At 41.1% G+C, this 60,948-nt stretch overlaps 5 protein-coding genes across 7 annotated transcripts; 4 read left to right on the forward strand and 1 right to left on the reverse strand.

Moving 5' to 3' along the window:
- Nucleotides 1–2,249: 2,249 nt before the first annotated feature.
- LOC143882609 (uncharacterized) lies at nucleotides 2,250–2,775 on the forward strand. The gene has a single exon (XM_077386074.1). It carries the CDS (start codon nucleotides 2,282–2,284, stop codon nucleotides 2,627–2,629), a length of 348 nt encoding a protein of 115 aa, XP_077242189.1. The 5' UTR covers nucleotides 2,250–2,281; the 3' UTR covers nucleotides 2,630–2,775.
- A 3,953-nt stretch (nucleotides 2,776–6,728) lies between these two features.
- On the forward strand, nucleotides 6,729–7,330 carry LOC143882610 (uncharacterized). The gene has a single exon (XM_077386075.1). The coding sequence runs from the start codon at nucleotides 6,782–6,784 to the stop codon at nucleotides 7,106–7,108; it is 327 nt and encodes a 108-aa protein (XP_077242190.1). The 5' UTR covers nucleotides 6,729–6,781; the 3' UTR covers nucleotides 7,109–7,330.
- Nucleotides 7,331–14,606: 7,276 nt separating this feature from the next.
- On the forward strand, nucleotides 14,607–15,862 carry LOC143882611 (uncharacterized). The gene is made up of 2 exons (XM_077386077.1): nucleotides 14,607–15,242; nucleotides 15,331–15,862. The coding sequence occupies exons 1-2, from the start codon at nucleotides 14,802–14,804 to the stop codon at nucleotides 15,793–15,795; spliced, it is 906 nt and encodes a 301-aa protein (XP_077242192.1). The 5' UTR covers nucleotides 14,607–14,801; the 3' UTR covers nucleotides 15,796–15,862.
- Nucleotides 15,863–25,954: 10,092 nt separating this feature from the next.
- On the forward strand, nucleotides 25,955–40,962 carry LOC143884103 (heat shock 70 kDa protein 16-like). 3 transcript variants are annotated; one of them, XR_013252739.1, is made up of 10 exons: nucleotides 25,955–27,797; nucleotides 30,403–30,615; nucleotides 35,857–35,952; nucleotides 36,074–36,226; nucleotides 38,193–38,390; nucleotides 38,469–38,615; nucleotides 38,769–38,897; nucleotides 39,013–39,143; nucleotides 39,279–39,405; nucleotides 40,663–40,962. XR_013252739.1 is itself a non-coding variant. In XM_077387496.1 (10 exons), the coding sequence occupies exons 1-10, from the start codon at nucleotides 26,628–26,630 to the stop codon at nucleotides 40,673–40,675; spliced, it is 2,346 nt and encodes a 781-aa protein (XP_077243611.1). In that variant the 5' UTR covers nucleotides 25,980–26,627; the 3' UTR covers nucleotides 40,676–40,962. The 3 variants fall into 3 exon arrangements, 2 of the variants coding, with proteins under 2 accessions (XP_077243612.1, XP_077243611.1); XM_077387496.1 differs by having other exon boundaries at nucleotides 25,980–27,797; nucleotides 39,310–39,405; XM_077387497.1 differs by lacking the exon at nucleotides 40,663–40,962 and having other exon boundaries at nucleotides 39,279–39,961.
- A 3,362-nt stretch (nucleotides 40,963–44,324) lies between these two features.
- On the reverse strand, nucleotides 44,325–53,317 carry LOC143884105 (protein DETOXIFICATION 40-like). The gene is made up of 7 exons (XM_077387498.1): nucleotides 52,907–53,317; nucleotides 51,630–52,261; nucleotides 48,696–48,752; nucleotides 47,965–48,203; nucleotides 47,238–47,356; nucleotides 45,347–45,433; nucleotides 44,325–44,652 (listed from the first exon to the last, which is right to left on the reverse strand). The coding sequence occupies exons 1-7, from the start codon at nucleotides 53,255–53,257 to the stop codon at nucleotides 44,575–44,577; spliced, it is 1,563 nt and encodes a 520-aa protein (XP_077243613.1). The 5' UTR covers nucleotides 53,258–53,317; the 3' UTR covers nucleotides 44,325–44,574.
- Nucleotides 53,318–60,948: the final 7,631 nt, after the last annotated feature.

The raw sequence follows: 60,948 nt of genomic DNA on the forward strand, positions 1-60,948 counted from the left end.
TGGATGCAATGCAACTGTTCAAGTATAAATGGCTAAATAACGCCTAACTCTATCAGCTTAATTAAGCTTTTAGGGCATGTTTGGCTGCCGTGAAATTTTTTTCTTGGAATATTACCTTACCCAATGGTGAGGGACGGTGGGAGAGGGATAGATACTAGAGGGATAGCTTAACCAATAGTGAGGACAGGGCAAGAAAAGCTTGAAAAATCAGGAAACAAAAACTCTACTCAAATTTTCCTAATTTTTAGCCACTTCTAACCCTATTTTCAATCGTACCCTCTCAAATCTCTCTCGTTCTCCCACCCACTCTACCCTTCTCTCACCACTTGGAGACACTGATTTATCATGAAGAAAAAATCCTAGCTGCAAGACATGGCCTTAGAGTAACTGGTCGTTTCACATCTTATCAGAGACATTGCCTCGTGCCATGTCCCCGGTTCATGCACGGCCAACCCAAAGAAGAGGGGCCACACATGATGGAGCTTAAGCTTTCGGAGTAATTGTTTGGTTTACAGCAAGAACATACCATGTGAAATACTTCTTTCATCACTCGTTCTAATCCAATCCGTGATTAAATCTCGAACTCATACGAGAACTCAGCCAAAGGTGAAAAGAAGTCGACTCAGGTAAGTCAATAACTGGCGCGGTCAATTTTTCATTAACACGGACAAGTTACAGGAGTTTTTGAATGGGGATTAGAAGGCATGCCTTCTGAGATGGACGCTAGCAAATCCCTTTTGAATGACTTGATAGAATAAAACTCGAACTTGGACACAAATTCAGCCAAGGTGAAAGGAAGACGACTCAGGCCTGCCGAAGAATGACTCAGAAAGTTAGTATACACACCACGCATGCGCATCTAAAGTGTTCATTCGATGGACCTTGGGTGAATGACCATGTATAGATTATCAGATTGACACTATGATCTGATCCTAACCATCGAATTGTAAAACTTGTACATGTTGAATTGATACTACCTATAAATTTCTTTATTCAACTATCAATTTGCAGATCAGACAATTTGAATCGTTAGGAGGGTTTGATCGACTTTTGGCATATGACTCATCTATCTCCCTACCAAATGAACAGTTCGAATCACATAAAATTATTTACCTTCCCTAGAAGGCCAATATTTTATAGGGAGGCATCATATGATAGATAAGATTAACAACTTATGTAGCTGGCTTGGATTAATAGACTCTTAAAATTAGGCGTGAGACCCATGTCAGTTTCTCCTACGTACTACATGTCTAAAAAACTAAAATCAAATCAAATAAAGCAAACAAACAAGATTTTAAAATGCCTAAATTTTATAGGGGTCACTACTATGTAATTCAAATGCCGCCACACTTATCCTGGTTTTTCAATAGAGAAAAAAACCAGTGAGATGAACCTAACAAACAGGCAATCTCACCTTCTTCCCTTTATATATAATGTAGTGGATAGACCTCATGTCAACTTCCTCCTACTCTAAAACGTGCAGTTACTGCCTTTTTCAATATCCCAAGGGAAGTGTAATTATATTCACCCCCTTTTTTCCATGTGCCAACCCCCACTAGTGTACCTATGACTACTCTTTTACACTAAAGAGGTGGCCGAGGGAAGAAAAGGGGTGAATATATCATTTCGGGGTGAATATATCATTTCCCTTTCTTAATCCGTAAGCTCACCTCTACTTTCCTCGATGAGATCACTACATGACCCACCACCTTAACCACTCTTCTTTTGTGAAAACATGCGTGTGAGAGCGACCCAAGGGAAGTAAAACTCAACCCATATAAATTCTCATAATATAATACATTATACACACATAAAGGAGAATAAAAGGGATTGATATCTGCACCCATTTCTTTATTTACACGCTTCTAGTTAGTTGTTAAATGATGTTGCAGTTCTCAAATAGTCAGCCACAACCGTTAAATAAACTAGTTTAATACAGTAAAGTCTGCATAATTATGTATGTATATATGATTTTTTATTTGCTGTCCACAAATACCTGTACATAATCAGGATGCTGCCCCTGATATTTCATCCAACAATAGCCTACTTTATAAGAGGCTGACGTTGGATCAAAGATCATGGGCGGCACAGTTTGTTAAGGCTAATTAAAGTATGGACATGGGTGCACTTATTGAAGAAAGGAAGTGTAGTTATCGATTCCCCATTTTTTAGATGTTATATTATATTATTAATTTATGTATCTATATATATGTGAGATGCCCTTCTCCTATATGGCACCATAATCCAAATATAAGTCTCTCTCTCTCTTCTTCGTGCATCTATGTCTAATTTGCTTCTTATTGACAAGAAAATGAGTTGTCTGAGGAGACCTAACTCTTACACAAAGATAGAGGATGAAGACCCAGATGAGCTAAACCACCGGCGAGCGCAGTTCCTGATCAACAAAATATTGGAGAAAGCCGATTCTCGGAGAAAACAGCCACGTCTAAGAGTGAGAATATGCAAATTGAAGATTAAAATTGGGAAGCGAATTAAGAAGTTGAGGAGGAGCATTCAGTTCGCTGTTTCTGCAGCTAGGGCCGGCATGTACCAGCCGGTTATGGAGCAACTGAAGCTATGGAGGAGCGCGTTGCAGGGAGACCACAATTTTCATCTTTTGATTGGTTAAGCATGGTGGGAAACAAGTATACAACATATTATGTTTTACAATCCAAATTTCTATATAAGTTTGAAGTTATTACAATGTTATCGCTAGATTATGATATTTTTGTGCATTATATTGTGGTTATCGGTCAAGATGAGGTAATATTTCAACTGTGAGACTTCTAATAGTTTTAATTTCATCACAACAGGAATCAGAGAAGCTTGAGAGGTAAGGCCTTGTGACTCTCTACTTAAAAATTGCTTGAAGAGAAAATTTTATGGTTGAAGGTTGCTATATTAAAATAAGGGTGCCGCCAGTAATGCTTTCGATGTCAAAATACTATATTGGCACAACGGGCCTAAGTTAACTTCACTGCATGCTTGGCTATCTCTGAAGTTAAATAATGTCATTTGAAAATAATAATAATTTTAGAAGTGACATGGTCGCGTTAGGTTGGGTTCTTCAAAGCTTCTCATCCACCAAACTTTAGAGTGGGTGAAGGGGGCGGAACAGAATCCCTTGGGGCTCTCTTCTCTCTGCAGCATAAATCCAAGCCAAATGTCGCCTGAGAGTCGGAAATTAGAGAACTGATGGAACGGTTCCTCTAGATCATGGATTGAGTGGCTGGTTAATTCCTCTATCTCTTCCTATCATGTTAGACATTCAGCTAATAGTGAGGCCAATAGTCTAGCCAGGGACCGATTGGGGCAACTTTTCCAATCTTCTTTGTATTCTATTACTTTGCATGGTTAGGTTAATATAATTCCAACAGAAGTAAACTTACTATGGAAATATTTAGAGGTTCTATTTTTTCCCTCTACTTTGCATTTGTAGGGTTCATTCTTATTTTAGGCCCGTGGAGTTTTATTTATTTTCTTGGTGGACAACTTCAGGTGTCGTCATTTTTTGCATAGCACATGAAATTGAGGCCATACCATCTCTACCTAGAACTATCGTATTACTTGTTTAAACTCTACAAGAAAATGACATGGGGTGGCATGCTCGATGCACCAGCTCATGCAAAAGTATATGCTTTTATGATTAAATTTTTATGAGGTAGAAATAGAGACAGAGCTTTAAAATGTATATTTAATTAGTAGTTGTAGAAGAACTTACGTTTATAAGATATTTAATAGCTACAAAAGAAATTCACATTCATAGAGTATTCAATAGGTAAAAAGAAACATCACGTTTATAAGGTTTTATATAGCCTTTGGTGCACCCAAGTTTTCCCATCATACATAAGTAGAGTTTTTATAGCTACGGAGGACGGACATAAGGCTTGTTTAGGAAAAAAAACAAAAAAACAAAAAAAAGTAAAAAAGGGACCGCCCAACAGTATTGGATGACCTAAACCATTCATTAGTTGGGCATGGAATGGAAAGGTTGTGCCCTAAAACTCTTGTACATTGGATGATCCTAACCCTCCGATCTGTGAGGTTTCTATACATGTCGTCCATTTTAAACCTCCTCAAATTGGAGGGTGAAGATCATCCTATGGAGAAAATTTTCAGCACATGGCCAATCTATGTCGGGGCTTAATAAATGACTGGTTTAGATCACCCGATAATGTGGGTCCAAGTGCATTTTTTGTGCGTACGTCCTCTCTTCTTTGCTGGGCCAGCCCCCTCTAGTGTGTCTATGACTACTCTTTTACACTGAAAGGGGTGCCCCGGGGAAGAAAAAGGGGTGAATATATCATTTCCAGTTGTACGCTACATACGCATGCACTTCGGTCCACCGTCCACCGAGTATTGAAGTATATATGGATGGGATTTGATAGGCAATTTTGCAGAAAGGCATTGCGCTACTGACTTTTGCATTCGAGAACTGCCACCTCAGATGAATGATTTAATAAGACAAAATCCAATAAAAAGTGAGCTTGGGTGGCTGTTCTCTCATGCAAAAGTCAGCCGCTAAATGGCTTTCGGCCAAAGAGAAAAGTGTCTCTGAGCAGGGAGCACTGCACAGAAACACTTTTCTCTTCCGCCAAATTGCCTAGAAAATCCTAATAGATACTTTAAGGAAGATACCAAGCAAAGTATCCGCTCGAGCAATATGGCAGAAGCTAAATCCAAAAGATACCAAACAGAGTAACTAAATCCCACCATCATAATTCATACCCTGTTCAAAGCATATATAGCTAGATGAATAATGAAGCAGAGAGAGAGAGAGAGACTAAATCCCACCGTCTACTCCTGTTTGAAGTATGTTGCCGACAATTGCTAGCCAACAACCAGATGAGTCTGTTTAGAAGCGGGCAGTGTTGAGTATTGACCAGTAAAGCCAGTTCCCCAACTACCCCTCTAAGTTTGTGGGCAGACCTCTCTCTCAGAATAAGCACGCATCCTGTCGTTGACGATTTCACACACAAATCTCTTTCTATACTACTTTAATAGGCGGCAGTCTTAAATGACAAAATGACCCTTAACGTTGGGTACTTTAGTTACTAAAAAGGGGATTTGCTAGCCACCATTGCAAAAGCTACTTCGTGGTCCTGAGCTTTGCAAGTGACGACAGCCGCATATGTTGACTTTTACTTTATTCATTTAATTCATCTGACATGTCTGTCATCACTTGAAAGGATGCGAAAGTTCGGAACCCGAACAGGTGTGGCTCTTTGGCTTAAAGTCTTGGGTATGCTCCTCAGAGACGAGAGTTCGAATCCCCCTGGGCTTACCCGATGCGCGTGGTTTATGGGTGATTGTGCGCATCCGGAGGGAATTAGTCCCACTCTACAAAGTGGGGTGAGGACACCCTATGTCATAAAAAAAAAAAAAAAAAAAAAGATGTGAAAGTGGCTTAGCAAATCCCATAAGAAAAGATACTTATATAAAATTAACTACTTTGAAGTTTGAAGTTATAAAAGGAAGAAAATGACAAAAAAATAAAAATAAAGAAGCTGGTTCTAATAATTTTGTTAACGTAGAAAAAAGTAAATGAAAAATCACCCACAATATCATGGTAGGCTTACAAATGGTGGGCTTGAAAGGATATTTATGTCTACTGACTCTACTCTATGGTTCTTGGTAGCAAATTATTAAGGAAAGTGATGGGAAATTCTTAGAGTCCGTTAGGCAAATTCTTCACGGGCCTTTAATTGCTAACAAGTGTGTGAATTTATGTTAAAAATTCATTTTTCACTGGAAAAAAAAACTAAATAAAAAGTTTCCCTACATTCAAGCTGTTTGGATGAAGGGAAAAAATTCAATGAAAATAAATATATCATGAAAAAAGAAATTGCCGGGTCCATCGGGAAAGAGATTTTCTTATAAATGGGAAAAAATTTGGATTCTTGAAAAAATATTCCATCGAAAATGAGTCAGCCAAACACTGGAACTCACTTATCCAGGAAAAAAAAATTCTAAAAGTTTTTTTTTCTTTTTCAAATAGATACAAACAGCCAAATATTTCTAGGAGGCGTGGCCCTCTCAAGTACTTTTTTTTTTTTTTTTTTGTTTTTGGGGGTGACGTAGGGTGTCCCCACCCCTTTTGGAAGTAGGACTATTCCCTACGGATGCATGTAATAGCCTGTAAACCACGTGCATCGGGTAAGCCCGGGTGGGATTCGATCACATGTCTCCAGGAAGCAAACCCGAGACTTATGCCGAAGAGCCACACCCGTCCGGTGCTATCCCCCGCCCAGACTAGCCGGCGTGGCCCGCTCAAGTACTGCCACAGTGCAACTGGTATAGATTAAAGTATGTTGACACTTCATTTTCTCAACGTAGAGCATGTGTCAACGTCATAATTTAGGTGTTTTCGTCTCATTTTCCTGACAAGATGACGTTAATCCAGCTAAAGGTTCCGTTTCCACCATTATTTCATACCAAACCTCACCTCGCATGCAACCTACGATCACCATATGTCCTACCATTACAAGCCTTTCAAGCCTGCAACAACCCTTTTTTTTATAAAAATAAAGGGATCTGATACATGCACGACTAGGTTTTGATAATGGCACGAATGACCTTGTTCTGGACATATCTAATTGGCTGATGAGAATTTTTTCGGAATTCTAATAGCTTTAATTTGACAGCTGGTTAAAGTAGTATGAAACAAGGTAATTCGTCCCGTTATAAAAATAGTGGTGCCGATATCCGTAGCCAGAATAAAATGTATATGTACACATGGATCTAGAATGCAAGAACAGCTCTCTCTGTGTGTGTGTAACAAATGAGCTACCTAAGGAGACCTTACTCTTACTCAAATATTGAGGATGAAGACCCAGAAGAGCGACTCCATCGACGAGCACAATTCCTGATTGCTAGAGTATTAGAGCAAGCCGATTCTAGGAGAAGACAACCATCTATAAGAGTGAGAATATTCAGATTGACGGTCAAGATCGGAAGGAGATTGAGGAGGCTGAGGAAGAGTATCAAGTTCACCGTCTCAGTTGCCAAGGTAGGCGTGTGGCGACCAGTTATGGGCCAAATGAAGCTCTGGAAGTGGGCTCTTCGCGGCAGGGAGGCTATGGTTAGCCTTCCTCCTTTGTTTTGCTGAGTTTCAGTGGAAAAAAAATTAATCAACAAAATCAGTTGTTAGACTTGTCTAAATTTTCGTAATTTTGGAATTTTCAGCATGTTTTGATTTTGTTTGGATTGAAGCTCGCTATTAGTTGCCGTTGTTGTTTTTTTTTATATTATTATGTTTGAAGAGACTATATGAGTTCGTAGTACAATGAGGATGGCCCGGTATTACATAGTGGGTCTCACCTTTAATTGATCTAACTGTCCAATTGATAGCCTTTGGTCTGGATCTCCTTTGGCCCACGCTAATCATGCAATCCTAAAAATCTAAGTATATACACAGGGTCAAAAATACATATTGGCAATGGTTGGATGTTAGGCTCAGATGAGTGATGGGCTTCAAACGTACTCTAGCCGGATTTGCAAAACCGTGGGGGTCTAATAAGTGGCATATTTGTCCTTAATTTTATTTTCAGTTTTCATTTTCAAGTAATTTTCAATTGCCCATATATATGAGGATGATGTATTGGAATTTTTTTTAGCTATTGAGTCCGTGCATATTTCTTCTTCCCCGACTCTCTTCTTCCTTCCTACGCCTCTCCCTCTTTCTCTCTCTTCCCCTTCTTTCCCTTCCTCTCTTTCTCTCTCTCTTTCTTCCCTTTCTCTTCCTCATCCTACACCAATGAGTCTTTGAAGTTGAACTGGCCCACATTATTTGTGGGCATTTTAAATCAAATAAATCACTGGTGGGCATTAACGGAAAAAAGAGGTGGCGTTTTCAGCTCCAAAAGAAGAAAAAAATTATCTCATCGTTCCAGATTTTCCATAGTCACGGTGCAAAGTTGAAGAGAACCCTCCCTCCCTCTCTCATGGAAGAGGAGACCCAAACCAAAACAGAGGGTATTTCCAACAGAAAAAGACAAGGGACTCCTTCAAACTGTTGAAAAAGTATCCAGCATTTTATGTATTTATTCTATTAAGGAAAAATTGCTGGGGGAGACCAAAATACGAGAATTGCCAACGGGGGACACTCTTTTGAAATATTATAAAGGGGGGTGAAAACGAGGTTATCAAGTCTCAGAAGGGGTTATCAAGTACGTAAATAGTGAAAACCTAACCAAAATAGCCCTGGGTTATCAAGTCTAGAAAGGGGTAATGAGGTCTAAAAAGGGATTATCAAGTACGTAAATAGGGATTATCAAGTTCATAAAGACTTGATAACCCCTGCTTAGACTTGATCACCCTTGTGAGACTCAATAACCCTGATGAGAACTTGATATCGAGTTGTTAAATCATATTTAGACCTGTTAACCACTTGATAACACCTATTTAGACTTGATAACCCCTAGGGGCATGTTGGTCAAGTTTTCCCGCAAATTCCGTTTTCGACCCCCATTTATAATTTTTCAAAAGAGTGTCCCGGCCCCATTGGCAATTCTCATATTTTGGTGTCCCCCATTTGCAATTTTTCCTCCTATTAAACCATAAATCTTGGAATTTTTTTTTTTGGGGATATTAAATAGCTACAAAAGAAATTCACATTCATAAGATATTTATAAGATATTTAATAGCTACAAAAGAAATTCACATTCATAAAGTATTCAATAGTTAAAAAGAAACATCACGTTTATAAGGTTTTATATAGCCTTTGGTGCACCCAAGTTTTCCCATCATACATAAGTAGAGTTTTTATAGCTACGGAGGACGGATATAATGCTTGTTTAGGAAAAAAAACAAAAAAACAAAAAAAAGTAAAAAAGGGACCGCCCAACAGTATTGGATGACCTAAACCATTCATTAGTTGGGCATGGAATGAAAAGGTTGTGCCCTAAAACTCTTGTACATTGGATGATCCTAACCCTCCGATCTGTGAGGTTTCTATACATGTCGTCCATTTTAAACCTCCTCAAATTGGAGGGTGAGGATCGTCCTATAGAGAACATTTTTAGCACATGGCCAATCTATGTCGGGGCTTAATAAATGACTGGTTTAGATCACCCGATAATGTGGGTCCAAGTGCATTTTTTGTGCGTACGTCCTTTCTTCTTCGCTGGGCCAGCCCCCTCTAGTGTGGACTACTCTTTTACACTGAAAGGGGTGCCCCGGGGAAGAAAAAGGGGTGAATATATCATTTCCAGTTGTACGCTACATACGCATGCACTTCGGTCCACCGTCCACCGAGTATTGAAGTATATATGGATGGGATTTGATAGGCAATTTTGCAGAAAGGCATTGCGCTACTGACTTTTGCATTCGAGAACTGCCACCTCAGATGAATAATTTAATAAGACAAAATCCAATAAAAAGTGAGCCTGGGTGGCTGTTCTCTCATGCAAAAGTCAGCCGCTAAATGGCTTTCGGCCAAAGAGAAAAGTGTCTCTGAGCAGGGTGCACTGCACAGAAACACTTTTCTCTTCCGCCAAATTGCCTAGAAAATCCTAATAGATACTTTAAGGAAGATACCAAGCAAAGTATCCGCTCGAGCAATATGGCAGAAGCTAAATCCAAAAGATACCAAACAGAGTAACTAAATCCCACCATCATAATTCATACCCTGTTCAAAGCATATATAGCTAGATGAATAATGAAGCAGAGAGAGAGAGAGACTAAATCCCACCGTCTACTCCTGTTTGAAGTATGTTGCCGACAATTGCTAGCCAACAACCAGATGGGTCTGTTTAGAAGCGGGCAGTGTTGAGTATTGACCAGTAAAGCCAGTTCCCCAACTACCCCTCTAAGTTTGTGGGCAGACCTCTCTCTCAGAATAAGCACCCATCCTGTCGTTGACGATTTCACACACAAATCCCTTTCTATACTACTTTAATAGGCGGCAGTCTTCAATGACAAAATGACCCTTAACGTTGGGTACTTGAGTCAGCCAAACATTGGAACTCACTTATCCAGGAAAAAAAAATTCTAAAAGTTTTTTTTTCTTTTTCAAATAGATACAAACAGCCAAATATTTCTAGGAGGCGTGGCCCTCTCAAGTACTTTTTTTTTTTTTTTTTTGTGGTGACGTAAGGTGTCCCTACCCCCTTTGGAAGTAGGACTATTCCCTACATATGCACGCAATAGCCTGTAAACCACGTGCATCGGGTAAGCCCGGGTGGGATTCGATCACACGTCTCCAGGGAGCAAACCCGAGACCTATGCCGAAGAGCCACACCCATCGGGGCTATCCCCCCGACTAGCCGGCGTGGCCCGCTCAAGTACTGCCACAGTGCAACTGGTATAGATTAAAGTATGTTGACACTTCATTTTCTCAACGTAGAGCATGTGTCAACGTCTAAATTTAGGTGTTTTCGTCTCATTTTCCTTACAAGATGACGTTAATCCAGCTAAAGGTTCCGTTTCCACCATTATTTCATACCAAACCTCACCTCGCATGCAACGTACGATCACCATATGTCCTACCATTACAAGCCTTTCAAGCCTGCAACAACCCTTTTTTTTTTAATAAAAATAAAGGGATCCGATACATGCACTACTAGGTTTTGATAATGGCACGAATGACCTTGTTCTGGACATATCTAATTGGCTGATGAGATTTTTTTCGGAATTCTAATAGCTTTAATTTGACAGCTGGTTAAAGTAGTGTGAAACAAGGTAATTCGTCCCGTTATAAAAATAGTGGTGCCGATATCCGTATCCAAAATAAAATGTATATGAACACATGGATCTAGAATGCAAGAACAGCTCTCTCTCTCTCTCTCTCTCTCTCTCTCTCTCTCTCTCTCTCTCTCTCTCTCTGTAACAAATGAGCTACCTAAGGAGACCTTACTCTTACTCAAAGATTGAGGATGAAGACCCAGAAGAGCGAATCCATCGACGAGCACAATTCCTGATTGCTAGAGTATTAGAGCAAGCCGATTCTAGGAGAAGACAACCATCTATAAGAGTGAGAATATTCAGATTGACGGTCAAGATCGGAAGGAGATTGAGGAGGCTGAGGAAGAGTATCCAGTTCACCGTCCCAGTTGCCAAGGTAGGCGTGTGGCGACCAGTTATGGGCCAAATGAGCTCTGGAAGTGGGCTCTTCGCGGCAGGGAGGCTATGGTTAGCCTTCCTCCTTTGTTTTGCTGAGGGGGCAAAAAGTAATCAACAAAATCAGTTGTTAGACTTGTCTAAATTTTAGTAATTTTGGAATTTTCAGCATGTTTTGATTTTGTTTGGATTGAAGCTCGCTATTAGTTGCCGTTGTTGTTGTTTTTTTTTATATTATTATGTTTGAAGAGACTATATGAGTTCGTAGTACAATGAGGATGGCCCGGTATTACATAGTGGGTCTCACCTTTAATTGATCTAACTGTCCAATTGATAGCCTTTGGTCTGGATCTCCTCTGGCCCACGCTAATCATGCAATCCTAAAAATCTAAGTATATACACAGGGTCAAAAATACATATTGGCAACGGTTGGATGTTAGGCTCAGATGAGTGATGGGCTTCAAACGTACTCTAGGCGGATTTGAAAAACCGTGGGGGTCTAATAAGTGGCATATTTGTCCTTAATTTTATTTTCAGTTTTCATTTTCAAGTAATTTTCAATTGCCCATATATATGAGGATGATGTATATTGGAATTTTTTTTAGCTATTGAGTCCGTGAAATCTTCTTCCCCGACTCTCTTCTTCCTTCCTAGGCCTCGCCCTCTTTCTCTCTCTTCCCCTTCTTTCCCTTCCTCTCTTTCTCTCTCTCTCTTCCCTTTCTCTTCCTCATCCTACATCAATGAGTCTTTGAAGTTGAACTGGCCCACATTATTTGTGTTAGACCTAAAATCGGTAACAGGTACAGCAGTGGCGTAAGAACTGAGAGCGAGTGACGAGGGAGGTTGAGTATGAGTCCTGTGGTGAGTGCTTAGTCCTGCACAAGGCAAGCGAGGTCAGAAGACCAGACCGGGTTTTACTCCGGACAGGCCCTTCGACACTCAAGTCAGTATGAGCAGGAGTGAAGGGGAGATGTCTTAAGAGTTTAGGGAGAGAAGGGATTTTCGCATTACCCATTAGTCTGAGCTTTAGTCCCCTATTTATAAGGAAAATCTGTTGAGGTGTCCTGGACAGGTGTCCAGGACAGGTGGCGGCCTGTGAGAGGCTGGATCTCACCTACTCTGAACAGGTGGCAGCCTGTGAGAGGCTGAGTCTCACCTACTCTGGGACAGGTGGCAGCCTGTGAGAGGCTGGGTCTCACCTACTCTGGGACAGGTGGCAGCCTGTGAGAGGCTGGGTCTCACCTACTCTGGGACAGGTGGCAGCCTGTGAGAGGCTGGGTCTCACCTACTCTGGGACAGGTGGCAGCCTGTGAGAGGCTGGGTCTCACCTACCCTGGGACAGGTGGCAGCCTGTGAAAGGCTGGTGTTTTCACACCCCATCAGTTGCCCCCCAGTTTTCCAAGTCATTGAAGGACTTGGGAAAGTGTGATCAGTCGTTTTTCTGGATGGGGAGACGTTGTTCGGGGGTGAATCGAAGAATTTAGCACGGAGTCCGGAGTTCGCAGTCCGGATTTCGGAGTTCGCAGTCCGGAGTACGGAGTTCGCAGTCCGGCGTACGGCTTCAACCGGACTGGCTCCTGGCGCATTACAGAGTACATTATATCCAGTCCGGAGTTCGCAGTTCGGCGTCCGGAGTTGGGAGTTCGCAGTCCGGAGTACGGCTTCAACCGGACTGGCTCCTGGCGCATTACAGAATACATTATATCCAGTCCGGAGTTCGCAGTACGGCGTCCGCAGTCCGCAGTCCGGATTACGGCATCAACCGGACTGGCTCCTGGCGCTTTACGGAATACATTATATTCAGTCCGGAGTTCGCAGTTCGGAGTCCGGAGTTGGGAGTCCGGAGTACGGCTTCAACCGGACTGGGTTCTGATGCTTCATAGAACGCGTTATATCCAGTACGGTTTTTTCCGGACTGAATTTTGTCTTCTAGCGGCCAGTTCGGTGAGGACCGGACTGATTTTTGTCGTCTTGTGAGAACGCGTTATATCCAGTACGGTTTTTTCCGGACTGAATTTTGTCTTCTAGCGGCCAGTACGGTGCGGACCGGACTGATATTTGTCGTCTTGTGAGAACGCGTTATATCCAGTACGGTTTTTTCCGGACTGAATTTTGTCTTCTAGCGGCCAGTACGGTGCGGACCGGACTGATTTTTGTCGTCTTGTGAGAACGCGTTATATCCAGTACGGTTTTTTCCGGACTGAATTTTGTCTTCTAGCGGCCAGTTCGGTGTGGACCGGACTGATTTTTGTCGTCTTGTGAGAACGCGTTATATCCAGTACGGTTTTTTCCGGACTGAATGCCGAGTGCGGAGTGCGGAGATCCATCTTTGGGACGTGAATGTTTACGCGCGTGCTTGATCGTATTGATGGTGGGAGAATGTGTCCGTCATAAATAGGGGACACGTGGCGTAATCCGGATGGCCTCGAGATGCGTGCATCGCATTTATTGCCCCACCGCCTCTGAAAAACTATATAAGGAGGTTTACCCCCCTTCACTTTTTACTTTTTACTTTTCATCTCTTTTTTTTCTCTTCTTGCTCTGGGAGTTTCCACTTCTCAGTTCGCAGCTCGCAGTCCACAGATTGCAGATCGCAGTTCGCAGCTCGTAGCTCGCAGTCGCGTTCCAAGATCTTTTAGAGCTCCACTCACCGGTATTCCTCTCAGCCCTTCCTTTTACTATGTCTGGTAGTACTTCCAATTCCGAGTCCGGTACGGGGTCCTCCACTAGCAGTATTTCGGAGTTTAGGATGCCTCAGGAGCCTGTAGTGGCTAGTCCGTCTGATAGGATAGACCTTGTAGATAGTGACGACGGAGGGGATAGGGATGAAGTGTTCTTAGATCTGAATGCCACTCCACCCTTGACTGGCAGTCTCCCGCAAGCAGGAGGGAGTGTTGAGAGCGACGTTAATGAAGCGTCCACAACATTCCTTCCTGGCCGGGCGGTGGAGGTGATCGCTAGAGCGCGGATGGATGCCGATCCAAAATACAACTTGCGAGCTCTAGTCGAGGAGAACTACCTCACCAGGTCTATGCTGGGAGATATCAGGGATAAATACTGTGTGCCCCCGAGATTTGAACTGAGGGCAGCTATAGAGGGAGACAGAGCCTGCAACGAGAGCCAGGATCTCTGTATTTATGAGGAGTCACTGAGGGCAGGACTCCGATTTCCGTTGCACCCCTTTTTCTCAGCGGTGCTACGATACTACGGACTAGCCCCGGCCCAGGTAGCTCCGAACTCATGGAGATTATTAGTTGGGTTTTTATACCTCGTCCACGGTCGGTTAGAGAGGAGTGTGACTTTGTCACTGTTCCGTGCTTGTGCACACCTGAAGAAGCATAAAGAAGGGGGCTGGATCTACATTAGCCAGCGCCCTGAACGGAAGATAATCACTGGCATTCCTTCGTCGATTCACTCGTGGAAGAATAGATTCTTCTATGTTGTGGATCAGGAGGCCAGTGAGCCCTGGTCCGTCCCTCTAGTGTGGGACACTCCAGATACCTCAAAACTAAGTCGAAAGCCGCTCCTCGAAGGTGAGGACAGGATAACATTCGCCTTGATGCGGAAGGAGATCGAGCAATCGGGCCTCATCCGTTGTAAGGAGTTTTCTGAAGAGGCGATTCTGGTCGGGCTGGGCGTGAGTGCCGCGACTCCAGAACGTATGTAGCTAGACTTGTCTATGCAATCTGTTTATTTTTTATATACTTGCTTCTGACCGTTGGCTGCTCATTTGTCTTGCAGAGATGAAGAAACAATCAACCGTCGAGAAAATCAGGCAGGGGGCTCAACCGCGGGCACAAGAAGGTGCTCAACAGGCGCAGCAGGAGCGCCAGAAGAGAAAGGCGACTGTGCTGGGGAGTCCGGCCCCGTCACAGGGCACTCCTCCCCCATCCCAGAGGCCCAAGACTAAGGTGAAGCTAATAGGCCCCTTTGCTCAGGGCGGTGGCTCTTCTAAGTCCGGTGGTGCTTCTACCGGAGCCGGTTCTGGGGCTCGCCCTCCTACGGGGATTAGTGAGCACGTCTTTCGACCCAATTGGGCCGTTCTGAAGGATGACACTGCCTTAGGCGAGAGCCGGGTAGCAACAGAGCTTATGAGCAAGTGTTTGCTGCAGAAGGACAAGCAACAGGTCCTTTACGAGCCGCCAGCTACAGGAGAGGAGGCTGTGTTGTCCTCCGCTTACCAGGTAAGGAAGTAGTGCTTCGATTTGCTACTTTCTGCCCATTTCTTCCTTTCATCATACTGATGCCTGTTTCTTTCTGTTCTTTCTTCAGATCTTGCTATACTATAATGACCTCAAGGAGAAGAGTAAGAGCTTCTCCCAAGCCATTACTGCATCTGAAGAGGTGAACGGAAAGTTGGCCGCTGAGGTGCAGGAGCTTCAAACGAGCATCGGGCGAATAGAGGAGGAGAGGAGGTTGTTAAAAGAAGATCTGGCCGCAGAGAAGAGGAAACTGGCCAAGGCTGCTGAAGCCATGGAGGCTCAAAGAGGAAGAGCTACTGACAGGCAGGAGAAGGCAGTGAAAGAGGCCACAGAGGCAAAGGAGGCTGAACTTTTCAGCCTGTCGAGCGAGGCTTACAGTCTTGGATACTACGACTGCCTCCAGGAGCTCCAGGCCTGCAATCCAAATCTATTGATGCAGAACATGACTCTCCCTGCCAGGCCGAAGATTACTGATGAGGAGCCAGATACTCCTGCTGATACTCCTGCTGACATCACCTCTCTTCCAGATGCTTAGATTTTTTTTTTTTTTTGTTTTTGTTTTGACCTCTTTTTGTAATGGTCCTTGAGACCCTACAGCTTTTACCAGCATGTTTAAAGTGAATTTTGTAATGGCCCTCGAGGCCCCACATATTCTGATCAATGAAATCACATTTGTCTGTCTCTGATTCTTCTCAACTGAGTGATTTGCTTGACTTTGTCTTTTTATTTTGATAACCTGTGAATGAGGCCGTTGATGGTCGAATTGTGACGAACTGGTCTTTTAACAAGTACCCAAGTTTTGTGAACTGGATTTCCAGTGAGTACCCAAGTTTTGTGAACTGGGTTTCCAGGAAGTACCCAAGTTTTGTGAACTGGGTTTCCAGTGAGTACCCAAGTTTTGTGAACTGGGTTTCCAGTAAGTACCAAAGTTTTGTGAACTGGGTTTCCAGTGCGTACCCAAGTTTAAGAACTGGGTTTCCAATGAGTACCCAAGTTTTGTGAACTGGGTTTCCAATGAGTACCCAAGTTTTGTGAACTGGGTTTCCAGTGAGTACCCAAGTTTTGTGAACTGGGTTTCCAGTGAGTACCCAAGTTTAAGAACTGGGTTTCCAGTGAGTACCCAAGTTTAAGAACTGGGTTTCCAATGAGTACCCAAGTTTTGTGAACTGGGTTTCCAGTTATAAAAGTGACACTGAATTTGCAAGAAGGTTATTTATTCATAACAACAAATATACAAATTTACAAGATCACCTTTTCACGCCGGATAATTCGACTACTGATAATATCTCCTGAGGTTTTTGGAGTTCCATGCGTGAGGTAATAGGTGCTCCTCCAGTGTCTCTAGCTTGTAGCTTCCTGGCCGGATAACTTCCTTCACTTGATAGGGTCCCTCCCAAGTTGGGGAAAGTTTCCCTACTTTCGTCGGCTGGGAGACGGCTGCCTTTCTCAGGACCAGATCCCCTGTCCTGAATTCTCTGGGGCGGATTTTGGAGTCGTGATAATTCGACACCTTCTGCTTATAAGCGGCGACCCGGATTCGAGATTCCTCCCGGATTTCTTCTAGTAAGTCGAGATTGGCGCGGAGTCCGTCGCTGTTCAGTTGCTCATGGAAACTGATGACTCTGGGAGATGGGGTGCCTATATCAACAGGTATCACGGCTTCGGTTCCAAAAGAGAGGTTGAATGGTGATTCACCAGTCGTCGTGCGAGGAGTGGTGCGGTAAGCCCACAGAACATGGTAGAGCTCATCTGCCCATCGGCCAGCTTTTTCATCCAGCCTTTTCTTTATCCCTTGAAGCAAGATCCTATTGGTTACTTCCGTTTGCCCATTGGTCTGGGGGTGAGCAACCGAAGTGAATCTCTGTTCAATCTTTAGGTCAGAGCAGAACTTCCGAAAGTTCCGGCAGTCGAACTGTTTGCCGTTATCTGTGATTAAGGCACGGGGAATCCCAAATCTGCAGACCACTGCCTTCCAGAAGAAATTCTGTATATTCTGCTCAGTGATCTGGGCTAGAGGTTCTGCCTCCATCCACTTGGTGAAGTAGTCGATTGCCACTACTACGAATATGCGCTTTCCGGAAGCCGGTGGAAAAGGACCCAGAATGTCCATCCCCCATACTGCAAAAGGGAGTGGACTGATAATTGGGGCCATCGCCACAGCAGGCTGGTGGATGGTGGGGGAGAATTTCTGGCACCTCTCGCACTTTTTAACCAGATTCAGCGCGTCTTGTCGTATGGTGGGCCAATACAATCCTCTGAGGAGTACCTTGATCGCCAGGGCTTTGCCCCCCAGATGTTCTCCACAGATTCCTTCATGAGTCTCTTGCAATGCGTACGCGGCGTTACTTGGTCCCAGACACTTCAGGTACGGGAGAGTGTAGGACCTTTTATACAAAATGTCACCGCTGAGGGAGAATCGGGCGGCTCTCTGTATCACCTTACGGGCTTCCTTCTTATCTTCGGGAAGTTTCGCGTCCCGTAAGTAATGAATGATCTCATCCATCCAGCACGGCTCGTTCTCCACCTGCATTATATCTGCGGCTTCTCTTTCGATGCTAGATCTTTGTAGGAATTCCATATGTATGCTTCCAAGAGTGGTGTATCCAGAAGCAGCCAGCTTCGACAGTACATCTGCTTTGGCATTTTCTGTTCGTGGTATTCTGATGACCTCGAAACTGGCAAACCGGCTGGAGAGTTGATGAACCTTGGCAAGATACTTAACCATACGCTCATCTCGTGCTTCGTAGACCCCTTGGATCTGATTTGCTACCAGCTGTGAGTCGCAGTATGCTTTTAATTTCCGGGCGCCGGTCTGAATTGCTAGGTTCATTCCGGCAAGGAGGGCTTCATATTCTGCCTCATTGTTGGACGCACGGAATCCGAATCTCAGAGCATTATCCGCAGTGAACCCCTCAGGCCCAGTGAGGATGAGGCCTGCTCCACAGCCGTTTTTATTTGAAGAACCGTCGACATATACTTCCCAAATTGGTGTGCTGGTCATGGAGTCCTGCTCTGCCGGCGGTTGCAAGATTTCTGTCTGAGTTTCTGCTATGCATTCGTCAGGAACCGCTTTCTCTGCAATTGGGAGTAGTGTCGTTTCAGGGTGGCGACTTGCTGGGGGATGGTGCACTCTGCTACGAAATCTGCCAGTACTTGGGCCTTGATGGCTGGCCTTGGAGCGTACTGGATGTCGAACTCGCTCAGCTCTACGGCCCATTTCACAAGTCGTCCGGAGATATCTGGTCGATGGAGTACTTGCCGAAGCGGCTGGTCAGTCAAGACCTTTACAGTATGAGCTTGAAAGTACGGTCTTAATTTTCTTGCAGCCATTACCAGCGCGTAAGCCAATTTCTCGACCCGCTGGTACCTTGTTTCTGCGTCGTGAAGAACCTTGCTGACATAATAGATTGGTTTTTGCTGGCGGTGCTCTTCGCGGACGAGGACAGCTGCCAGTGCCGTGGAGCTAATGGAGAGATATAGAAATAACTCCTCACCTGGCTCCGGCTTTGTTAATAATGGCGGGGAGGACAGATACCTTTTCAGCTCGTCGAAGGCAATCTGGCATTCTTCCGTCCAGGGCGCAGTTTTGAGGCCCTTAACCGCACTGAAAAAAGGCAGGCATCTCTCCGCCGATTTGGAGATGAAGCGACCCAACGCCGCTATCATTCCCGTGAGCCGCTGAACTTCTCTGATGGTTCTTGGGGCGGTAAGCTCTATCACAGCTCTGATCTTCTCGGGATTTGCTTCTATCCCTCGCTGACTCACCATGAATCCCAAGAACTTCCCCGAACTGACACCAAAAGTGCACTTGGTGGGGTTGAGTTTCATGTTGTGCTTCTTGAGGACCTGAAATGTTTCTCTGAGATCAGACACATGGTCCTGTGCGCTTCGGCTTTTGACCAGCATATCATCCACATACACTTCCATATTTCGGCCGATCTGGTTCTGAAACAGTCTGTTCACCAGCCTTTGGTAAGTAGCTCCAGCGTTTTTGAGGCCGAAGGGCATGACTCGGTAGCAATAAGTCCCTTGATCTGTGACGAATGAGGTCTTTGGTATATCCGATTCGTACATCCTGATCTGGTTATATCCGGAGAAGGCGTCCATGAAGCTCAACAGTTCATGACCCGCTGTGGCGTCGATGAGCTGATCGATCTTCGGAAGCGGATAACTGTCCTTGGGACAAGCCTTATTCAGATCAGTAAAGTCGACGCAGGTTCTCCACTTTCCATTAGTCTTCTTGACTAGGACTACGTTTGCTAGCCAGTCCGGATATCGAATCTCACGAATGAAGTCAGCCTTCAGAAGCCTCTCCACTTCTTCTTTTATTGCCTGTCGCCTTTCAAAAGCAAAGTGTCTCCTTTTCTGTTTCACCGGTCTGCAGGTTGAATCGACACCAAGCCTATGAGTGCTGATCTCTGGATCGATGCCGGGCATATCGGCAGGAACCCATGCAAAGACATCTGCATTGCCCTGGAGAAACTCGGTGAGTTGATGTTGAATGCTACTACTAAGGGAGGAACCGATCAGAGCGACTTTCTCACCGTCCTCCGGGCACAGTGGGATGGAGAGTAGGTCCTCAGCGGGTTGAGTACCCCTGAGTTCGTCCCTTACATCAAGCAGTTCGATTGGCAGTGATTCCACTGCGTTTTTTCCTTTCAGTGCCATTGCATAGCACTCCCTTGATTGAGGCTGATCTCCGCGAACTTCCCCCACGCCATTAGGGGTTATGAATTTCATTTTTTGGTGGTAGGCTGAGGCGACTGCTCGGATCAGATTCTGGCCAGGCCGTCCCAAGATAGCATTATAGACCGAGGTGGCCTTCACTACCAGGAAGTTAACCATGGCGAACGCTTGACATGGTGAATCTCCGACAAGAACAGGGAGCTCGATCTGTCCTACCACTTTTACGACCTCTCCGGAGAAGCCGAACAAATCTGAGTTCGCCGGCCTTAGACGGTCGTCGCCTATCATCATTTTCTCGAAGGCATGGTAGTATAGAATATCCGCTGAGCTCCCGTTGTCCACAAGAATTTTCTTTACCTCCCAGTTAGCAACGAGCATGGTTAACACCAATGCATCGTCGTGGGGCAAAATAAGGCTGTCCAGATCTGCGTCTGAGAAGGAGATCTCATTCTCCGTTCTTGACTTTTTGCTGGTTGTGTGAACGGCGTTAACTTGCCGTGCATATGCTTTTCGAGCAGCAGAGGAGGTGCCCCCAGCGGCTGGTCCGCCCATGATTGTGTTGATAACCCCCCTTGGTTGAGATCGGGGTGCCTCAGGCTGCGCGTCGGTGACCTGAGAAGTCTTATCCTGAGGAGGGGGCTGCGGTGATCTTCGAGGGCTACGGCCCTGGGGACTCTTCTCTTTGCGCCCTTGGGTGCGGCCGTCATTCTGGATGTATTTTTTCAAATAACCCCGGCTGATCAGCTGCTCAATTTCTCCCTTGAGCTGCCAGCAATCCTCTGTGTCATGGCCGTGGTCCTTGTGAAACCGACAGTACTTTGAAGGATCTCTTCTGTTTCCCTTAGATATCATTCTAGGCGGCCACTTCACAAACTCCTCCTCACTGATCGCCGCCAGTATGTGCTTTCTAGAGGTATTGAGAGGTGTGAAGTTCTCTTCTCTTCTCTGAGGGGGTGGAGACTTCTCTTTCCTGGGAGGTTTATCCTCCCTACGCTGTTTCGGCAGATTCTTCTCTTCAGAGGTTATCCTCCGGTTTGAATTAAGAGCTGCCAGTGTTTCTTCCACTGTTATGTACTCTTCTGCCCCGGCCATGAGATCCGCCAGTGAGTGCGGATTTTGCCGAGCCACCGCTCGACGAAAATCATCAGATCTTGCACCGGTGAGGAGTGCGTTCATAGCCGCTGAGGGATCTAAATTGGGCACCTGTAGTGCCTCCCTGTTGAAGCGGCGGACGAACACCTTCAGGGGTTCATTATCATCCTGTCGCAAGGCCATCAGGGATGCAGTCGTTTTCTTCGGCCTACGGCTACTCATGAAATGGCGGACCAGATCCTCTCCAAAATCATCGAAATTGTTGATGGAGTTTGGTTTGATCCTGGAGTACCAGTCTCTTGCCGCGCCAGTGAGCGTCGTTGGGAAGGCTCTGCAGATGAAGCCGTCGGAGGCGCCGTGGAGGAGCATCATTGTTCTAAATGTCTCCAAATGATCCACGGGATCGGTAGTGCCGTCGTACTGAGGGACGGCAGGCATTTTAAATCCTCTGGGTGCTGGAGCACTCAGGACATCACTGGTGAACGGCGTTCTGCTTGAGAACGCTCTGGAGGCGGGCCGGCTCTGATCCTTCGCCAATTCCTCTATTCGGTGGTTCATCTCCTCCATTCTCTGTAGCAGCGGATCCGTTCTGCGGTCTGGGGACCTGATTCTTCCCACAAATGGGCTTGCCGCAGAACCGGACTGACTTTCCGGACTCCTACGACGAGGCCGAGATTTTGCCGGTGGCAAACGATCTTCGTGAGGCCGGCGCCTCTGCGTGGAGCGAGACCGCGATCTTTCGCGGTGATGAGGTTCTGTCTGGGCGTGCCTCACTATGGGGCGATAAACTTGTCTAGCGGAGTGATGAGTTCTGCCCTCCCCATGACGTGATGACTCTCCCCTGTGGACTCCTTGGGCAGATCGCGGGGCCTCTGGAGGAGGTGGAGGGGGTGCTTGAAGTAGTTGTTGGTACTGACCAACAAGGGCCGTCATCTGCTGGAAGAGGGCTTGGACTTGCTCCGAGGTGGGCACGGGATTGTGATGCTCCGAGCGAGAAAGGCTTTGGTCGGCAGAAGCTGCCACTACCATCGAGGCGATTCGACCGCTCCGGGTCCTGCGAGGTAGCGCGGCTTGGTCGTTCTGCGCAGAAGCTAACCGCGCACTCTTGCGCCCTGCCATTTTGTAAGTGAGATATGTAAGAACAGCTTTTAGTTCTTGGTCCCGCGGATGGCGCCAATCTGTTAGACCTAAAATCGGTAACAGGTACAGCAGTGGCGTAAGAACTGAGAGCGAGTGACGAGGGAGGTTGAGTATGAGTCCTGTGGTGAGTGCTTAGTCCTGCACAAGGCAAGCGAGGTCAGAAGACCAGACCGGGTTTTACTCCGGACAGGCCCTTCGACACTCAAGTCAGTATGAGCAGGAGTGAAGGGGAGATGTCTTAAGAGTTTAGGGAGAGAAGGGATTTTCGCATTACCCATTAGTCTGAGCTTTAGTCCCCTATTTATAAGGAAAATCTGTTGAGGTGTCCTGGACAGGTGTCCAGGACAGGTGGCGGCCTGTGAGAGGCTGGATCTCACCTACTCTGAACAGGTGGCAGCCTGTGAGAGGCTGAGTCTCACCTACTCTGGGACAGGTGGCAGCCTGTGAGAGGCTGGGTCTCACCTACTCTGGGACAGGTGGCAGCCTGTGAGAGGCTGGGTCTCACCTACTCTGGGACAGGTGGCAGCCTGTGAGAGGCTGGGTCTCACCTACCCTGGGACAGGTGGCAGTCTGTGAAAGGCTGGTGTTTTCACACCCCATCAATTTGTGTGCATTTTAAATCAAATAAATCACTGGTGGGCATTAACGGAAAAAAGAGGTGGTGTTTTCAGCTCCAAAAGAAGAAAAAATTACCTCATCGTTCTAGATTTTCCAAAGTCACGGTGCAAAGTTGAAGAGAACCCTCCCTCCCTCTCTCATGGTATCCAACAGAAAAAGACAAGGAACTCCTTCAAACTGTTGAAAAAGTATCCAGCATTTTATGTATTTATTCTATTAAGGAAAAACTGCCAATGAGGGCCACCAAAATACGAGAATTGCCAACGTGGGACACTCTTTTGAAATATTATAAAGGGGGGTGAAAACGAGGTTATCAAGTCTCGGGGTTATCAAGTACGCAAACAGTGAAAACCTAACCAAAATAGCCCTGGGTTATCAAGTCTAGAAAGGTGTAATGAGGTCTAAAAAAGGATTATTAAGTACGTAAATAGGGATTATCAAGTTCATAAAGACTTGATAACCCCTGTTTAGACTTGATCACCCCTTGTGAGACTCAAGAACCCTGATGAGAACTTGATATCGAGTTGTTAAATCATATTTAGACCTGTTAACCAGTTGATAACACCTATTTAGACTTGATAACCCCTAGGGGCATGTTGGTCAGGTTTTCCCGCAAATTCCGTTTTCGACCCCCATTTATAATTTTTCAAAAGAGTGTCCCCGCCCCATTGGCAATTCTCTTATTTTGGTGTCCCATTTGCAATTTTTCCTCCTATTAAACCATAAATCTTGGAATTTTTTCTTTTTTTGGAAATTAAAAAAGTGAGGGGTGCTGAGAGGACGTGGAAGATGAGCTAAGGCCAGGACTGCCGCTCTGTTTATTTGGCCAACGTGCTGACCAAAGGGTCTCCCTATGCATCCTTTGATAATCTTCCAGGAAATTATTTCATTGGAAGCCTAATAATGGACCGAATAGAACACATTTTTGCAGCGCACAGCAAGAGGTGGTTCCGATTCTCTCGACGTCCTTGAATAATTTCCTCTTTACGTTCCCTTTATCGAGCAATCACCAACAATCTTGCCAAAGTTAGAAGTGAATCCAAGCATAAAAGATGATCACAAGAGGCTCTAACAGTCTGATAAGGCCCTATATCCTTGATTGGGTTATAGTGGAAGGGGACACCCAGAGACGGAGCCAGCAAAGGGTGGGGGGGGGGGGGGGGGAGGAGGGGGCAATTGCGCCCCCTGAAAATCTGGAAATTTTCGTTAAATGTTAAGCTTATTTAGTTTTCTTCGTAAAGACCCCCTCATAGTCGTAAAGCTTTCTCAGATTTTAGTAAAGCCCCTTTATTATAGCCTTTTTTCCTAATTTCTCTCTCAACTAACAACCGAAATCAATGGAAAATTTTCGTAAAGCCCCATTTTTATAGCATTTGTTTTGTAATTCCCTCAATAACCAACGAAATTAATGCAATTAACTCCCTCTCTCTCGCTAGTACTCTCTTACCCATTCACCGAAGTTTCCATTTCTACATGAGTACCTACAAAAAAATCTGTATAGGCTTGAGGACCAAAAGTTGAAATAACTGAGGAGATTTTAAATGGTTTGTGGCCTCATGTATTTTTTTCAAAAGTCAATTGAAACCCATTTTGGATGATCCAAATCCTTCATTTCTTGGGCTACAATGTAAATAAGTCATGCCCCAAAAATCATTATCATAGGATGATCCTAACCCTCTGATCAATAATGGGACAACCTCTATAGCTTAGGATCATCAAATCGAAATGAGTTTTGGTTCACAACCTATCTACATGGTGACCAAACATATGAATGGTTTGGATCATCCTATGAAGTGGGCCTCACCGTAGTTTTTGAAAAACACTTGACTTCACATGCGGACAACATATAGAATTTCATATTTACCTGTAAAAGTCATGAGTTTTTATATGGTGTGTGGCCGTAGAGTCCAGGATTTTACAAAAGGACAGTGAGGCCCACTTCACAGAAGATATGAACCATTCATTTGTTGTGCCACAATATAAATAGGTTGCACCCCTTAAATCAGGAGCGAGGGGGGCAGTTGCCTCCCTGAAATCAGGGATTTTTTTTAGCCACAATGTCAATAGGTTGATCCAAACTGTTGTATTTTTGAACTCTAGTATTTTTCAAAAAGGGCTATGCTGTGTTTCATAGGATGATCCAAATTGTTCATTTGTAAGGCCGTAGTGTAAATAGATTGCATCTTGTTTATAAAAACCTCTATAAAAGTGCAGGCCACAACATTCAACAAGAACCATTCTTTGCCCCCCCCCCCCCCAGACCAAATTCCTGGCTTTGACCCTGGGGACACCTGAATGTCGTAAAGTGATTGAAGGAAAGTCTCCCTTATGCGGACCCACTATATGTGTTTTGCTGTACGTGTCTATACTCGTGACACGTCCGTCCATCATTTTAAAACCCCTCTTTAGTACGGAAAAATTATATGGTTCCCGGGCCGTACATGCACACGCAGTCTCCTCAGAACAGTGGGGCCCACATTTAGGGTGATCCAAACCGTTCATTTGCTGGGCCCGATGTAGAGAGGGTGTGCCAAGAAAATCTTCTCCATACGATGATTCTAACCCTCCTATCCGAGGACGTTTTTATACTGTGCTGTCCATTTTAAACCTCCACAAATATCAGGATTAGAAACATCCTATGGAGAAGATTTTCTTGGCACAACCTATCCACATCAGGACTCAACAAATGAACGGTTTCGATCACCCAAAACATGGGCCCATCGTTTTTGGTGACTGCAAGTGCATCACGGCCTTATGTGGTAGGCCCACTGGACGAACGGTCAAGATCATCCGATTACAACCTTTGATTGGGTAAGACTGCATCTAGCCAAGATGACTCCCCTGGAAATGATTTTTTTTTTTTGTGCGTAGGTAAGCTAGGATCGAACCTGCAAACCTCAAGGCTGAGAAACAAAGCCTTAACCATTGAGCTTAGGTCTAACCCCTAACTCGCCCGGAAATGATCCCAAAAAGGAAATAATAAACAACGACGGTGGGACCCACAACAGCGGATTTGGAAAATTTCACACGGGTAATGAAAAATTCGCACCCCTGTAGGATGATTCGCAACCCTAATTACGCGATTTGAAGTCAAAGAGCGTTAGCAGTCTGCCACAAGTCACCTTATGGGGGTCGCGAATCATCCTACATGGGGTGCGAATTTATCAGCTCCTATTTCACACGTCAAGTGCTAAGGGGTGCGCATTGGTCACCACGACATGAAATTTGAAGACCAGCTACCGCCTGACCCGTGTAAAATCGATTCTTCTGGTTACTACTAGAACATTTCTCAATTCGCTCCTTTTTCCACGATTTCAAAGTCGCTTCTCTCTCTCCGAACGAGAAGGATATATCTTCTCTGCAATTCTAGGGTATTTTTTTTATCCTCTTCTATCCTGTCCGCTCCTCCTCTCCATCCTTCCAAGACCAGGTAGTCTTGTTCCTCTCATCTTTGTCCTCGATATCATTTCATCCGTAACTTGATCGAATTAGTGTTTTTCTTTATCTCGATTGTAGCTTTTCTCGCAATTATGATATTCTAGTGCTAGATTTTGATGAAATTTGGAGGAATCCCTTCTGCTTTAGCTTTAGGTTTTGAAATCTAGGGTTTTCTAGATTAAAACGGAGGGAACTCGCTGAATTTTGTGGTTCTAGGGTTTTTCATTGTTGATGCGATTGTCTTGGATACTGAAGATGTATTTGTTGAAATTGTGACAGTTTTTCGATGTTGAGCTGGTTATGAATTGCGATGGATTGAATAGTGTCTTTTTTTAGAATTTAAATTTTAGTTTTGATCTTGAAATACCGAGTGTATGATCTATATTGGTTGAGATGAGTGCGGTAGGGTTTGATATAGGCAATGAGAATTGCGTTGTTGCGGTTGTGAAGCATGGGGGAGTTGATGTCTTGTTGAATGATGAATCGAATCGTGAGACCCCTGCAGTGGTCTCGTTTGGCGAGAAGCAGCGCTTCCTAGGCTCGGCCGGGCTTGCCTCTGCTACCATGAACCCTAAATCCACAATCTCTCAGGTTAAGAGATTGATAGGTAGGAATTACTCTGATCCCGATGTTCAAGAGGAACTCAGAAGGCTCCCTTTTGAAACTTCTGAAGCTCCTGATGGAGGCATTCTGATCCATTTGCCGTACTTAGGGGAGATCCATATGTTCACGCCTGTTCAGATCATGGCAATGCTCCTATCACATTTGAAACAGATATCTGAGAAGAATTTGGAAATGCAAGTCTCAGAGTGCGTGATTGGGATTCCTTGTTATTTCCTGGATTTGCAGAGGAGGGCTTATTTAAATGCTGCTGCAATAGCTGGACTGAAACCATTGAGGTTGATGTATGATACTACAGCAACTGCTCTTAGTTATGGGATTTACAAGACAGATTTTGCCAGTGTGGGTCCAACTTATGTTGTATTTGTTGATATCGGTCATTGCGACACTCAAGTCTCCGTCGTGTCATTCGAGGTTGGCCGTATGAGGGTTCTTTCCCATGCATTTGATAGAAACTTGGGTGGGAGAGATTTTGACGAGGTCTTGTTTGATCATTTTGCGGCGCAGTTCAAGGAGCAGTACAATATCGATGTGCACTCTAATGTCCGAGCCTGTGCTAGGCTGAGGGCTGCATGTGAGAAGCTGAAGAAGGTTTTGAGCGCAAACGCCGAGGCACCCATTAATATTGAGTGCTTGATGGATGAAAAAGACGTCAAAGGTTTTATTAAGAGGGAGGATTTTGAGAAACTGTCATCGGGATTGTTAGAGAGGATTAGTGTGCCTTGTAAGAAGGCTATGGTTGATGTAGGTTTGAGCTTGGATAAGATTCATTCGGTTGAGCTTGTGGGATCAGGCTCTAGGATCCCAGCTGTTATGAGAATGCTGGCTGCTCTGTTCAAGAGAGAGCCTAGTCGGACACTGAATGCGAGTGAATGTGTGGCCCGTGGATGTGCTCTTCAGTGTGCCATGCTTAGCCCAATATTCAGGGTCAGAGATTATGAGGTGTGTTTCAAATATAATAATTAAATCCTGTGATACATGCCATCCATTGCCGTGCATATGAATTTCATGACTGAAACTACCATTGAGTTCTAACAATTTTTTGTGCACTGTTGATATTACCTGGGTCTGGTCTTTGCTTTGTTATGTCTTATAAGTAGGTTGCCTGCTTCTCTCCTTTGTTTCTATTTAGTAGTTCCTAATTAATATACTCTGCATTTAGCTTTTACCAAAATAGTAAGACACGACTCCTCATTGTAAGAATATCTTATAAAACAATAAAAATCATGTTCAAAATTATTGATGCTTTTGAGCCAAATTTTGCTGTAGAAATCTTTGGCAGCCAGTTTCCCTCTTTGATCGTATTTCTTCTATGTAATCTTATTGTAAAGGTTTTTTTTTTTTTCGGTTTCGCAATGAATCTGTTACTTTATGTAAAGAAAATTTAAAGGAAGAAATTGCAACTGGAGTTCATGGAGCTTTGGTGTACTTTGCGGTCTCAATGAAGTTATCTGGTTTGGATTGATGAACTTATTATATAAATTCAGCTTTGCATCAACAAAGTTTTGCTTAGTGTATCAATGGAGAACCAACACTGAAATTCTATGCTATAAGAACTACTTGATGCTTCCCTTCTTATCCTTTTGATTTTGATCTAGTGGATCCCTTAGTATTTTCATGTAAGTGTATTGGTTTAGAATAGACTCATTTGTGATAGATTTGCTTCCAGTCTCTGCATTTTATGTGCATGACTTAATAATACTGAAAATGTAATGCAAAAGATAGTTTTTAGGCCTGGTCATACCAGGGAACTAGAATCAAATCCCCGCATACATTTCTACCAATTACGGTGCAACTTATGGTTTCCTGAATCTTCCACATAGGGTGTATCTTCCTCTTCAACTCATGATTCGTAGATGCTTTGTTTCCTAAAGGTCATGGGTCCTAAAGTATCCTTCTTTTTTTTTGAATGGTTAAGAATTTCATTGAAAAAGACCGAGATGGTCAAGAAATAAAGAGGGAACAGAATAGAACAGAGACAATATACAAAGAAGAAAAAACAACAAACGAATCAAGGAGGGAGAAAATCATAAAGCTCTAGCAACTCCAAGTGAACTCCACTTTTAGCCAACTTATCCGCCGAAACATTTGCTGACCTCCTAGTGTGACGAAAGGTACTGCAATTAGATCCCACAATGTCTAAGATCCCATTGAAGAAATCTGCTAACCGCCAAGGAAAGGTGTGAGCCGGATAACCACCGGATAACATTCAGTGAATCGCCTTCTACCACAATACGATTGATATCCGTCCCCCTTAAAAGAAGAACGGCCAGAACTTCCGCCTTATTCGAATCGGTAATTCCAATAGGCCCCGCGAAGGCCCATCTAACCACCTCATGCTCATCCCTTAGCACCCCCCATGCTAGCCGGACGTAGATTGCCGAGGCTTGAGGCATCAAAAGGGCGGGCCCAGTGCACCAGGCTTGAGCCATCAAAATTCAATTTTAGAAAATCCGGCATTGGGGGCTCCCACTTTTGGATGATTGGGGAAGAGATCTCATCGCTAGAGCAAACCTCTCTCCATCCATACCACAGGTGAAAAGCTCCCACTTTTTCCTAAAGTATCTTATTTGGTACTTATCACTGTTCCTGTTGTTGCTTTTTGCTGCTTATGGGATGTAAGATCTAACTTACCACTCGCCAGTGTATGGAAATCATTAGTTAACTATGTGTATACAGTGGGGTTATCAAAGCCTTACGACATTAGGCTGAATGCCTCATTGCAAATATGGATGTTTCACTTCATGGAAGATTGTTATACCATATCTAAACAAACATGATTGACCTTTTTTTTATCTGTATATGAACCTGCGACATTTTGTTTCTGATTAAGTTATTTTGATTTTTATGGTCCTTCAAACAGTTTTTTCCATGTATTTATATTGACATATTCTTCTCTTTTGAACCCCATGGTCTTTGAGGTATTAAATTGGGAAGAAACAGAAGAAAGGACTTATTGAATTACTTGGCTGATGATTTCATAGAAAATTGGAAATGGATAAAAACAAGGCTCTTGCTACAGGAGCCGAGTTGTTTCTCTTGCATCTTTTTTGCAGGTAGAGAGGAAGCAGAAAAATAGGAAATTAAATCATTGTTGGAGATGTTAATCCATGAAACCCGAACGTAGTGTTTCCTTTGTGTTTGGTATGGTGAATGTAGATTGGTTCGAGTCTAACTCATTTTTATTTATTTTTGTTTGGCTTCCTGCTTCATATGTTGTGTTCTTATAGATTTTCATGCCCATCTTGTGATATCATACATTTTTCAATATTTAAGACAAGAAACAGGTAGATTGGCTCCTTATTTTCACTTTATTTGATCTCCAATTCTGTAGCCTTGTTTTTATGATTTTTGTGTGCATTAAATGGGCTGCAAATGTGACATGCTGTCTAAAGTTCTGTGCTTGTGACTTCACTTGTGAGTTCTTTGATTTTCACTATTGCAATCTCTCTCTCTCTCTCTCTCTCTCTCTCTCTCTCTCTCTCTCTCTCTGTATCCCTAGCTATCATACTGGTAAATTTTACTGTATATATCCTGTCCTTTTCAGGTTCGAGATTCATTTCCCTTTTCCATAGGATTTTCATCGGATGAAGGTCCCATTGGCACGCTCTCAAATAGCATATTATTTCCTAAAGGCAAACCATTTCCGAGTGTTAAAGTGCTTACTTTTCACCGAACTAAAACATTCCGTTTGGAAGCATTCTATGCTGATCAAAGTGACTTGCCTCCTGGTGTTTCTCCAAAAATTAGTTGTTTCACGGTATGCCCATCGTTATATGCTTCAATTGTCTAATTATTTGTACTCTTGGGATCCTAAGAGCTGTATGAACTCATGTTTTTGGAAGAATCTTGTACATTTTCTATCACAAGATGCATCCTATGAAATTTATTTGTGATTGTTTTGCATGAGCTATCTGAAAGGCTTAGCTTCTTTTGATTGTTTTGCAAATTTTAACTGGGTCGCAAATCTTATATGTTTTCTGATGTCACAATACTGTATATTATTTGTGATTTTTACATGTATTATAATTTATTTGAAAGGATATTGTATATTCCAAGGTTGCCAGGGCGGGAATCGAAAGCGGGATTCGATTCGGGATTCGAAAGTGGGAATCGAAGGCTCCGGGGATGGTTGGGAGCGGGAATTGTGGGTTTGCCGGAGAGTCGCTGGGGATTCGCGGTTCTAAAAATTGGGAATCTGGGTTCCTATAAAGTGGGAATCGGGGTTCCGACGAATCCAAACCCCAATTCCCAATTTTCGGGGATTCGAACCGATTCCCGAATCGAATCCGCGTACTGGGGAATCGCGATTCCCCAGTCCAGGGAACGAATCCTGCTTCCTTGGTGTATTCATTGCTTTAGCTGTTGTATATGGGGTTTCCTCTAAGAGCCCCTTGTCCTGTCATAGACAGTTTGCGAAGAGAATATGGGGGTTTCAGTAGGAGAACTTTTTTTTTTTTTTAGATCCTTTCAAGGACAGGGTAGGAGAGACACAGTCTTGTTTAATGATTGGGATTACCGAAGTTAGTGATGGTCTTGCCACTTGTCTTTTTTCTTGGATCAAAAGGAGAAGCCAGATTAGGTAATCAGGAACCTGAATAAATAAATTCTCTGTTTCCATTAAGAAAAAGAAAAGGTAATCAGGAGTTTGAATATGAGGAAGCTGGATTAGGTAATCAGGACCTTGAATATGGGGTTTCTTCTAAGAGCTCTTGTCGTAGACAGGTTGTGCAAACGAATATGGGGGCTCAGTAGGAGAACTATCTTTTTTATGAGATCTTTCAAAGATCTTGCAAGTCTAATAGCCTAGCTAGAGCGACGGTGATTGTGGGTGGGCAATAAAGCCAATAGGCCTCTTGTATTTGTCACTTGTGAGGGGAAGCTATTTGTGGAAAGAGAAAAAAAAATCTACTTTGAATTCTGCTTGGTAGAAAGCTATAATTCGATGGAGATGAGACATTAGGTGTATAATATCTTTAAATAGGGTCTGTTGTTTTAGTGGGTATAATATTTTTAAATAGGGTCTGTTGCTTCTCGCCATTTTTGAAGCTAGCAGCTTGACTTTTTCTTGTGGGATGCAATCGATGCCTTTTGGGGTTGTTCTTAATCTCTTGATTCCTTAGCATCCCTGGGTCTAGGTTTGTAGGAGTGTGGCTTGCTTTCCCAACCCTGTGTGGGGTTTTTTGTCTATTTGAACATGCCTAATTTTTTTTTACTTCTGAATTTTTTCATTGAAATTGATCCAATTTCTATATTTGGGTTTAAGTGTTAGGCCAACTGGTGCCTCAAGCTTTAGATTTTAGTGCATGCAATTTATTTTTTTTGGAAAAGAGTGAGGATGAAGGTAGAAAAAATCCAATTATTGCTCTAACTTTGGCATTGAGGGCTTGTTAGAAAATAGAAATGGATATTTCATATATGGTAGGAAAGAGGGCTTGGTTTTGGGTAGATCTTGAGTTCATTGGGAAAGAAATGGTTCTGAAGTAGGCAGGCTTGGGGGTAATTCTTTTTAGAGATCTTATCTCCGTTCCAAAGGAGCGAAATTATCCCAATTGGTAGGCCTAAGGTTAATTAGAAAGAATCATTTGATGGCAAGAAAGCTATTGTTTTCAACATTCAATAAACATTGGCTTTTGGAGAATCCCCTTTCTGCAGTAGGCATAGTTATCAATCTCGTTTCATTTTGTCTGAAATGGATGAAACATTTTGTACCCGTAGGAAGAGCTTGGGTAGAAAAGAGGTAGGGGCAGACCGAAAACAACTTGGGTAGAAACAGTGAGGAAAGACTTAAGGGCTAGGAACATAACAAAGAACATGATCTTGGATAGGATAGAATGGAAGAAAATGATCCATGTAGACGAACCCAACTAGTGTCAGGAGTAGACTTAATCAATTTGAGCCGGGTAGATCCTTTCACCTTCTTCATGAAAATTTTCTAAAGAATTCATTAGCCGACCCCAACTAGTTTGGGACAAAGGCCTCTCTCTCTCTCGACCGAGTTCTTGTTGCACGTTTACAGGAAGAAGAAGAGCAGGAGCAGTAAGCGCATTTTTTCTTCTTTTTTACCTTTTCACTGTTATTCTTAATTCCAGTATCCTGAGTTTCTGTTGCACAGTTTTTGTTGTGCCTTAATTAAAGGAGGAGAAGAGCAGTAGCAGTAAGCACATTTTTTTCCTTCCTCAACTCAACTCAATCAACTGAGGGAGGGAGGGATTAAACAAAAACAGAGAGAGAAGGGGAAAAACGAAGAAAATGAATTGCTCTTCTTGTTCTTTTTCTTGTAATTAAGTAATCGACACACAACAAACAGTGTGCAACAAAAACTCCGGAATTGAAAAAAACAGTGAAGGGGAGAAAGAATGAAAAATATGCACTTACCGTGCAGCCTTTCCTTCATCTTCTAATTGACGCGAATAGAACAGCTAGTCAGTTTATCTTCTTTGTCAACAATTCATCTTCTTTAGAGGGGAAAGGGAAATCATTCTCGATTAATAGGGCAGTTCTTCTTCTTCACTTACTGTTTGTTACAGATTGGCAACTGCAAGCAAGATTTTAAATTTCGAAATCCAAAATCCAAAATCTCAGATTTCGGTCAATACCGAAATCGAAATCGATTTTAATCGAAACGTTACATTAGTTCGATCGAAATTTTGTTTTCCTAAAATTTCGGGATTTCGCCAAAAAAATCTGGAAATGAGTCGTTATTTAATATCTTCCCAAAATTTCAGCCGAAATTACCGAAATTTTGGTTTCAGTAATTTCGGCCGAACTTTCAACGGGGATACAATAATACTTTTTTGATTTCGTGGGATTTTGAACGAAATTTCAAAATTTCGGCAAAAAATTTCGGTTTCGGTGAGTACCGAAACACATTCCGAAACCGAAATTTAAAACCTTGACTACAAGAAGGTGATGACAAAATCGATGACGATGGTGATGGCTGCGACCGAAGCTCGAATCGGAGGGAGGGAGGGACCCTAAAACGATTAGATTTTACGATTTTTAGTTGTTTGGTTAATTTACCCTAAAGAATATCTCATAACTTCACCTAAGTAAAATGGTAATGTAAATAACACTACAAAGGAGGCTGTCGCTAAAAATTAAGGGAATCACATCTTTTAAAATAGGTAAATGTGATTCCAAAACCAAGATTCCCTAGGAAGCACGGGTACTCTCCCGGGGCTCCCGTACCTGTACCCGACACGTATGGGGTACGGGTACATTTGGGTACGCCCCAGGTACGTACCCCAATTATTTAAAAAAAAAAAAACTCCAATTTTGGTTGCTGGGTGTGTGTCGGGTGCGCACCCACGCGTACCCGACACCTCCTGCTTCTCTTATCTGGTTTAAGGATCTGATTTAAATCCTTCCTGTGCATCTTCTCTCTCCTCTCCTGTACTTAGTATTTACATGTAAATCATTTAAGTAAATGTCTTTACTTAAGATTTGCATGTAAATAACGGAATACCCCCCCCCGCCCCCCCATTTGGATTTTTTAAAAATAGTTTCAAGGCCCAAATCTAAAAGGGAAAAAAGTCAACTATCATGTTCTAGTACAAAATCCGAAGAAAAAGGGTCGGGTCAAAATTTTAACTTTCTTAACTTCCAAACGGTGGGGTATATTTCAAATTTTAAAAATTCATAAAATCTATTATGTCCAAACATTATTAAATCCCAAAAGTCCGGTATAAAAAATCTCATAATTTGGCCTCTAAAAATTATTCATCTTGTCAGGCACTGGTCAACACACTGGCAACAGACTTTTTTTCTGATGAATGATGTATTGATGCCTCATGTTATGAAATATGGAACTTAAATACTTATGAAATGAAGAGTAATATTAGAATTTTTCATTTTGGTGATGTTATTGTTATTTGATAGCTCTCCAATTATTTTTTTTTAAATTTTTATAAATATATAATAAAATATTAAAATATATTATTATATTCGGCGTACCTGAACGTACCCGCACCCGGGTTTTTTGGAAAATCACGTACCCGTGTCGTGTCGTACCCGTACCCGTGCTTCATAGAAGATTCCATATTATGGGAATTGTGATTTTTGACTGTTGGAATCATGAATTTTAAACAACTGAAACATGAATTGCAAAAATGGGAAGCATGCTTCCAGAAAATGGGAGACACGCTTTCAAAACGCATGATCCCATTTTCTTCCAAGTGATACAAATTTTGCTTCAGAAGCACAATTCTCTGGAAGCGCACTTTCCACCTTCTAGGGGTATTTCTGCTAACCTCTCTTCAAACCAGCATGTATAGAGATGCAATGCATTTATCCAAAAAGGTTTTTGATCGTCTAAAACTTTTATACTTTTAACTAAGAATGTAGCAAAGAGATAAACAATTGATACGTAGCAGAGGTTTGAAAGATAAAAGCGTGGATGAAAGTATAATGTAGCTAAATATCCAAGGTTCTTGTGGTTGGGAGAGATACATTATGCCGGAAAGAGGGCAATCATGGCATGCTGCTTCCAGCAAATGAGAATAGATGGCAGTGAGGTTGGTGTCCACTTTGAAGGAACATCCAGAAAGGTTAAAGACATGAGCAGTCCAGATAATGTGAAACTGTTCTCTAATGAAACTTATGCTAGGATTTGTATGGGCATCGGCATCCCTTTTACTGTGCCTACTTTCTCACTATGAGTGGTATACAATTGGCTAAACTATCTCTTCTTTGAGAGGCGATTGCGATTACAAAGGAAGATCCAACCAACATGACAACCAACATACCATTAAGATGAAACCTAACGACACATAAGCAAGAAGGCTTAATGTATCTGAGCACACAACATCCCAAACTTTTCACTCATTGTTATCAAATCCTTCAATGTTTAAATGGTGCATCTCATCATTAGAAATAGACTGCTTGTTTTTTGTTTTTTCTATTACAAAATGTATATCATTCAACATTGTATTGCAGCCTCGATTTCTTTTGTGATTTGATTAAAATCACTTCTAAATAGGGTTTTGTTTACTGTCCACAGATTGGTCCTTTCCAAGTTTCCCATAACGTGAAACCTAAAATTAAAGTTAGAGTTCAGTTGAACCTCCATGGGATTGTTTCCGTGGTGTCAGCCTCAGTGAGTACAAAATTTTGTTCTTGATCAACTTCAGTAGAAATATTGAGCATTGATCATTCTCTGAATTTTTTGTCATCCATACATGTTTGTAACACCACTTGACGCTATTCAAACGCTCCAGTTGGTAGAAGATGAGATACATGATCCAGATCCAAGGGCTGCAACTCATTCGAATTTGGAGAAAGTGGAACCTGAGCTAGCCTCTGATGGTTCTTATAATACAGTAGCAAATGGTGCTGAAAGTGGTACATTTCCTCAGTCAGAATCTTCCAGTGTATGTTTCTAAACTATAGTTTTCTGTTGAGTGAATTGATTTTCTGCTTCCTTGCCTGCAAATAATAATGGTTCTTATACCATACTTGATCTACCCTGACACTGTCTATTATCATTAAATATTTGAAGTAATTCTGACTCAGTTTTTTGTGCAAATTGTAATGTCATGTGTTCTAAGGTGGCTTCATTTTAGAAAAAAATGAGCTGTAACGTGTCAATTTTTTCTCCGTGATAGATATTGTATAACTGAGATTTATGTTTATTAACGTGAACTACTTTTACGATGGCTGTGGAAACACAAGCTTTGAGTCAGGAGTAATTACTCCACTGGACTTACACTATGGAGTAAACCCACCATGATAGAATTTTGTTTATCAATTGACTGGTTCTAGAAGCAGATCACAATTAGTGCATTCATTGATGGGTTTGAGACCTGTTTGAACACATCTAGGCATTGATGGTGCGTAGAATTAAGATTTTTATGTAAGTGAAGGAAGCGTTGAATTGATTGTTGAATAAACTCCTCTTTTTGCACTGGCTATTTAATGTCCTCTGGGTGATGGTGCCTGCTGCTACTAAAGCACCACCAAATGCTTATTATTTTTCTGTGCAAGACATCTCTAAAATGCATTTTGATTACTGTAAAAAATATGACTAGATGAACTCCACCTGAAGGCAGTATCCATGATCCATCTTTTGAGCTCCAAGAGAATGATCTCATCCTCAATTGGTCTTGGACAAATAAATATAAACTACCCTAATGTCTTACACTAGCCTAGGTAATCTATATATCATCATCGTTCTCCATGGGAAACCAGTCATCCGCCTAACTGCCCAGAGGGAGTACTTTAAAAGCTGAAATTATTAAATTACATTGCAGACTTTAATATTACAAAACATCAGAACATAACATCCATAGAAAGATCATGCATCTCATGCATGAAGTTGTTTTCTTGAACTTTCTGGTTGGCTTGAAGATGCCTTTGTTTCACCCTTACTTGAGGATTGAAGGTGTGGGCCCTAGATCCTTTAAGTTTTTCTTGGTTAACTACTCGAGGTTTTTCTTGGTTCACTCTTTACCTACCTTGTCCTACCCCTCCTGGAGTACTAGAATTTGTTGGACATCGGCTCCTCAAAATATTAATCCAATTGACTTGTTGAACAGGAAAAATTTCAAATGACAAATTGATTTGTAGTTGTGTAATATTAAGAATCACATTCAAATACATTGCAAGACGGCGAAATTGGAATTCTATCTTAAGATGGTTTGGAGTGTGTTGAGTATTTACACAATATTTTGTTCATTATGTCGCAGAATGGCAATGTTGGAACCCCAAGAAAAAGGACTAGTCCTGTCTATGGCCCCTTTCACTGTTTTGTGAACCATTTGGAAAGAAAATCTTTGAAGATAAAGCGTCTCCATTTAGAAAAGATGATATTGGAGATCAAGGGCCTAATCTTTAGTTGGATACTTATAAAGAAATGGTTTTGGGGATATTCATCTCAAGATCTTTATGAAAATTGGAGGGGAACCATATGTTTTATTTTATTTTTGGTTGGTAAGCTGGGATCGAACCTTAGGACAAACCATATGTTTTATAAACCCAAAATTTTGATGGGTCCACTTTCGGTAGGCAAGGCTCATAGGGCTTGGTGTCATGTTTAGGGACAGAAGTGAAATAGTAAAGGCTCTTTTGGGTTCGACAAGTGTCAAGGATTCAAATGAAGCTGAAGTGTCTGGTCTTCTCATAGGCTATAAGTTTTTATGAATATGTAGTAGGGATGATGTTAAGGTGTAAGGTGCACAGAGATAGCATTTAGTGTGTGGTGGTCTCTGCCGCTGTATAAACTTTCATTAAAGTGCTGATATAATGATATGCCATCCCCAACGAAATCCAACTAAATCCTTTGTTGATTCATTAAACATTTGTAAAACTATAAAAGAATCGGTACCTTACCATATGCAGGTTGATGATACTGGTAAAGGAAGACCTAGGAGGGTTGAAATACCAGTTACTGAGACTATATATGGTGGGATGTCCAAGTCGGAGCTGTCAGAAGCTCAAGAGAAAGAATTTCAGTTGGCTCTTCAAGACAAAGTCATGGAACAAACCAAAGAAAGAAGGAATGCACTGGAAGCTTATGTCTATGAGATGCGCAATAAGGTAACTCCAAATCCAGTTTCTCATTTATCTCATCTTGTTTATGTGCTGGATTTTGGAATAATATATGTACGCAAATAGCTTTTTGATACATACCGGAGCTTTGCAACTGAGTCCGAGAGGGAAGAGATCTCTAGAAGACTGCAAGAGACGGAGGATTGGCTTTACGAGGATGGAGATGATGAATCTGAAAATGTTTACACTAGCAAACTTGGGGAACTAAAGAAGGTGATTAACACCTCAATTTCAAAGAACTCTCTCTCTCTCTCTCTCTCTCTCTCTCTCTCTCTCTCTCTCTCTCTCTCTCTCTCTCTCTCTCTCTCTCGGTTAGTTATTAAGTTGTTATTCATGACACAATAAACTTTCTTTGGTTGCTAATAGCTAGTGGATCCTATTGAAAATCGATTCAAGGAAGAAGAAGCTAGATCTCAAGCAACAAGGGATCTCTTGAAGCACACTGTAGATTACAGAATGGCTGTGAGATCATTAGCGACCAGTGAGAAAGATGCGGTAAGCTCCTCATAGTTTGCCCACCATTAAAAAAAAGAGCCTCATATTTTCCCATATGAAATTGGTGATGGTGAATGTGATTATTTGATTGTGGGGTACTGATTTGACATTGCAGGTAATTAATGAATGCAACAAGGCTGAGCAGTGGCTGAGGGAGAAAACACAACAGCAGGATTTGTTGCCCAAGAACAGTGACCCGATACTATGGTCCAGCGAAATTCGGAGGACGACAGAGGCACTAGACACGTATGGTTCTGGTTACTAACTGTATTCCAATTAAATAATTCTCGTCTTGTTTATTTATTTTTTTAATTTCAGGTTCCCATCTTTCATTTTGCAATGCTGTTAGTATTCTAAATTTCTAATTGACCCTATGAACAGATCTGACCAGGTTTGCTTTGCTGCACTTCAGGGCATGTAGACATATAATGAGACCCGGGTCTTCTCCAGGCCAAGGGGACAGCAAGAGCCACAACCGTGCAAATTCATTTGATGACATCCGAACAGAGTGAGTGGGTCTCTTCATGCCCAAGGCTTTCTCAAATTCATATTTTGCCCCTTGTCACAAGCCTTGGTTGTAGTATCACATCAATAGATTAGCTTGAGTTTATCACATCTCCTTTAAACTCTTCACGATGACTATATCTTGTACCCAAGAGAGGCCATGTTCCTCATTAGCCTTGGTAGGTTCAGGTCCAGCCTGATTCCCTACTAAAGCCTCTGGCTTTATTTCTTGGGTTTTACTGAGAGTCTGTACCATTCCACTTATTTTGATGTTTTGTCCTTCGTAATTTCTATGCCATCAGATCAGCCATGGCTAGGCTCTCTTCTTTTGTCTGTTTTTGGGTGGTCTACCCATTCCATGAAGTAAAAAAAGGTCTGTTGTATCAACATGTCATAGTAGACTTTCAATGTATTTGAAACACTCACACTCACATCACACCATTACTTGCCATTAATGTTGGCCAAGAGGATCTCTAAAAGCCTTGCTCTATCATGGCCTATGTTACTTCTCTTTGAGCGGCTTTGAATTTATAATCATCATTTGTTTCCTTTTTTTTTTATACCTAATGTCTATGTTGCTGCTTCCAAAACATCTCAATTCAAAATTTTCCTTTCTTTGTTTTGTTAATGATTTGTTGAGAAAAGCAGCACTAGGTCGTGGATGTGTCGTTTACACTTAAAATTGAAGTGTTAGACGTGGTACCTCCCCCCCAATTTGAAGCATCTATCAGGTTTTAGGGTTGAAACTTGAAACTTGAAACTTGAATGTTTTAGCTCTCTATTCTATGTTGAACGTGAGCTGAGCCGACTTGACTCGACCTAGTCACTTGGGACTCAAACGAACATGAGCGTACTGACTTATAATTGAATGATAGACCAACTTTATGTATTTCAGCCTGTCATAGGCGAGTCGACTCAATTTTCTGTCCAATAAAGTTTATTTGGCCGAGTTTTGCATTGAAATTAGCTGGCCTTTTGTTCTGTTATAGGAGGAATGCTTCAGTAGTGCCTGACCTCGCTGTAATCCAGTGAGGGATGCTTATTCTAGAATAGTATGCCCCTCTTTTGATCGGTTCGAATTGCCCCATTTTAGGCTTGCTTTGCATGTCCTATAGCCCAAAAACTTATGCTAATCAACCAATCCCAACATTCTTTATATACTTTTTTCTGTCTTTGAATGTGAACCAGTAACTATTTTTTGAGGTCCCATGTCAAACGACTTATTGGATGTTAAAATTGGTTGTTTTTCCGTGACTTACAGGCCAATCAAATGAATGGTTCAGATCAATAATATGTGGAACCCACCTCGTCATACATTTGACAATTAGCAAACAAGAAACCAGGAACCTGTACCTGTTCCATATGCCAAATCTGATTGCTATTTGCCGAAAATGTTGTGATCTTGTGCTACAATTTATTGCAGAGTTATGGAGCTTGACGTTCGTTCAATCCCAGTCTCTTAGTGCAGACACAAGCTGTATGTTTGGTCTGGCTCTCATCGCAATTTCAAAATTCTCTTAACAATGCATTTATCAGAAATTTTCCTCACTTATTCAGAACATTTTCCAAAATTTTCAAACACTTGCCAAATTATTAGCGGTCCAATTTTCGCACATCCATTGCATGCGAAGGCAGATGCCCGTCCCATTCAATCCAACGACTCCTAACCATAGTTAGCAAAACGCCTTTTAAACTCCGTTTTTTTTTTAAATGTGTTTTATTGGTTTGCTGTTTAATACTCCGTTTAAAATTTTTATAGTTAAAAAAAGAAACTCCATTTTTCGAGAAAAAAAAACTCCATATTAAACTTAAATTTGTCCAGCCCTGCATTTTTTTTTGCCTAATCATGTTTTGCTAACTATGCTCTTTAACAGATGAAAGTTTTCTGTCAAAGGCATCCCCATCCACAGTGATAAGCTTGTAAGAATTTGTCTGTTAGATTAGTGTCAGATTAGTGTCAGAAAGAAACCTCCTTGACACTTACTGCTGCTTAATTCCTTGATAAGAGTAAAATAACATGGACTTTTGTGCTACGCTGGTCCAAACATTTCGTGGCCTTCTCAACTTGGAATCCAAGTAGAAGGTGTAGGCAATAAGGCCACGTTTGGATACCTCATGTTTTTGTATTTGGATTTGGATTTGAGTTTTGGATCAAATTACATCAATCATCCTCATGTTCATGAGAGAGAGATGGAGAGAGATTCCTGGCTGCAGTAGCAGCAAGGTTGAGAGAGAGAGAGAGAGAGAGAGAGAGAGATGCCTGGCTGCAGCAGCAGCAAGGTTGAGGAGCAGCGAAGGTGAAGGTAATTGCCACAAATATTGATTTTCAAATAATGTCTTGCAGAACAGATATGAAAATCGGATTTTTTTCTCTGTTGTAGCTGATTTGGAAATCTAAGGATCTGATTCGGTTCCAAATCTCAACTACAAATGTGAGAATCCAAATCTAAATCTTGCGGGTATCCAAACATGAATCCAAATCTCTACTGCCAAAATCTGAGAAATCCAAATCTAAATCTTGTGGGTAACGAAACGTGGCCTAAGAGAATTGCTAACCACTTCTGCACTCCACATATTTTATTTGGTGGTTTCTCATATGAAAACTGTCACCCCCTTTTTTAGAAATTTTACCCCTTTTGTTTGTCTTTCATACAGATCAGCCTGTATTTTCACCGACTTTTGTTTATCTTCTCCTAAAAAATGACTGCATTTTCATATCATGTTCTCTGTTTGTTTCCGAGAATGAAATCGAAAGACAAAAGACAAAAGACAAAAGAAAAAAGGTTGCAATGCTGCTAAAGGGCGATACCATGCCAAATTTAATAGAAAGTGCATAGTAATGCTGGGAAAAAAAATGTAGAATACATGTGCATTTTGTGTTCATCGGATGCTACTTCAATTTGCTTGTAATATACGCAGAGAGTTAATCAGTGATAGGGCCAGAAACTATATCGAATGCTAACACTCCATACAAACAACCATCGAGATTCTTCTTTACTTTGCAACCCTCAGCTTAATTTAGACCCCACTTTTTTTTTTTCTATCAATTCTTTAGGTCTTATTGTATGGCTGGTTACCTTCATATGCTAAATATATTGTGTTGTGGAATTACTCTACCTTAATCACTGGAAAATTAGTTAGCAACAGAGCTTGTGTTTATTTCTTACTAATCTATGTTTCCTACCTGGAAAATGTTTGCTTAGTTTGTATATCTTTAGGCAGTGTTTGGATTACGTGAATCATTTGGAAAAGTTCTGAAAAGAAAATTTTTCGAGAATTTCTTGTTTTTCTTTTGTTTGATTACAAAAGAAAAACAGTAACTTGAACAACCGCATTTCAAGTTTTACTGGGAGGGACCTTCAATTTATAATGATATCCATCTAATAAGCCATGATCATATCATTTCCATAGGTTGATCCTAACCCTCCAATCTACAGAGGGTTAGGATCAACCCTCTAACATTTAGATCGGAGGGTTAGGATCAACATATGCAAATGATTTTTGGAGTACAGCCTATTTAGGCTATGGCCCATCTTATGAACCGTTTGGATCATCCTATGGTGTGGGCCATACCGTACTTTTAATAAAGTGAGGAGTGCCCTCATACAAATACAGTAGTGCTGATAACATTTCCCTCAATTAGATATTGGACCGTTGCCAATCTTGTTGTTTGTACAAGATTATAGGAACTCATATCTATCTTTCCTCTGTTGAAATCAGGCCTCAATCTTTAGTCTTTCTTCTCTCTTGTACTAAGCACTCCTTATCTTGACATGAAATTTTATATGGTGTGTTGCCGTATAGTCCATCATTTAAAAAAAAATTACAGCCCACTTCACAGGATGATCGAGACCGTCCATTCTCTTGTCTCTATATATTCTCTCATTCCCAAACAATTCTACTCCTTGACCTGATCCGGAGTATCTAGGAACGGTGGGTTGGCTAAGCGGTACCGTGAGATGATCTTGTTGAAGAAATCAAAGCAAGAAGAAAAATCAAGAACAACAAAATTAAGTAGGGACTCTTCCTTGTATCTTAAAATAATTTTCCATTCAAAAACTTAAAAAAAATAAAATTCAAAGCATCATACCAACCATCACACGTTTCTGCTTCTCCTATTAAAACCAAAAGGAAAACAACTAGATGTGAAACACTATTACACTCCCAAAGTAACTCTGGAGAACAAACTCAACTCAAAACAAAAACAAACACAAACAGGACTCATTTTGGATTTATCTAGAAACCAAAACTCATAACACTAATGTTAGGTACCTTACCGATACGCCAAAAGCTCCAGAGCTAATGGAACGCGTTAGGCAAGGGCCGTTAAACCTGTCCCGTACCAGGCTAGGTACCACACCTAGGTGTGACCCCACTTAGGACCGTAACAAACCACCACGCTTCCGAATCCGTCGTCCTCGGCGGCCTACTCTATGACGGCTTTCACTCTTGCCCTTTTTCCCGGTAGTCATTTCCACGAGTCGCCCTTTCCACTGCCCTTTCCAGGTAGTCCTCTCCACAAGTCGCCCCTTCCGTGACTCGAACACGGGACATGGTAGTTGCTCTGATACCAAATGTTAGGTACCTTACCGATACGCCAAAAGCTCCAAAGCTGATGGAACGCGTTAGGCAAGGCCCTTTAAACCTATCCCATACCAAGCTGGGTCCCATGCCCACTTAGGACCATAACAACTAACTAAACTTTTTAGAGACCAAAACAGCCACCTAACCTATAGAATTCCACTCCAATTCAAACCACAAAACAGCCACTACAACTCCTAGTTTAACTAGTACTCATTCCATTGGCCCAGCTCCTGCGATGAAGCGCAGAAGTCAGGAAAGACTTAACAGATTTGTCATCTCTCAAATGATGAACATTCATTCCACATGTGCGAGGATCACTATGCAATGAGTCTAGAGATATAGTCCTGATAAGCTTTAAAAGCAACGAGATTAGCAACAGTATAATCTCTAATCCAACTTTTAGGATAGGAAAGATATGTTGGAATATCTCCCGTGATGTTCTCATTTAACAAGAACAATGTGGCCATGTTTTAGTGATGGCTTAGAGCTTGAAATTATGATTTTTGATGTGAAGGTACACAGAGTCCCATCCAATTGTATCCACTCGACACAGAAAATTCGCAGATGCTTTTTCTTTGAACACAATTGTTCATTCCTTGACTTGAAGAAGAGGAGGCGATTCTTTCCTCTCATTCCATAGCTCCAATCTTCTCTGGGCTTCCTGCACCTAAAGTCCAAATCAAAGATGAGGGATGTCAATAAATAAAACACCATCTTTCCTTACACATTAAAAGATACGATTTGATTGTTGAAAATACACATATATAAACGAAAAGGCCAAAATTGATCCTAGTAGAATATACACCAAAAATCAATGTATAAATTATAAATCGTTTATATTGCACAATCGGTGCACATCTACTCGAAGATTTACCTAGTTCAGTCAATGTGCCTATTCAAATTCAACTCCACATGGATAACTCTGTCTAGAAACTTATAACAGATGCTCTAGTCTATTTTTTTTTCCTTTTTTTTCCTACATATCTTACACAGAAGACAACCAACTTCACAGCATTAAAGTAAAAATACACCGAACTCATGGTATATTTATATTCTACAAAGTTGAGGAAATACAGCCTATCTATATTGGCCAAACAGAGGCTTTAGTCACAAAGAACGTCCATATCCCAAAAATATCCTAATCAGATTATCCTGACACTGATCAATGGACTAGAAATGGATGGTTTAAAAAAAAATTTAAGCAATTCCCCAAATACAAGGCGTCCAATCTAATGGTTAGAATCATCTGATGAGTGCATTTCTACAATAGAAATCACTGGAGGAATGGTCCAGATCATACTACCATGTCATATGACAGAAATAACATATATTAGCATCTCTAAGTTAAAAAAAGAACTCACCTCTTTGTTCCAGTCAGTTCTGAAAGTGACATATAGAAGAATTACCGTCTGCATCACTGTGCCCATCATCATCCCTGACCATATTCCCTGCGCATATACACGTGTATTCACTCCTTCAGAATAGGGGTTTAATTTGAAGTGTATATGGCGAACTACAATGAAACTAAAAATGGATAAGTCATCTAGAGCTCCCTTCTTTTTTTCTTTTTCCTTTTTTTTTTTTTTTTGAAAAAGGTAACTACTTCGAAGGTATAAATAATCTAGAGTTTCCTTTGGCCTGTGTTATTAGGTGTCTTGTCGGAAATTGGACCAGTGTTTGATAGCTAGATCCCTCTGCTTTAATTTAATGTTCCCTCAAGCATGGAGTAGTTTGGCAACATAAATGTTCAAAAAGTTAGGGAAGAAGCAAGGAAAAATTCAATAAAAAAAAGTTTTCTGTTTTGTGTCTAGCAACTATATGTTTACAAAAAACAGCATTTATTATTCCTTTAATTCTACCTTATTCTGCTCCATTTTTATAGTTTTCTGAAGGACCAATGAGGGCACCCTTGTAGATGGTTTTTTGCAAGGGCACACTTCAGTTTATCATTCCTTTTCTTTCTAAGGCTAGGTAATTAAATGCACAGAAAAATAGCTAAGTGTATATGTTAGCTAGAATATGCTGTGGGTTCAGTTCCTACTATGTTACTTATAATATAATTTATTTGATTTCTCACAACAATAACTAATAATACAAGAGAAATTGATGAATTAGTTGCCATATTCATGTTTAATTCAGAAAATTCACATTTAATTCAAAGAATGCACGATTTTTGAAAATTTTTGCAAACTTTCAGTTTGAAACTGGCATAAAAAAGTTGGAATTGATTCACGAATTTTTCAAATAATTTCAGAATTTTGTAACTATGGGTATAGATCATAACAAGACACCAACTGCCATTGAGGGAATTTCCTGATTTTCAAGATAACTCAACCCTCTTTGAATTAAGTTTGTTAACTTTGTAACATTAGAGGATGGTGACATTTCGGCAGTAGTATACATGTATTGTCAGATTTGACACCCTAAGCAATGGCGGCATTTTGGGAAGAAATGGTTGAATGTTGCTATCCAAAGGATCTGGCACTTTTGAGGTATGTTTGTGTTAGAAAATATCAGATCAGACCTAGAAAGATCTAACCGTTGGATCATTATCATTAGCGCAGTTTTCTTTGGTAGATAAGCTGGGATTGAACATCTGACCTCTTGCTTGAATAACAAAGCCTTTGCCATTGAGTTAGAGGCTCAATCCTGTAGATTACATTAGCAGTTATTTTGTAGGTACATTAGTTATGTTACAAATTTTATATATTATAATTTTAGAAATTTTGCACAGGTAGCTATGCATGTCTTCCGTATAAAAGCCTCCATACATAGAATGCAGAGGCACCCAAAACTGTAACAGGTTCTCTTCATATTTTCCCTAAAATTTTGAACTCTTTCCGTATGGAAAAGGCGTTGCAAATTTGTAATCTAAAAGCTTTAGTTTTTAATCTAACAATTTGTAATGTGCTTAGGGTACTGTATATATTTCTATGAACTTCTGGAATTAGGCTAACAACTTTAGTTTTTAATCTATATATCATGGTGATTAACTGAAGCTTTCGGATTATAGTATAAATATAGGAGACTGATATCCATACTACCATATTTTGATAATGGCACTTCCCACTTTTGTTTGAAATTTTTTTGATTGGTTATTAATCAGATTTTCCGTAGAATTTCTTATTAACACCATAGATGTCCTAATAAAACCACTGCAAGTCATTATATATGGTATAGATAGAGATAAAAAATATGCAAATCAACATATAAAAATAAAGAAATGAATAAACAAAATAACAAGTAATCTACCTTAGCTCCGAGATTAAATTTAAAGCCGAGCAGAGCACCCAATGGAACCCCGATAACATAATAGCATCCCACATTCACATACGCAACGAATTTCTGCCATCCACAACCAACAGCAACACCTTACAAAAGAGAGAAATAATTATTAGAAACCTTCATAAATATACTTAAGCAGAAAAGGTTCTTCAAGCTAGATCTCAGTTCAAATATTTCTCTATTGTTGTAGCCAGAGACAAATGGGTACAACTTTCATTAATATCCTTCTCTCCGAGTTTAAACAAATATAAAGTCACTATTTTATTTGTTAATTTATTTAATAAGTAAAGTACGATTTTTTTATATGACCAATACCATATTCAAAAATGTAAGTTGCAGCACTTCTCGAAATATAGACTTTATTGTGAATGTAGCAATGTAGCATAAATTATTGATTTTGAGATAAAAATAGGAAAGATCAATGCATTAGAATGTTTTGGAACATATCTATTATTTTTAGTCGACAATATTATTTAACAATGAGTAATGTCACAATCTGTCATATCTTCTTACTGATTGGCAATAAATTGTTCTTATTTAATAAACAAAATTCAAAGTAAAGGAAACACAATTTCCAAAAGAAATAGATACAAACCTCCTTATTTCTATTTTCCAATTTTAAGTTAATATTTGCATTTTATAGCACATTTACACCTGTAATTGAATTAAAAGTACTTAGGGTATAAAACCTTACCAGATAAAACAGGTTGGACACCGTTTAGAATGAGGGTGAGGCCTAGCAATGGGCAAAGTTCTGAGACCGCATTGGCAACAACTTCTCCTTCAGTGAAGGCGTAGCTGATGACATGGCGTAGTGCGAGGACAATGATGGCCGCAATTACAGCAATGATAAAAGAGCTTATATTCACCACAATCACAGAAAATGCCGCTGACTTTGGATTTCCAGCTCCCAACTCATTGCTCACGCGCACACTGTAGTTTAATACAAACATTAATTAACACAGACAAATAAAAATGCAAGAAAAAAATTACCAGCTGTGGCAGTTTTTCTCACGACTACACAAAAGCATTGAAGGGGCATTAAGAGTACAGGCACAAAAGCTCAATGGACATTTTTCATAACGGCCCATCCAAGTAGTGACTAGTTAATTTGAAGATATAAATGAAATATCATGTTTCATCATTTGATGATACATGATAGAAAGAGCTTATGCTTGGAGTTTAAGGTCTGAAATTTAGCAATTATAACTCGAGATTCACTGTTAGCAAAAACTAAAATACATAAATCATGTGCTGAATCTTCATAGTATAGTCTACAACATGGAATACCACCAAACTACTAGTATAATCCAAGCAATGCTACTCTCTCTCTCTCCCTCCCGCGCCCAGTAAAAGTTCATTACTTATTGCCTTACTTTTGCATTTTCCAGTGCAAATATAAAAGCAGTTTGAAATATAACTCACCTTGCAGCTGCATTGAATCCAACCGAGATCATGAAAACCCAGCCACTGATCGTCATGCTGCATGTCACACCAATTAAACATCATTCATTAATATAGGTACGCTCAGTACGTTATTATATTCAGTATTAACTGTTGCTGAGATTTGTGGCTGATGGAGATTTAATATGAACAAGAAGTGATGCTTCAAGGCGCGTAATCTCTTTCCTTAAGACAATATTCGCCCCCACCAGTAGTGTGCAATAGGGATCCGTGAATTGCCTCCAAGATACAATGAAGCCTTGTAGGAATGTCCTACAAATGTTTAACGACGCTATGCACAAGCGGAATCAAACCCAAAATGCCTTTTAAGAATTACAAGCCTTAGAGAAATTCACTAAAACAGTTTTTAGTGCAGTCTCTTTATTTTTTCTCTATCCAATGAACCGTGGTCGACCGGACATACCTTTCTGGAAATCGTTCAAGTTTCCAGTAACCAATCTGTGGTCGCCCGGGAACCCCAGTCGACCGGCCTTGGCTGAGAATCTGTTTTAATTTTCTCTTCAAATATTTTGACTCGTCCTAAAATATTTTGAAAATTTCCAACATTAACTGTATAGAACAAAATAAACTAATATGGGATTTGCTAGGCAATCCATTTTGCAGCTCTCACAGCCACCTCAGATGAATAAAATGAATAAGAGAAAATCTGCTAAAAAGTGAGCCTGATGATGTACATGCAGCATTAACTGTACAGTACAAAATAAACTAATATGGGTTTTTGTAGGCAATTTCTCAAAGCCACTTCCCGGCTCACTTTTTCAGGAGAAAATAGCCACCTAATATGTAAATAAGACAAAATCTGCTAAAAAGTGAGTCAGTGTGTGTGACTGTTCTCTCCTGCAAGAGAACAGCCAACTCTGATATTTTCACGAACCATCTTGTCTTTTAATATTAAAAGAGCTGTCCAAAGGTCACTCAGGAGTCAGGAGGCAATTAAAGAAGAAAAAGACAGCTGGGTCTGTGCAAATATCAAAATATGGTTGTGCTGATAATGAAAAATACTATTAGAAATAAAGTGTGACGACCAGTCAACTAAGTCTGAATGTTGAACAAATACCAAAGGGAAGTGATACTTACGCCCCTTTTCATCACCAGGGACACCTGGCGCCAGTGTATCAATGACTAAAAGGGGGCTCATGTACTTGACGTAAAAAAAATCCAACGGCCTTGATTGCCACGTACACTGGCGCTGGGTGTCCTGGTGATCAAAAGGGGCGTAAATATCACTTTCCGTACCAAACCCAGACGGAAAGAAACAAAGAATAATTCATCAAGAGAGATAATTAGAAAGAGGAGCACATCTTAAAAGTGGGCACTTTTGACAAAAGTAGTTTTGGACTCTTCCTCTGATGTACTTGGTACATCTCTGCCATCATCTATGGTGTCTGTTTCCTGCGTCCACCTGGCATCTATCTATAGTCTATACACTGCTGGGTCAGAACCCAGAAGTGTTCTAGAGATGGAACATATGCTACTTGACAAAACAGCATCATCCTAACAGGTCGATCAAGACACTTCTTCTCATAGAATGTGAATTATTGGTCATTTATCTATGATTTGCACCAGTGGGAGATTTCTTAAATTTATTGATAAAAGCAGCAATATTAATAGGGTATTGATAAATTCGCACCTCTGTAGGATAAATCGCACCACTGTAAAGGACTGTACATGGCAGACTTTAACAGCAATTCACGTTACAAGGATGCCAATTATCCTACAGGGGTCCGAATTTATCATTGCCCTATTAATAATAATGATTAATTAAAATGAGCTAAAATTTTGAAATGTAAATGAAAAGGAATACAGTGTGTCCCCCCAAATCAGCCCATTTGTTTTGGGTAATTGGGTGAACGGTCTTTTTTCAAGAAGAATTAATCTCAGCCATTCATGCAAAAGTGAATGCGCCAACCCACTTTGTTGCGATTGCGACACGCAACCGAGGTCCACTAAATAAGAATATGGTACCACCACTACTTTTTATGAGTACCATTCCACACGTGTTTTGATTGTTTGAAGTTAAAACCTTCACCAGTTTGTTAATCAAAGAACGAATGAAAAGTTTCAGGGAACCAAGTCGTAGCACCCTTTAGCGTACGTATACGACTATGACTGCTCATTTACACTAGAGAGGGCTATCTCAAGCCGTTTGCGATGGACGCTAGCAATTCCCAAATAACAAATAAAGCAGGGGTGGATGGGACCAAAAAATATGGTAGAATAGATTCTCAGAGCAAACTAGCATGTTACCTTTGTAAATGGGGGTTTGCTAGGGACCATCGCAGAAGGCATTGCACGGAAAGACTGTTGCATGACAGTGCAGCCACCTCAGATGACTTAAATGAATAAGACAAAATCTGACCCTATGTGGCTGCAATTACAAGCAACAGCCGTTCTGCAAAATGCCTTCTGCGATTATCCCTAGCAAATCCCGAATGAAAGTATATACTCATTATATTAATGATGAGATATTATATGGTGGAGAAATTATACGCTGTGTGCTGCGTGAAATCTAGTATTTATCAAAATATAAAGTAGGGCCCACTTCATATGATGTTCCAGTGGAGGGTTAAGATTTTTCCATTGTGGCCCAAAAAAAGAAGGGTAAGGATCTATTTATGAAACTTACAGGGATCAACATGGTCAACTGGATAATCCTAGCCGCTTGATTAATCAAACCTTGTTTTATGATTCTACAAAGAAAAGCTAAACAGATGATTGTTTGGTCCTTTATCTTACTTTGGAGTGTGAGAGTGACCGAGTTAATTGTCTGGTGATGATCTACTAATTGGATTTCTAAAGAAAAGCGCAATAAAAGACTCTTTGAAAAGTTTGAAAACTTAGCTAAAAATAACTAAACTAAATTGGGAATTAAATGATAAAAGACGATTTTCTTACCATATGGAGAGAGAATCCAAAGCCAACTCAGGATCCTCAAGCAGCCCCGCCAGCAAAACAAGTATCTGAAAATACCACGTCTCAAGACACAACATCACAGCCGAGGCCACCGATAGTTTAAAAAACTCCGGCAAGCCGGAAAAAGCCCCCATCGTGAACCCGGTCCAAGTATACTTACACCGATTACTCGTCAAAATATATAGAAACTGAGCTATCACAGCGATCCACCATGAAAGGCTCAAAACGAGCGAAGCTCCGATCAATCCCAGTCCGATCTTATAAACAGCGAGCCAACTCAAGAAGAGATGAAGAATAAGAGTCGCCGATGAGATGTAGGCACTCGGCGCGATTATGCTCTGAGCTTGCATGAACTTTTGGATTGGGAAATTTGCAGCGTAAGCGAAGATCTGAGGGATTAAGCCGTAGACGAAGATTGAAGCTGAGTTGGCGATCTGAGGGGATTGGCCGAGGAAGATTAGGATCGGCTTACAGAAGGCGTAGATTATGGCGAGGGGGATTCCGGTAGCCATTAAAAGGACTGTAGATCTCTGGAGGTAGACTCCGAGCATATTGTACTTTCGAGCTCCATAGGCTTGGCCGCAGAGTGTTTCTACAGCACTTCCCATGCCGAGCTGTGAAGAAAAAAATTATAAACAGGAAGAAGAGAATCAGTAGAATGTAAGAAACTCGTCTTGATGATACGAGAACGAGTTGACTCACAAGCAACTCGCCAGGGATGAAAAGTTTTTTTTTTTTTTTAAAAAAAAACCTACGGCCTGCGTCTTCAAATATATACACATTATTGAGAAAATGCAGCGAGTTTTTACAGAATCTGTAGACACTCGTTCTTGTCGACTTGACTCGTCCGATGTAACTCGCTTCACTACCAGAACAAGTGGACTCACAAGCAACTCGTCGGGCATGAAAAGTGAATAAAAAACCTAAGGCCTGCGTCGTCTGTTCACTAGAATGTTACAAATATAAAAAAATCTTCAAAACATATACTTAATAATAAGAAAATGCAGCCGATTTTTTACAGAATCAGGAGAAAAACGTTCGTGTCGATTCGAATCAGACTCGATTCGAGTTTTTGAGTTTTTGAACCAGGAAAAAAAATCAACTTTACTAAAATATACTATCGCAGAAATAGAAGAAGATGAACTGAAATAGAAAGTGAAAAAGGTGCTGAGAAAAGGGTGGAAATATCATTTCCCTTTTTACAGTAGGCGATTTCACGGATGCGTTTTCTGTGAACAGAATATAAATCTATTACTCACCATGAGACCATAAGCGAAGATTTGAATGCCAGTATTGCCAAGAGAGGCTGCAGCGAGTTCAAGATTTCCAAGGTGACCGGAAAATATCTGAGTAGCCATCGACATAACATAGTTCAGCATATACACGATCACAGCAGGTCCTGCGAGTTTGAAGAGGAGCTTTAGTTCGATCAAAGTAGCGGATCGGAGCCGGTACAGATACGGAGTTTCGGTATCGGACAAAACGCTTTCGAGCTGATTGCTTGATCGGTATTCTGCTGATGATAGAGACCGCATCAACGGTGGAGATGGAGGCGGTACTGCTGGTGGTGGAGATGAAATGAGGGGTTGATGGAGTTTATCTGAATCCATGGGGAAAATGGGGAAGGTGGCGACGGAATGAAGGAATAAAGGGGTTTTTATGGACGAGAAATGTGGGGTTTAGGTAAGGGGCGATATTTTTTAGGGCAATGGCTATGATACGCCCACGTGTATGTCATGTGAGTTGAACTTAGCCCGCGTGGGAAAATTTGATGGAGCGATTGAGCTTAGCATTTCTGGTAAAAAATAATCTAATGTGGTTTTTAGTTGACGAATAGCGTTTCGTCTGGTCATCTGATAGTGTTCTATTTTTAGAGATTTTATATGATGCCCGACCGTGAGAATCACAAGCGCAGCGCAGGGTGTCAAAACCTGTTAAATTAATTAATGCAGTGGGACACAGTTACTTTTAAAAGTTGCTGTATAAATTAATGCAGCGGGGCTCATATAGGTGGATATGATACAGTCATACAGATTACAGACCCTTCTTGAGGAAAAGTTTAAAAGGAAAAACCTTACTCCCTTTTTGGAAATGAAGGCAATGCGGCAAATGACCAAACTACCCTTTTCAATGAGTTAAATTTTGGGCGGTGATATTTTCACCCCCTGCATTACCCATGCGCCCCACTTTAACGTGATTTGACGTCAAAAAAGCGTTAAAGTTGCCCAGTTTTCAGGTCAAATCACGCTATAAAGGGCCTGTGTCATAAAAAAATTTAATTTCCCTCAAATGTCCTCGCCAGATGCAGTTAGTCGCATCCAGTAACCTGAGATTTCTTGGTATTCTATCAAAATTTACCAATCGTAGATGGCTATTTTCGTCATTTTAAGAAAATTAGAATTGACCCTTGATAGTTAGTATCTACACCCTCTTCCCTGTCTTCTTGAACAAATGTCACGAGACTCACGACAAGGTGAAGCTGTGTTTTTAAATAAAAAGTGTTCTGCCCCCCAAAGTAAATCAAAAGGCATATGGAAATGCAGTCATTTTTTATACAAAAAGAGAAAGAACGGAAGTGCGAATGTGCTCTGAAATGTCAGGAAATGGGTGGAAAAACTATGACTTTTTTTCTATTGGGCTCGGTGCTTCAGCCGTGGATCCCACTTAGCACATGGTTGTAGTACCACCCCGCAGAGATGCCTCATCTCAAAGAATCAATCCCTACAGAAATTAACTACTATAGATTGGACTTGTGGTTGCTCATCAAATTAACAAACTTGATTATGAATCACTTCTCCTTTTTCCATATGCATATTATATCTGGTAGGGGTAAAATCCGTATAGTTCCTGTAAGCACAAGACTCGAGGTGCAACTCGGGTTAGATTCGACCGAAAAAAGGCCTGGTCGGGTCGGGTCGGGTTCAGGTATCGTTAGAGTTCGGGTTCGGGTTGAGGGCTTGGGATCCAAAACGGTTTACAAAAATACCCTCCAAATTTTGTTAATACTAACCGTTATATGAAGGGTATTTTGGTCAAAACCTCTCTTATCACTTGATGAATCGAATGGGAATTCAATTTCACTCATTTGAGGCTTATCATTTCATATTTTCACAAAGGAAAAGAGAGAGGGGTTTTGTTCTTTATGCATCATATTCTTTGATAATAATTATATATTATATTTGTGTATGTAATTTTGATTAGTTTTATTGTTTACAAGCATTATTATACACATAGATTAAACATAGATAAAATTTTAATTTAGTTGAAGAAAACGCATAAAGACACACAAATAATGAACTGCCATTCTATCTTTAAAAAAAAAATTAATTGTTAATTAGCTTAGTGGGACATAATAGGACACTCCAATGGACGGTTTGAATTAAACGGTTTGAATTAAAATGGATCGTGATCATGACGTGGAAAGTAGGATCCGAAGAACAATCCAACTCCGACCCGACTGATAAGGAATTTGAATGGATCGTGGCTGTGACATAGGTGGATCCGAGCCGAAGTGGATCCGTTGACACCCCTACTCGGAATGGGATTGGGATGGCCTCGGCTTGACCTGAGTTGCACCCTTACACAAGACATGTGGCACCAAGTTAAAATAGGGAACCGAACTTGCCTCCCAGAGTACAAGTGTAACCAGGACTCTCCACCTCTCCAATTTAGTAATGTTGCAGAAACAAGAAAGTGCTCGAAAGGTAAAGACCCGTTAAGAATGGCTACTCTGCTGTAAGGTCGGTAGACCAAGATAGAAGCCAGTTCCAATGAGGAAACATGATATTTATCAAGATAAACATCGAAACAAACTACAAGGGAAGTTGACCAATAAGGAAAGACTCCCATTAAGGCAAGTCTCCTAGACTGCACCTTGAACTCCTCTATTAAAGGACCCCCACGCTCAAAGGTACGCATCTTGAATCACCTACAATACTTTATAGCTTCCTAGTTTTGTTATTCTTTTATTGTTTGGATCTCCTGTGTGCTGATTTCTAACTAGAGCGTCAGAGTCGTCTCTCTAAGCCCACACTTCGGGGCAGCTAACGCGTGTTCGTTGAGCGCAGGACGAGCACAGGTCGGAGCTCTACCATCCATCAATCCCAAAACCAGATTTCAGCATCAACAATATCATAATATATAGTGGTGGATCACCATGGCCCACACATTGGTTTCCCGCAACCGGATGCCCGATAGGCGAATATCATGGCTGCTGGTCTTTGTGATCGGCCCAAAACCGATTATGGCTTTACATGGTAGAAAGGTAGACGCGTGACTTCCAAATGAGGAATGGCATCCCAAAATCCAAATCAATCAAAATCCCGACAGCCAAACACTGCCTTTGGGGATTTTGTGCAACCAAACAATGCCTTTGGGGATTTGCTCCTTCGACCCTCGACCACTCTTTTATATATGAGTGTGCATTTATGATTACTCTATTTAGATGAGGAAGGGGTGCCCCATGGGAAGAGGAGAGACAAGGGGACCAATGTAATTTTTCCCCTTTATTAGAATGAAACTCGGCTCAGGTGAGGTCTGAGGAACTTTCCTCGGGCCCCTCGCTAATAGTCTAATAGCAAGGGGTGTGGAAATATCAATTACTTGTGAAAATAAAAAGTAAGTATGGAATTGATATTTCCACACCTTTGCTATTACAGGACTTTCCTCTGCCAGGTTTTGTTCCCTTTATTATCATTCTTCTGTCAGTGGGCCAATTTTATACATGTGCTGATTGGGAATACTATATTCTAGCCGGCAAAAAGATGACTGCGACACATATGATCCATGTGGAGTATAATAATTTTTTCCCCTTATTATCAAAGGCTTAGCTTGAGTTGAGTTTAACTAGTAAGTCGCACGAGTGATGGATGCAGTCAATATATATTGGCTCGTGTGCTTAGCACGTGCATCCGGTGTTAATGTTGTCCAACAGACCAATCAAGTTGCTGAGTAGGGCTGTTATCATGTGATGCCCGCACTCCCTAGAAAAAGAAACCCGAATGGGTAGCTTCTTCCTACCTTGTTTTTTATATTGGCACTCCTCAGAATCTCTTTTTAGTTGTTGATAGCTGTTTACAAACGTTAGAAACTTAAAACGAGAGAAACACCACTCTCATTTCCCAAAAAAACTCATCTGTCTGAATTGATGCTTTTGGTGAACGACAGTATTGTGGGCCCACACCAGATGAGTCTTGGGCCAAAATGAGAAATGAGAAATGTTAACCACCCTTGCATATTCTTGTAAAAGCAATCCTCAATTTCTTTTACACTGTCATTGTAGCTTTTACAGCTTCGACTAGGAGTGTCAAAGAGACAAAGATCACACTTTGTCTTGTCATGATTTGTTCGGCTTGGTTAGATACTTTTTCGAGTGCTTTTGCCTATCTATATAAAGAGATTTTATATGGTGTAAGGGCTTACAACAATACTCCCCCTTACTTACTTTCATGCATGGTTTTAAATTTTGGTTAAGATACCGGTTTTGGACCCCACCGAAATCGAAATTTCAGCTGAAATCTGGCGAAACGATAAAAACACTATTTTATTCAGTACCAAATCGGCCGAAATTTCTGTAATTTTGGTAAAATATTAAACTAATTAAAAAAACCATGTTTTTGGGTGAAAGATTTCATCAGAAATTTTGGAAATATTTCAACCGAAATTAAATACCATTTCAGGTAAGGTACGTTTCGGTGTTGGTCCCTACCTTAAAACCATGCTTTCATATAAGCCCGGTGTATAATGTAAATAGCACACATGACACTCTGACGGTCCAGATTGAAATAGGTCATAGCCTTGACTCCAAATACAGATCGCAAAAAGCACTCCAAAAAGTATCTAACAGGGTCGAACAAATCATGACCAAGACACGTGTGATCTTTGACACTCCTTGTCAAAGCTGTAAAAGCTATACCGACAGTATAAAATATGAAAGGGTGTGAATGCCATATCTCATTTCTTTTCTCAGAATGTTAACCACTCCCTCGTTTTTATAGTAACAAATCACACTTTATTCACTTTATTGGGTACTTCTATATTTGCTCTTCACTATTAGTTTCTAGGGTTTGTAGCAGCTATGAAAAAACGAGATAGAAAGAAGCTACTCATTCGGGTCTCTTTTAGTAGGGAATGTGTATCACATGATAGCTGCCCTACTAGCAACTTGATTGGTCTGTTGGATCACCCATGATCACACGAACACGCCAATTGGCTGCAGCCATCACTCGCTCGGCTTGCTAGCCATAAAAGATTAATTTTTCCAACTTACTCGGGGATGACTTAGAAACTGCCTTTGTCAATTTCTTTTTTCATTTGAAATTTTTTTGTCTAAGGTTTGGTCATAACTTCGTAGGTAGAAATTAGTGTAGATTAAACTCTAATCAAGGAATTGAATGTCTTAGTCGGATCCATTCAAATCTCTTATCGATCGGATTGGATTCGGAGTGCTCTTCGGATCCTACTTCCTACATTTAGGTTACGACCCATTTTGAATCATGTCCATCGGAGTGTCCTAGTAGGTCCTACTTACATTTTATATAGTTAAAATTCTCATAAAAAGGTGAGTGCAAACATGACCAGTAGCTACAAGGGTGAGCCAAGCTGGCGGCAACACACCAAGCTAGGGACTTAGGTTCAATGGTTATAGAAGGAAGAGAAGAGGGCGACTTGAGACTTGAGAGATGAATGAAAATAAATAAATACTTAAATAGGGATAGTTTGAAAAAAATGTATACGCCTTTTTTTACTAAAATACTCCTAAAATTTGAGGGTATTTTCATAAAATAGTATAACAAAATCGAATTTAAGACTGTCCCACGGACTTTTTTTTGGTTGTCTAGATCCGATTGGCAATAATTTCATATCCTACGATCGGGTCCCAAAAATGTGCCTAGATCCCGTCCGTTTAAGTTCGGATTCCGATGGTTCCATCGGACTGTCTACGTCCATTGACACCCCTATCAGCCCTGGTTTCCCATTTAATGCACTTTTGAGTTGTTTTCCTTTAAGAAGACAAGTAATTTACGTTGAAATCATTTTGATAGGTAACACACTATCTGTTTTAGGAAGAAGTTATACAGGGCTATGCTTGGAAATAAGAAAACAGTGGTGGAAACCACCAACATGGATGGTTTAAGTTGGTCCTGGCTCAAAGTGCATTTATAATAACACTGAGCATGTATAATTAAAGGATTAATTAATCCTATAATTTGAGATTTTCAGTGTTATTATAAATGCACTTTGATGACATGATCCAATGGGGACACCCATGTGACTGTTTTTGCAAGGGCACCCTTTATTTTAGCAATTCCTCGTCATTATATGCATAAAGTTTTTTTTGTTGTTTTTTGGTGATAGATATACTAATAAGAGAAAATACACCACAGACTGAGTACAGGGGCGATGCCAGAAATTATGCACAAGGGGGCAAAAATTATAGTAATTTTTTTTTTCCAAACAAATGAAAGCAATATTATAGTTTCCAAAAAGGGGGTAAGTATAAAAATGGTAAAATTAAAATTTTAAACTTATTTTCTTTCTTAGGAATGATTGGAAAGGGGGGCATATTTTTATAAAAAGGGGGTTAAGTACAAAAAATATATTAAAAAATAAAGGTATATTTTTTTTCCCAAATATTAAGGGGGGCAATTGTCCCCCTTCCTTTTCAAGTGCCATCGCCCTTGGCCGAGTAGAGCTGGGGGGAGGCACAAGACAAGTAAGAAAAAACAAAAAACTAATCACAGGAGAAGAAAATCAAAGATTTCCAAAGCCGCTCGATTCAATAATCCCTAGCTAAACGACCCGGCTCACTATTGGTGTTAAGAAAATAAACCGCACGATCGGATCTTGTTGATTAAATATGCAAATCTCCATAGGTACTGTTCAATGCGATCTAGCCATCTAATTGTGTTGAGGGAATCTCCCTCAACTTTGAATCTATCCAACGAGCTATCGTCCGCAGTCCTTGCGCCCTGAAGAACTACTGTAACCCCTGCGACATTGGCATCCTTTACCCCATGCCAACGAGTCCTGAGAATGCCGTTCTGTTATACCCTTCTCATCTCTAAGCAAACCTTCCGCCCCAGCCCCCAGAGTTTCTCATACTAGATCCGTCAAAATTTAACTTGAGCCATCCAGGTTCAAGCAGCTCTCCTCTAGGATTGATCGAATCCTTTCTTACTGTCTCAAAAGTTAATTCTAATTAACAAGGCAGCAATGCTATAGCCATGAGTATAAAATTTGTAAGTATTTATTCTAACAAGGTCTTGAATGTGGTCTCTAAATGCTGATATCTTGATTAGAGGGGAGGCACTCTCACAGTCTCACTCTTCAGATTCTTTGAGATGATTGATGAGATATTGGCTACTGTAGAGGATCACTCAGTTAGGTTTCACCATACTTGGTGGTTGGCTAATGGAGAGGCTGATAATTGAACATACTTGGTGGTTGGCTAATGGAGAGGCTGATAATTGAACATAATAATGATTCCACCATACTTCACTAGAGATATTTGACCACTTACCTACTAGAATTTGTAATTTTCTTCCCTGTCTATTCTTATTGCTGTTCGCTTTCTCGACCTCATCCGCAGTGTCTCCTCTCTTTTTTTGTCTCTTTAGGCTCATTTTCTTTCGACGAAAAAATGGACGTAAAATTTGTTTTGTCGGACAAGTGAACATAAAACAAATTTTACGTCCATTTTTACGTGGAAAGAAATGGAGCCTTGATTTTGAAGAATGCTGAAATCTTGGGTGAAAGCGATTTTGAAGAAACAGTCCAAATAAGAACCACTCGCCTAGCTAATAATGATTTTACGAACCATGTGTTGAGAAGACCTATTGTAGACGCAGCTCAATTATTTCACCACCCATTTGAAGGCCACCAATAAGGCATTTCTATCCATATCCTAATCCTATAAGATATATCATGATGTGGTAAATAGAGAGCGGAAATTGACATGCTTGGATGTATCATGTATCTCACGTCAAATGGGTTATTTTAAGCCAACTAGTATTACTTTTAAATTATAGGAAAAATTGCCAATGGGAGATACCAAAATACGAGAATTGCCAGTGGGGGACAATGTTTTGAAAAATTGTTAAAGAGGGTTGATAACCCCCTTTCAGAGACTTGATAACCTGTATTTCGACCCTTTCTAACAATTTTTCAAAACAGTGCCCCCTGTTGGCAATTCTCGAATTTTGGTGTCCCCCATTGGCAATTTTTCCTAAATTATATGAGAAGTTCAAATCGTATATAGCAAGAGGATCGCACCAAAAACAGCTGTGACTTCTTGTATGTG

Source organism: Tasmannia lanceolata, unplaced genomic scaffold, assembly GCF_043159265.1.
Source record: "Tasmannia lanceolata isolate RefF3 unplaced genomic scaffold, GAP_Taslan_0.1 ptg000008l, whole genome shotgun sequence".
Taxonomy (NCBI): domain Eukaryota; kingdom Viridiplantae; phylum Streptophyta; class Magnoliopsida; order Canellales; family Winteraceae; genus Tasmannia; species Tasmannia lanceolata.

Excerpts from the sequence above, each read along its gene's own strand:
- LOC143882609 (XM_077386074.1), top strand. The coding sequence starts at position 2,282 with ATGTCTAATTTGCTTCTTATTGACAAGAAAATGAGTTGTCTGAGGAGA.
- LOC143882610 (XM_077386075.1), top strand. The coding sequence starts at position 6,782 with ATGAGCTACCTAAGGAGACCTTACTCTTACTCAAATATTGAGGATGAA.
- LOC143882611 (XM_077386077.1), top strand. The coding sequence starts at position 14,802 with ATGAAGAAACAATCAACCGTCGAGAAAATCAGGCAGGGGGCTCAACCG. Across the intron at positions 15,243-15,330 it reads TGTTGTCCTCCGCTTACCAG|ATCTTGCTATACTATAATGA; the intron begins GTAAGGAAGTAG and ends TTCTTTCTTCAG.
- LOC143884103 (XM_077387496.1), top strand. The coding sequence starts at position 26,628 with ATGAGTGCGGTAGGGTTTGATATAGGCAATGAGAATTGCGTTGTTGCG. Across the intron at positions 38,616-38,768 it reads AACTTGGGGAACTAAAGAAG|CTAGTGGATCCTATTGAAAA; the intron begins GTGATTAACACC and ends GGTTGCTAATAG. Across the intron at positions 39,144-39,309 it reads ACGACAGAGGCACTAGACAC|GGCATGTAGACATATAATGA; the intron begins GTATGGTTCTGG and ends GCTGCACTTCAG.
- LOC143884105 (XM_077387498.1), bottom strand. The coding sequence starts at position 53,257 with ATGGATTCAGATAAACTCCATCAACCCCTCATTTCATCTCCACCACCA. Across the intron at positions 48,204-48,695 it reads GGATTCAATGCAGCTGCAAG|TGTGCGCGTGAGCAATGAGT; the intron begins GTGAGTTATATT and ends ATTAAACTACAG. Across the intron at positions 47,357-47,964 it reads TGTCCAACCTGTTTTATCTG|GTGTTGCTGTTGGTTGTGGA; the intron begins GTAAGGTTTTAT and ends CTCTTTTGTAAG.